Source organism: Zosterops lateralis (genome assembly GCF_965231275.1).
Source record: "Zosterops lateralis genome assembly, chromosome: 13".
Classification (NCBI taxonomy): domain Eukaryota; kingdom Metazoa; phylum Chordata; class Aves; order Passeriformes; family Zosteropidae; genus Zosterops; species Zosterops lateralis.
The window spans coordinates 8634260-8705201 of record NC_139773.1 but is presented as its reverse complement, the minus strand read 5'-3'; the positions used below and the strand labels follow the sequence as shown (position 1 = coordinate 8705201).

Sequence of the window (70942 nt, the reverse complement as noted above, 5' to 3'; positions counted from 1 at the left end):
GGCTGTTTGCTGGCTCTTGACCTGCTTCACAGTGGAAAATTCTTCCACAAGTGTTACTTACAGGAAGCAAATGAATATCTCCTCTAAATGGTCTAGCTGAGGAAATGGGTCATTTAGTGAAGTACACTGTTTACTGGATAGCCAGTGGCCCATCTCCAAAATATATACTTAGTCTGAAGGAAGAAAAATATCTGAGATGATTCACTTTTTGTATCAGTGTTTAAATGTTATGTAGTTCATAGTTAAATTTAAAATGTGGATTTTCATGTGCGCTAAAAACTTCCTGTCCTGTTCCAGAAAATTGGTAAAATAAAAAATCCTGGTGTATGACTTGTTTTCTGTGTTTTAGCTTAAAAAACAACAACAACAACAACAACAACAACAACAACAACAACAACAACAACAAAAAACCACCACAACTGTATCATGGTCCTCCACATACTGTAACACTTAATAGCTTTGTATAATGGCTTGTGGCAGGGCTAATATCTCCCAATGATAAATTGGTAAATTTTGTATTTGCTTTATTCAGTAATTCTAAATGCAGCAACCAGTTTGAGCCTGGAGCATGATCTTGGTTTTATGCAGGGCTGGTTTTGTGATGTCTTCATTTATAACTGCAGTTTCTGCCTGCACCCCTTTGGTATTTTTGGTCCAGCCTGAGGCTGAAGGGAAAGTGCCTCATTTCCTAACCCAGCAGACATGAATAAGCATGTTGACATGGATCACTGCAAGATTGGCACTGCTCTGCCTTCAGATTATCTAGATCAGACACTATTCTGTAATGTGATACTATCCACATTCAAAACATCATAACCTGGCAAAAACAAAATGCACCCAAACACAGTGTTGAATTTTTTGCTCTGGCATGGGTATTGCAGTTGCCAGGGAAGGCAACAACACCTGAGCACATGAACAGAAATGCAGCATCAGGCCAGTGCTGGTGCTTTCAGGGAACTGTGTTAGCAGTACAGAAATGCCTGCAGCCTGTACATGGCTGCTTTTGGTAACTCTCAAATGTGAAAGAAAATAGAAAAAATAAAAGAAGCAGAAATCTGTAGGTATGGAGGCTGAGCCCCATGAAAGTGAGAGGGACATTTTGGGCTGCTCCAAAGGTAAGTAGCTGGCCCAACACCCAAGGGCCATCCAGAGCTTCATGGTTAACATTTGAAACTGTGTCAGAGCAGAGGAAGGACCCTGCATGTGTCTGTGTCTCTGGATTAGCTCTGTGATCTCTATTAGATTTGGCACTATCAGTTACACGACTCCTCATGTTTCCAGCAAGTAGGTGTTTGCATAGGCCAGAAGAGCCTTCGTTTTTAATCCAAAACCATTCATCAGTCTGCTCCAGAGGTCAAATCCTCAAACAGTTTGGTAATTCTACCGTCATCATCTTCATGTGATTCCAGAGCAAGCTGGTAATGACTTTTAAGTAAAACCATGTCCAGGGCTATGGCAAACTCTTCTGAGCAGTTTCATTAAGCAAACTCCCATATCTCTAGACTTTGCTTAACAATTGCAAAATGGTTACCCAGTTAATATTTATCCTATTGTTACTAAAAGACACACTTCAGTATGCCTCACTCCAGAGAGCAGTATGTACGTCAGTAGTAATTGCGACTCAAAGCCTCCCAAGCTAAATTAAAAGCAACTGTGGCTTGAGCTAAATGACTAGAGGACACATTTTCAAAGGCAGCCAGTCCATGAAAGGTGCAGTTATGTATAGATCCTATCACCTATCCTTTTGGATGGGAATTTAATTCCTAATTTACTTCATGGTCTTTGAATTCCTAGGGATATGTGCCCCCCTTAAAAAAATGGGTTATTTTCTTATAAAGTCCTGCTTGCAATCTCCCAGCTGATGACTGTTTCTGTCTAGCATCTTCTGTGGGTGACACATGCAGAATGGCACAAACCACATCCTGGCTGGAGACTGCATCACTTCATGGATAGCAAAAAGCTCAGCAGTCATCAAGGAGAAAAACAGTTTGGGAGCTGTTCCACCAGCTGTAGGTTTTACAAGCATTTGGAAGTTTTTTAGTACTATGACTTAGTGTGTCTCAAAAGGACAAGATTTGTGTGAAGTTGTCTGTGAGGTGATCAAAGTCCAAGACATGATACAGAGAGGGAAAAGTCAAGTTAATGTGTCTGCTCTGGCTCTGGAGCATGATGGTGTGCAGGAGCTGGCTGCCCCCTTCACGCCTCTCAGGAGCTGTGCTGCCCCTTGGACCCCACAGAGCCTCACAGCTGCCTCTGTTGTTTTCCAGACCATGTTTGGAGCCTGCCAGCTGGGGATGTTAAGAAACTCCCTCCTTTTGGCACTGGGCAGGTCTCCATCAGCATGGAAAGGCAGCAGAGTGCTCTGGAGAGAGCTGCTAGGGGTAGGACTGGACTGCCAGGGTGACTTCAGTATTCAGTTGGCTGGGAGTCCTCATCATAAGGACTTGTTTTCACAAGGGCTTGATTCCTAGAGTAGAAGCAGCAACTTTGGTCCAGTTTGGAGTAAGTTGGCTGCCTGCAGCCTGGCTGGAAGAGCTGATTCAGCGTGGCCAGCCACTGCCTGGGAAGCCTTGCCCGACCATGTGGTTCCTGTGCTGAACAACTGGAAAAAATTACTTGTTTAATGGGATGCAGGCTCACGAGCTGAATCAGCCTCGGCAGGGTTTTTGTTGTTTCAACTGTTTCTCGTATTGAAAACCCTGCTCCGTGGCCATCTGTGGAGGCTGGCAGTGTACCAGTGGTGTTGAACCAGGAATGATGATTGGGGAGAGCAACCCCTGCCCCAGGGCAGCGAGGGGAGGTGGAGAGGGGCAGGTTAAACCTCACCCCTTTGCTCTGGGGAGGCTCAGAAGGGAAGGGGGGAAGGTTACAGCCCAGCCACCAGCACATCTCCTCTGTCCTCACAGTAAAGCACAAACTGCACTTCTGTGGAGAGCAGAGAGACAGCAAAGAGAGTGGCAGCTGTATCAACCCACACTGCATGCTTGGTCTATTAGGGTTTTGTCTGTCAAATGCATGCAGGCTCTGCTGCCTCCAATCATTGTGTACAGCCACAGTCATTGCTGCTCTTTGTCTGGTGCAGGCAACTCTGCTGGGGCTCAGCTTGCTGGGGTGCTTTCAGGTCACTGTGACTTACAAAGGGAAATGCTTTTCCAACCTCCTCTTCCCCTGCCATGTAGAAACAGACACAGAGATAAATAGGGATACAGTCAGGGAGTGCTCCTTGCACTTGCCTTCCTGAGCTCCCGACTGCCTTTGCTTTGCCTGGATGCAGTGAAACTGTAAATTCACCTCACACAGCAGGGGACTGGGTGAGGGCACTGTCACGCAGCCTCAGACAGTGCAGCCAGTAAGACCCAGACAAACATTTCTCTGACCATGTTCTGCATAGGTGCAGCTACAGTTGAAATTCTGGATCTGGGCTTTGTATACAGCAGTTGAGGGAAGTGGTGGATCACACTACAGAAGAGCAGCAAAAATAACAATGGCAAACCCGTGCAAAAGTAATAGCAGCTCTCCTCCTCTCACACCATATTCTGCATGGAATAACTGAAATAAGGGCTGTCCAGCCTAAACTACAAAGGGCTAAAGAAGCAGAGAACAGGCTTCAAGTATGAAGTCAGGGTCTGTCCCCCAGACCCATGGGGGATTGCACATCAAGAAAGTGGCCAAAACTGCAGCAAGAAGGGCTGGCATGAGGCAGGAGGAGCCAGGGCTGTACTGCTGCCTTTCTGCTTCAGGGAATCTGGTCTTCATAATACGTGCAACACACTGACTTCCTTTACCCAAGAAATGGGGATAAGAAGAAATGGCTGGTTACTTTTATCCCAGCAATCTACTTGTTTCTGAACCACTCCAGTGCTTTATAGGTGGCAGGGAGCCCAGCCAAGCGTTACACTTGAGCAGCAGCTTGTGTTTATGGTGTGAGGCTGTGGCTGGTGAGCGTGTGTGTGTGTGTGTGTCCCCGAGCCGATGGCACTCCCAGCACACAGCAGATGCTCCCTGCACGTACAGCCACACAAGCTGGTGGCTGCTTCCTCCAGCAAACAGAGAGCAGCCGGTGTTTTGTCTTGTGACTCTGTCACTGTGGCTGCTGGCATCTCAGGTCTGTTTAAAGAGTGGCAGAGGGTTGGTGCTGTACACAAGGAGAATTTGATTTTGCCGTCAGCTGGTTCCTGCATGGAGCTCCTCGGGACCATGAGAATTTATGCAGCCAACGTTGTCCCTTGTGCGAGTCTTGTGGATTGTAGAAATAAGGCCCAAAGCAGTGATGTGGCTTGCCTTTCATCTCCCAGAGCTTCCTCAGCCACATGCACAGCTTTATCAGCTCTTGAGACTATCGTGACTCTCAAGGTACTTGGTATCTTGGCAAAGACACAGCTCTTTGATGCACAGTATTTCAGGCAAATCTGTATTTTTTTGTAAAGGGGGATGAGGAAATGAGGGATGCCTGCAGTTCCTGTGCTTGTAGAAAGAGACTTCAAAGTGCAAAGGGGTGATAATCTCTTTGTCATGCTGAGCCTTGGTTTTAAGTTCATATCTGTGCAAAGTTTCATACTGCCACAATTGCCTCTGACTCCCAGCAAAGCTCCTAAAGTCTTTTCAAGGCAGCTGGATTGAGTGCTTCTACTGTTCCCCTCAGGAAAGGATCTGAGCACCTTGGGTCTGAGGTTTAATCATTATGCCAGTGCTTCCAGTTTGTATTTCTGCGGCATTTTATAAATAGCAGGAAATATGGTCTTTCCAGTGTGCTATTCTAAACCCCTGATTACTCACCCTGCAGCACAGCATCTTCTACAGCTAAGGTTGCCTCTAATTTTTAGCCTTGACAGCCTTGACCATGACCTGGTTGGAATCAGACCTCTGTAAGCTCTGCAGGGCATCTTGGAAGGATGCTTCAGCTCAGGTCTGCTTCCGCCTGGATCTGATGGCAGAGGAGCTGAAAGCTCTCCATGCAGATTGCTCATTGAAATGCAAACCTCATCCCAGTAAAGCTTCTGTCTGCCAGGGTACCCTTTGACAAACTGATAATTCATGATAATAGAGAATTTTATCTCCATTCTTAAACATCATCAGGCATGATTATTAATGTCTTCCTATTGCACAATAAACAACACAGAACCTTCAGCTTTCCTGAAAGTGGAAGGCAGGCAAATTACATCTGCACAGTGGGTGAGCTGTGCATTTGCTGCTTCTGCAATCAGCCAACAAACCCCTCCAGATTTCCGAGGCCAGACTATTGCTGCTGGCAGCTTATCTCCTTACTCAACAGCAGAGCAGACTCTTGGCATGCAAAGCTGGGCCTGTTGAAATCAGTGGCAAAGTCCTGCTCATTTTCCTTGAGTCAGGATTTCTCACTTAATCTCTTCATTTCTGAGTGGGCAGAGGAAAGAAACCTTTCTTTTTTGAGTGCCTTCCTGGAGGGCAGCCTGTGTAATGTTCTGCTTTTGTCTGTGCAGAAGGTGTGCAAGGTGTTGGTCCTGCTGTCCTGCCCTGCCCTGAGTGTCCTGTGCAGGGAAGGCAGGAGCAAGAGGACAGGATCTGTCTGTGCTCCCAGGCAGGGCACATGGCATTCCAGCCTGAACTCTGTACCTGGTGTTCATCCTGTCAGGAATGAAACACATCTCAACAACACACCCTGAAGGTTTCCTGGAATAGGCCAGGAATTTCTCTTTCTGGATCCTCTGGTAACTTGGGTGACCCCTTCATCGGATTAGGCAAATAGATTCTGTAGTGCTGCTAGAATCAAATTCATAATTCTCCTTGCCAAGCATAGCCTTCCCTATGGGCACCCTCTACTTGCCCAGAGATAGGTAAGCAAAATGCTGCTCTTGTGTGTCATGAAAGTTCCACCTTGTGCCACCTTCCTGGTGGCTGTACAAGAGCCTATGAGAAATCCAGTGACTGCAACCCAGCCATGCACGTGCTTAGGCCAGTTTTGAATCAAGCAAAATCCCTGGAACTGGCAGTTCAAAGAGGTTTTCTGACCAAGCACAGCTCAAACAGCCCCTGTGCTGGATCTAACAGGAGTAGAAACTTGCATAACTCTGAACTCTGTTGTTCGTACTGACGCACTAGTGGGATGGGCACTGCAAGGGGCCATGGCAAGAATCCTGCTGCTTTTCAGAGGATACTCTGACCTGCCAACTGGCTGTCTCCAGCTTCGGTGAACTGATCAAAGTCACAGGAGCCAGCTGCCCCAGAGGCCAATGACCCTGTGCCTCATCTCTCATGCACTGCAGCACAACTGGCTTTTCTTTTGTAACTCCTGAAACCTGCCCTGGTGTGGCATTTAAAGAGCAATTACATAAGTCTTCTCATTGCCTGTATTTTGCCAAAGACCTCAACTGCACTTCAGGAGTGGGGGTGTTGGAATTTTTTCTCCCTTATATCTCTTAAAGACTTTGATGCACCTGGTCCCTTTTTCTTAGGATACCACCTTGATCAGAGGGTACCTTACAGATAATTCTGGCTGTGTTGTTCAAAGGCATTTCTTCTTTCTCTCTCTCTTTTTGTGGTAAACATTGGTAGAGCTCTGCTGAAACACTGCCTGAACCTCTAGCCCAGTATTAGTCTTTGCTTTTAGAGAAAACCTCCTAAAGATGTCTTTTCTAAGCTCCGGAGTACTCATAAAAAATCTCAATTAAAATGGAGGCAGAAGGAATGTGCTGTGAGTAACTGTGCCTTCAGTGATGTGGAGCTGGCTGGTTCTGACCTGACTGCTGCCCCAGTGCCTACAGGCCTGTGCTGCACCTCTGCAGGGCTGATGTGCACTTGAGTCACCACTAAAGGCTGCTTCTGGCACAACCTGTGTCAAACTTGATCAGATGAGGGCAACAAGAATGGTGAAGGGCCTCAAGGGAAACTGTATGAGGAGGGGTTGAGGTCAATTGGTCTGTTCAGCCTGAAGGGGACTGAGGGGAGACCTCACTGCAGGTACAGCCTCCCCATGAGGGGAAGAGGAGCAGCAGGCACTGATCTCTGCTCTCTGCTGACAGTGACAGGACACCAGGGGATGGCCTGAAGCTGTGTCAGGGGGGTTTAGGCTTAGCATTAGCAAAAGGTTCTTAACCCCAAGAGTGGCTGGGCACTGGGACAGGCTCCCCAGGGCAGCAGTCACAGCACCAAGTCTGACAGAGTTCCAGAAGTATTTGGACAACGCTCTCATGGTGTGACTCCTGGGGATGGTCCTGTGCAGGACCAGTTCTACTTGGTGACCCTTGTGAGTCCCTTCCACCTCAGCATATTTTGTGACAAACAGATGTAGAGGACAAAGACAGGCTTCTCTGCAGCACAGACATTGCCAGATTCAGACCGTGACTGCAGAGGGGGAATTTAGCAGCCCTGCTCACCAGTGCCATGGAATGGGGCACTGCTGCTCCACGTTTTCTGTTCTCACTTTTATACTGTTAAGATAAGCAATGCCCCTGTGGAGATGATCCAGTTTGCAAAGGTGGCAGGAGGATTCCCAGTTCTCCTCTCCACACTGTGAAGGCCTGGTCTGTTCACCCTTACCCAGCTGCTGCCAGAGACTGGGCAGGGACCCCCAGGAGCTCACCACAGAAACCTGGGCCTTTTTGTGCCTCCTCTTGGGAATGGGCCTGGCTGCTGTGCTGGCTGCTGGCAGCAGGCTCCCAGTACAGGTGGGATGCCAGCCATGAGTTAGAAGGCAAAAAAGAGTGAATTATAAGCAAAATACTTACAGGTCCTCTGTAGCACAGCCTGTATAGCAACTGAAACAGCAAGGTCTGGTCTCTCTCAACCTCCCTGTACAGGACAGAGAACATGCTCTATTCCTACTGGCAGTAGGCATGGATCCTCCCTGGCAGGGCAGGGCAAGGATGCATGCTCCTGAGAGCTGTTTCAGGTTTGTCTCAACCCCAAGGGGTTGATCAACCTCCCCGGGCTCTCCTTGGAGCCAACACAACAGCATGGAGAGAGCAGTCCTCACCCTGGGTCATTGTCAGGCTCTGACTCTGGTGCCCTGACCCTGGTGCCCAGACCCTGGTGGCAGGATGGTGATACCTGGGATCCCAGGACACCTGGAGGAAAAAGATCTGAAAATAAACTCAGCTGAAGGCTTCATTCTGGCACTTTTTTTGTTTCTTAGCAAAACTCCTATTGGAAGCTATGGGAATAGCAGCTTTCTGTCACTTGTGGCTTTATGCACTTCCCACAGACTCACCTGGTCTGTGGATCCAAGTGAAGCTTCTCCCTGTTCCCAGCAGTGATTGCATACCACACCTCTCTGGGATTCACAGCAATATGTGACCAGTAGTGAGAAATCCAAGTAACTGTTGGTTTGTGGGAAAATCCTTGAGGTATTTCATTTTTGTGGGAAACACGGAGACGTGCACTTCCCTGTCCTCTCACCTTTCACAATGCCTGAGTTCAGCTGCTGCCTGCCCAAAGGAGCAGGGCTGGACAAGGCTCCAGAGACTATTCATGCTGCTCCTCACTTAGCTGGAGGCACTGACATTGAGTAACCCTGGGCATACCTTCACCCCATCCCCAACACACTGCCTGGGCACATGTCAGCACCTGGCCATGGCAGAGCCCAGCCACTGCCCGTGTGCCACCAGCCCCCTGGTGTCACCAGCCCCATGGTGTCACCAGCCCCGCCGTGGTGCCACCAGCCCCGTGGTGCCCCATGCCCCTGCTCTCAGGAGAAGCCTCAGATCTTGTCCCCTGCCTGCCTCACAGACCTGGGCATGAACATCCAGCAGCTGCTCCAGCACTGAGGCAACCCAGTCCTGAGCACTGGGGCTGGATCCAGTGCCAAGTGCCTGCTGAAGTGGTGCTGGGCACAGGGTTACCAGCAAGCAGGAGCTCCCTTTGCAGAGAAATGTGTGTATTCATGTGTGTCTGTGTGTGCATTTGCATGCCCAAGACACCAAATTGGTTCATTTATGTTTTCATGCATTTAAACATTGCCAGCTGTGCTAATGATGGCTGCAGCATATCAACCACTTCTGTTCTCTCCCAGACTTGTTATTTTCCCACTGGTTTTTCTATCTATTCTGTGAGAGTGCTAAAGTGCTGTTTCTCTCACACAGTCTCAGGTAGGAAATTGCAGTGTAGCCTGTATATTTTAAGCATTACTTAATTTGGACTGGCAAGACCCTGGGTTTGTTAAAGCAGAAAGAGACCTCATAGCTGGGATCAGTTAGCTACAAAGGCCGAAGTAGACTGAAAAAAAAAAAGAAAAAGAATATATTGTCATCTTTGGGAGATTTAAAAAACATATGCCTTCTGTCCAATATTTCAAACTATTGAGCGTTATCAGTTTTACTGCAAACCACAAATGCTTTTTGTGTAATGACAGCTCTTTAATTAGAACTTGGAAGCAACAGCATCTGCTGATTATAGCATGGTCCAGCATGTTCTTATTCCTCAGTTTTTATTTCCAGCTCTGCAATTAAATTGTTGCACGCCTCAAGGCAAGTGACTTCACCCCTCAGTGTCTGTACTTCCACAGATGGAATTAAAACCTCTGCTGGAGATCCCTGGACAGAACCTGCTCAAATGGCACAGTCTTGGGTTACTTTTCCATCCTATGCATGTTTGTCAATCCATGTATCAGTCCAGTGAATGAGGGTTTGGATTTTACCTTGTCCAGGCATAGTCTGTGAGACATTCCAGGTTTGAACAATGGAAATTTTATAGGCTTCAGTTATAACTGTCTGGGCAAGAAACAACAGCTTTGCAGTAATGAGTCCTCACTTGCATGGAATGCCATTTAGTGTCTGATCTCTCCTCACCACAATGAGATATTAACATCTGTCTATCCAGAGCACATTTCTGGAGAGATGAAAAAGTGGCAAAACCTTTTCAGTTTGAAGCCATCTTCAGTTCTGTATGGAAAAGGTTTTGTTTCCCAGGAGGGATATTATGTACTAGTGATTATGGAAAACATTAAGCAATGCAGTTGAGGGAGAGACAGCACAGCTGGTTCTGCTGTCTGCAGTCTTTCCTGAGACACTGGTGGAGATGAAAGAAAATGACAGTGGTTGTTGTGATGACCCTCTCTAAACCTTTAGTTTTGTGATTGCCAGTCTGAACAACAGGAATAGGTTATTTGCCCTTACAGCCAAAGGAAGCAGGGTGCTGCACAGTCTGAAAGTCACTGCACTCCCTTCATTGGAGATTTCAAATGCAGCCAACTGAAGATTTTTTTTAAGTAGTCCCAATCACTGGAGCCAAGTGGGGCAAAGTCAGAAGGGATGTACATGAGGGAAGGAGGTTGAGTCACACTGAGCACTGGCAGAAAGGACAGTACATCAGTGTTATGTGTGCTTACAGGCACTGGTGTAAAGCACAGCAAGCAAGTGGCCTTTTTTTTTCAGTCTTACTTAAAAATGTTCCCAAATTCTGTGAATACAGCATCACAGAACGCCTGATATTTTGCAATGCCACAAACACTGACCTTAACAGACACCAGAAATCCCACTGGGAGTTTCATCCATTTGCAGTGGAAACATGATGTCTTTAATAGTAAGGATGTTTCAATAACTTTCCGGGATTTTTTTTCCACTTTGGCACAGATGTTCCCTGACAGATTGCAAAAGAGAGGAATTCAGTAGTAACAGCTTGATTCTGCAGAATGCTAAAGCCTTTCTGTCCAGAACTGTGTGTCCTTAGCCCCTACCCAGAGCAGCTCAGGATTACTCAGCATTTTGCAGCCTGGAGCCATTCTTACCCACTTGGCCTTGCTACTAATATTTCTATTTCTATTTCTGTTTCTATTTCCATTAATATTTCTGTGGAAATGAGCTGAAACATGCGTTTCTCTGAAGGAACTCAGCCTTTCTGGGTAGGAAAGGGCTTGGTGGTGTCATAGTTAAGCTGTGGAGCAATAGCATGTCTTGAAAAGTTATGCCTTGATTTCTCCCTCTTAGAAAAGCAGCACCTTGATGCCAGATTTAGTAACAATAGCAGCATAACTGAATTGTTTATTATGTTATGTTAAGGTTATGTAGAGGAAATGTCAAGGGAAATGCCTTCCTCCCTGTTTCTAAACTAAGTGTAGACTCCAAACAGGTGTTTATTCTGATAGAATTTAACAGTTCAAGAATGGGTGGAGGTTTGTGTTGATTAAACAGAAGAAATATAGTATCTTTGCTATGGCTGGCATGATCAACATTTATTAAACCTCTTGTTTGAACATAAAATATCCACTATTGCACAAACAGTGCATGGGCTTTCCCCATACAGCACTAACAGAGTCGGTGGTAAAGTTCTTGTCAGCTCCAGGAGGCCAAAGGGGTTTCACACTGTTCTGGCCTTTCCTGGTATTTGCTGCCTCACAGATCAGTGTATTGCAGAACCCTCTGTTGTTCAGAAGAAAACATGTTTTTTTCCCTCTCTTTGCCCTGGCTGTTCCTTGTGAGAACAAGGGAGAAGAGCAGGAGGCTGAAGCAAAACAAGCAAGAGCAGGGCAAGATGGTATTTGTTTATTTTGGGGCTGAGTGAGCAGCAGTGAGGTGCTCACTGTTCTGCTACAGCTGTGGCAGTCTGTGTGAGACAGAGATATCCCCACTCCCAGCAGGACCCTCAGCCTGCTGCCACTGCTCTGGGAAGGGCTCTGCCCTGTGCAGGGCATGCCTTCCCCAGAAACAGACCCAAACTGCTACAGTGGGCAGTGACTGGGAATGGTGACTGCTCTTTAGCTGGCCCAGCACCCCAAAATCCACCTCTCTGAGCACAGCTTTGGCCCTGGCCAGATTCCCTGCTGCCAGAGCAGTAAGCCAACCTGTGGCCTGTTTAGTTTTGGAAGTCCTGTATCTTAGGCCACCAAGGTCCCTGGAAGAGCCCATGCTGCAGGCAGACAGGAAGGGTGCTGGGGCAGTGCTGGCTCCCTCGGCAAGGACATGGGAACTGGAGTTGTTTGTGTTCCCAGGGCACAGAGAGGACACCTCCAGTCACCTGCTGCAGGGGGTTTAAACTGACCACGGTGGGACTTTTCAGCCAGTGGAATGATAATATTTTTAACTGCCCCAACCTGATTGCATACAATCATCTGCCCTTCAAGGGGAAAATGCAAGGAAGGATGTTCTGAGGTCAACCTCTTCTAATTGCTCTTCCAGGCCTGGTTTGCAAACTTCCCACTTGATCACTGCTGAAACTCAGACTGGTGGTTTTATCTGAATGGAGGCTGCTTTTGCTGCCCTTCACTAAACTCTTGGTCGTTAACTATAGAAATTAATGTGGACTTTCAGCTCATACATATATAAAAACCAGATACACAGCACCCTGTTGGATTACAGACCACTGCAGCATGTCTGTAACTAGGGAGGGTCAGATCCTACAGTACTATCAATCCTGTGATGATTTTGAAAACATAAAGCCATCTGGAAGAAACTTCAAATCCCAGCCTCACTTTGGTTTGTTTGGGGTTGGTTTGGTCTGGGATTTATTCCTTACTAAAACCCTTTCAGAAATGCCCCACAAAGCCTGGCTCTGAGGCTGTTGGTCTGATGGGACACCAATGGTGCTGACCTGGGGCTGGGAGCAGCCAGACCTGGCTCGGGTGCTCCAAGGACCTGCCATCCGTGCTGTGAGGCTTCCTGCTCCCCCAGCACTCATTTCCTGCCCCCAGGGAGCAGAGCCTGTCCTCTTCCCTCCTCCCCACAGCAGCCTGACATTTTGTGTTTATTTTGAAAAGCTGTCTGCAAAACTCTTTAGGGTTGTTCTCTATTGTAAAGGGAAAAACTGAAATTAAATTAAAAGTCTCCTCTCTAAAAAACACCAAAGCAAGTATCTTTGCTTTGTGTAGCAGAGTGCACTGGCTTCTCTATCTGCAAAGGATAATGCTTACAGATTTTTCCAGCATAAAGTGACTTATGGCTTAAATTTGTCCCCCAGGTCTTTAAGGCCAGGCCCACATTACAAGCTTATGATAATGAAATGCTTGTTAAAGAAAAAAAAAATTATACCATTTCATTGGTATCATTAAAATACCATTGTAGGTGGATAATTAAATCAAGGTGATCTTTTTTCCTGTTTGGGTTATTTAACTTACTGAACTGGGAATTGCTCTGCCAGCAAAAATACTTTAGTAGGAAAGTTTGTCATTTTTACTGCATTGAGAAAATCCTGTATTAGAGACAAGGCTGTTATATTATGGCCTTTTTAAAGGTTTTTTTTGTGTCTTCAGGGCAGGGATTTAAGAGTATTTTGAAGAGCAGTTATTTGCCAGACTGCCTTTAGCAGTCTGACTCCTGGGGACCAAAGCCCACTGCCTGTGAGTGTCACTTGGGACAAGGTGACCCCCTGTTTGTACTACCCAGCAATGCCAGGCTTGCCAAAGAAGAGTGAATTGTTAGAGATGGGATATGCAGTTTTTCCTACAGAAATATCAGCATCAAAAGCATGGAAGGAAAAAAAGTATGTATTTCATTTACATGTACTGTTGAAGTGAATTGCATAACTGAGGCTTCAAAGCAACTTTTGAGTGGAGAATCTGAGTACTCTTTTGATTCTGATTCAGCAAACTGCTTAGGCATATGCTTATCTCTGCTATAGATCTGCCTGTTTGAAAAATAAAAGAGAGAACTGAAGTGTAGTAGCCAAATCTTCAATGCTGATTAAAGGCTTTTCTTCTCTATGTGGTCTTCTTCTGTCTGTGGCTTATGAGGGAGGAAAAAAAAAAAAAAAAAAAAAAAAAAAAAAAAAAAAAAAAAGAGCTGCTTCTGGCAGTCCTGGCTGCCTTGAGTGCTGAACAGCCTTTTATCCAGGGTGAAGAGCAACAGATCCAACTAATAGAAGGGAAGAGTTGTTCCCACATTCTCCAAGGCTTGCAATGGTGTTTGTCCAGCTGCAGTCCTGCTGAAGGAGCCAGGGAAGCTATTCCTGACATCAGGTGTCCCATCCAAGTGCTGTTGTGTCCTACGTTCTTCACATTGCTGAGTTTACAACAGATAAGGAGAACAGGCTGCTAAAATGAGTAAGTGGAGTAGGCTTCCAGCTTGGAATACAACAGAGAGGGAAGGCACAAGGTCATGGCTTGGAACATGGGTGGAGTGGCCACAAAGCAGGGGGAGCAGAAAGCTCAAAAAGCACCTGTGCAAGTGTTGGAAAAGTTTATAGTCCTTATTCCCAATGGGCAGCAAACAGATGTGGTAATTAAGGCAAAGAACCTTGTGGTCATGTACAGGGACTGAGTTCAGAAATGCTGACAGCTCAGGAACAGGTGTGGTGGTTCAAGGGGTAGGTGTGCAGAGCTGCTGGGCTCCTGGCTTTCCTGTTCTCTCTCTGCCTTAGTCCTTCCCCTGGAACTCCCAGCTGCTGTTCTCCTCACCAGCCTGAAACTCTGCCTACAGGAGATATTTGAATTTTTAGTAAACCTGAGCTAAGGTAGTTATTTTGAGCAGAGTTTCTGTAAAAGTCAGTGGCTCCAGCAGTTTTGCTTTGAGTTTTGGGTGGAAACCTGCACTCAAAGTGAAGTTCATGTGCTGCAAAAGAACCAGGCAGAAGTGTTTCCCATACATCTGAAAGTTAATGTTTCAGATTTGTTCAGCCCCAGGACACCCTTTTTTCAGTTCTCAGGGTGCTGAAGTGTGAAGGTGTCTCTTAGCAGCAGTGAAGCCAGTGTGAGTTTCTGCTGCTCAGCCTTCTTCCTCTCAGGAGGTTTTAGCTGAGGGACCATTAGCTGGTGACTGACTGGGTCATTCTCCCAGTGAGGGCATCTCAACTTTGCCTGCTGAATGTGGCAGTGAGACTGAAGCACAGATTGCTTGGCTGTCTGGGAATGCCTTGGCCATCAGCTTTCTCAAGATGAGGGGACAGAGGAGGGGATAGAAGAGATGGGACCTGCTTGTCAGTCTCTGGAGGGGTGGGAGAGAGGCAGGACAGAGTGAAGGTGATCTCTCTGTGGGAAAACAAATGTGAGGGCCTGCTGAAGACCAGGGGAATGGCATGGTTGGGTGCTTTAGTGGCAAAAGGGTGGGAGTCTGGAATTTCAGTCCCAAACTTCCCTTCTCCCTTGAGAGAGCTGTGCCCAGTAAAGGCAGACATCTGAGAAACACAGAACAGTCAACCATCCTTAGTGGGATGATGACACAGAGGGGTAGCAGGGCCTGAGGCACGCCTGCTGCTTGTCTGTACAGTCCTGCAGACTTCTTGGCCCTTTTGATTGTGTGTATTGAATAAAGTGGTTGAGCCTCAGAGACTCTTGACCTGCTTCTCTTTGGCCTGGGCCTGTTGCTGGTTCCCAGGCAGTTACTGGTCCTGCTGCATGGGCAGAGCCTGGACTTTCATAAAGCCCAGATTTTGAGAGGGTTGTGTACCATGGAACTCAATCCTTATTTCAGTGGCAGGTCACAATGTAGTTGTGTAGTTGTTTTCTTTCCCTTCCCTTGTCCTGTAGCCCTAGCTGGATGCCTTGGCTGCATGCTGGAGGATTTCTCCCAGTCCTGTGAAAGATGAGGTTGTGGCTGTGCCCTTTATTCTATAACAAGTTCAGTATATCTTGGAAATGCCTGGTTTGAAATTTGTGAGTAAGGAAAAAAGGGACCCAAGTGCAAGTGGTAGGCTTCCAGACCTTCCTTCTTTCCTGCCTTCCCAGCCCCAAGGGAGAGGTACTGCTCTTAGGACTCAGTGTGATATCTGAATTCATAAAATAGCTCTGTCCTGTAATGAGTTACATGAAAATCCAACTATTAATACCACAGAATGTTGTGGAAGCCTGTCTGATTTGAGATCCAAATGTGTGGCATATTTCTATGTGTCATTGTGTGTATTCATCCCTAAAGCCACCCCCACTCCAAATACACAAATGGAGCATCTAGAAGAAAGAAGCTCTGTGACTTCTCAAGCTAAGGACAGACACTGCTCCATTTGTCCTCCTCCACTGTGCTCTCCATGCAGGAGCTGGAAGTCATTAACTGGCATGTTTCCACCTACTTTGCACTCTGATCTAAGCTTATTATGGCAGAATTTCCTCTTTGGATCTGTTCAGTGCTGGTTTCATTGCTGCTCTGATGAAAGAATAACTGTTTGGTGGCTTAAACACTACCTCTTTGCTCCCACTATGCCCTTGTGACCTGCTCAGAAGATATGGGCTTGATAATGCAGGGTCATGGGTACTTATGGTCCCACCTGCATGGTGGGAAGGAAGTCTGTGCCTGTTTCAATGGGAAGCTGTCTGGGATACAGGAAATCTGCCCTGGAACAGGCTGGAAGGCCCTGGCAGTATATCTGAGCCATATGTAACCTGGAGCATTATAAAGCATGTTTCTTGTCCCATGGGACAAAATGAGGAAATGAGCCCCATTCATATTTGCAATCAGTGAGATTTTGTCTGAGCAAGTGGGATAGGACTAAAGGCGCTAACTAACCTTCTGGCAAAAGCAGGGATTGAAATAAAAAAGAGTAATACTGCACCAACTTTGCCTGTAGTGAACTCAGTAGACAGGGACCAAAGCTTTTAAAAGTAGGAAATCAAAAACAAATCTGTGACTAGGTGGTCCTGGAGAGATTTAATTGAGGGTTATCTAAACTGTTTATCTGTTCCCAGGGGTAAGGAGAGTCATGAATAAACCTATGTGTTCTTTGATGGACAGTTAGTGACTCATGCAGTTCTGCCTGTTATCTCACCATGAGAAATAGTTATGGAACAAAGCCCTATCCAGCCTGAGTGAATGAATGTATTAAACAGTTTCCACTTGAACTTGATATGCTGATCTGAAGCACTTTGTAAGGATACAGGTACATACTACTAGTGAGAGCAACTGGTTCAAAAAGGAAAAAATATGGCATCATTCTGGCTGTTGCTATAATCACTGAGGGTAGCTGCAGTTTCCCTGAGAAGAGCTGCTATTTCATTTTAATGCAAGAATATTTGTATAAAGGATTTTATGGCACTTTAAGCTGCCTGATCCTCATGCACAATACAACCTCTGTTGAATTTACTTCCTTCCTTCTTTCCCTTTCCTCTTTCCCCATTCACCTTCCCTACACTTCTGTTTATTCCACAGTCTGAGCTCCTGACAGAGGTTTTTCTACCTTTGCCAGCATTAGTCTTTGTTCATTCACAGGGTCAAGACTGAGCCAGCTACAGTGAGGATGTGGCAGAAATATTTCCATGTTTGGTGTGCTTTCTTTGTTGTGAATGTCATGCTTCTAGTCTCTGAATACACCCATCCAAACCTCTTGGGGCAGGTCAGTAAGCAGCAGAGTGAATTGCTCCTTATGGATTTGTCCCTCAATGTGGGACACATACAGCAGGCACTACCTAAGGAGGCTACAACAAAGCTGGAAAAGGACTTTTGACAAGGTCATGTAGTGATGGGACAAGGGAGAATGGCTTTAAACTGAAAGAGGGTAGATATGAGCAATAATCCTTCACTATGAAGGTGGTGACACACTGGAACAGGTTGCCCAGAGAAGGTGTGGATTCCACACCTCTGGAAGTGTTCAAGGTCAGGTTGTCTGGGGCTTTGAGTAATTTGGTCTAGTGGAAGGTGTTCCTGCCCATGGCAGGGAGTTGGAACTAGATGATCTTTAAGGTCCCTTCCAACCCAAACCATTCTGTGATTCTACAGTTCTCTGAATTTGTAGGACTGCATAAGGATGGCTGTGTCCATGCTGCCATTACAACTTCCTTAGTGTGACCTAAAGGCTAAATGTTTTACCATCCAGGCTGCTGAAATTACTTTAGCTTGGCCAAGGGAGGGCTGTAAGGGAGGCTGAGCAGGTAGAGCAGGTAGAGCAGAGTTTTGGGTTTCTCAATCCTGCTCGAGCATCTCTGTTGAAGTATGAGAGTTGCTGGTGCTGAAAGCAAAGTAACAAGAGTTTGACCACAAGCTCTGGAGGGAGATGCCAGACAAGAGAGTATCTCAGAGACAGCTCCACTGACAACTCCTTCACGCTGAGCCAGCACAAGGCGAGGACGTGCTGGTGGCCAGCACCGAGCAGGCAGAGCAGCCAGTGCAGGCAGCAGTGCTGAGGCCCTGGTGACAAACCTCCTGGTGACCAGCCTGTGGCAGGCACAGGTACCTGGCCTGGCAGGAGCAGCTCCCATCAGTACAAGTGCTAATTGGACATGCAGACAGCTGAGTGCCATATGGCTTTTTCCTTTGGTTTCTCCTGCTGACACATGCAGGCTGGTACTGCACACTCTTACTGGGAGTGCAAATGGGCAGCCCAAGCCCGAGTCTCACATCCAGAAGCATGGGGGAGCTTAGCACCCTTTGTTACCTTTTGCCTGGCCACAACATGGCATGTACTTTGTTCCCTGAGTCCCTCAGTCCTGCCTGGGGCCCCTGGGAGCACAGGCTCCACAGAGAAGCTCTGGCAGAGGGCAGAGAGAGGGAGCTGCCCATGCCGGGAGCTGTGGGCTCTGCGTTGTGTGAGCTTGTTCCACACACTGCCCCAGCCTCTCCTCGGCTCTCCTGGTTCTGCTCTGCCTGCTGTGTAGAGGTTGCAGGAGTGAGTTCTGAGTAAGAGTGGATTTTTTTGTTTGTTTTGTTTGGCTTTTTTCTTTCTCTCAGGGCAGCACTGTCAGGCCCGGGCTGGTAGCAGCCTTTCTGCAGGAGGCTGAGTGCTCTGCTGACACTGAGGGAAAAGTGGGGTTTGGTCTGCTTTGGCTTTTCATTAAAAGAAAAATCCTTTCCTTTTTGGATCAGTGTTCCCTGTGAGGGCATTATCCAGCCTTTCCACAAAACACTCTTCTGTACATGTCTCTTAACAACTTGCCTTGTTTGAGTGAAGGATGCTAATTATAAAATAGCTCTGGGCTGCTGGCGCAGGCTCAGCACAGTCACACAGCCCTCCTGAGGTGGATCCCTGTGCAGGGCAGTGCCATGGTGAGAAAAGGTCCTCTGGAGACACGGCTGGAAGGGAGGTCTGGTGTCCTGCTTGGCTGGCACCCCAAGGGCAGGTGCCTGAACGAGGCTTCCCTTCCTGGGCCTGCTAACAGCAGTGCAGAGGTGTCCTGGGCTTGGCAGGGTGCAGACTATGACAGGTGAAGGGGAGAGAATTGCGGGTGTGGAGAAGTGTGGGTGTAGAGAAACTTAGTGGAGGGGCGAGGTTGGAAGGAGTGGAGAGGGAAGAGCCAGAGGCACAGGTGTCAGTCAGGGTACTGGTGAGGTGGCTCCTGTCCACGTGCTGCTCTGGCATCACCCATGATCTTCTTCTGAGCACATCCTCTCCTGGTGGGGTTGTTGGAGTGTGGAGGGGTCTCCCAGAGCTTCTCACCCTCTGACATCCTCAGGAATTTATCACAAGGTCCTGGAGCTCCATGGAATGACAGCCCTGGCATCTCCAGTGTCACAGTTCCTGTCCAGCAGCAACAGGAACAGATTTGTGTCCTGGATGAGGAACTGGTCCTGGCACTATCTGCCCCACTCTCACTGATCATAATGCTCAGTAGAGACAAGGAGGAAATTAAAGTTGCTGTTTCCCATCTGCTTCTTTAAATATAGGTGCCAAGTCAATCCAAAACTCAAGGAGGTGTGCTGAAAATATTGGAGTTCATGGTGAGGTCAGTCATGGGTCACAAAGCAGCAAAACACAGTCTCTGCCACCACGGGACAGGGAAGGAGGTTAATGTTTCACAGTACACTTAGCTGAGCAGCATAGCTCTGTCAGTGTTTCACTTGGTAGAAATTATTTATTGACAAGAAGGGTTTCCAGACTGTCCCAAGGAAAATTCTTTGTGAAGCTGTATTTCTTTCGAGTTAAGCTATCAGGGACATGACTTGAAAACTGTCCCAGGGATGCACACTCCTGTCAATCAGTTACATTTAGGAAAGGAAAGATTAAAAAACTCTGAGGCAAAGCCAAGCACTTAAAAGGAAGAAATCTTTGCATTGATTCCTGTGGTAAAATGCCAAGACAAGCCTCGTGATTTCCTGGAACAAGGGCAGAGATATGAAATGAAAAATATGAATAGGCCAAATACTGAGATCCTCATTACAGAAAAGGGCCACTCAAGGGTACCTAAGATCTGGTCTCTCATCAGGGAGAGAAAATAATTGAGAGAGCTCTGGTTGCAGCTCAGCCATAGCCTTGTGCTCGGCATCCTCAGCAACCTTCTTTTTCCTCATCTGCCAGCTTGCTGTTCTCATGCCAATTAAGGGAAAAGAAAAAAAAAAAAAAAAAAAAAAAAAAGAGAGTCGAAACTACCTGCTCTATTTTTAATCCTATTTGTCTGTAGATAAACTGCATGTTAGATGATTAATAGATCTTTATCACTTCATAAAGTTTAGACTATAAAAAGCCTACCCCTCTCTTTTGACTGTTAAATAACTATGTAAGCCTTGCTGCTGTAACTTGGAATCTAAATTAGACACAGCACTTCCAGAGCATTTGTCAATATCTCAAGTGGACCACGTGGCCTTGGCAGAGCCACAGGGGACTTTGTCCCCTTGTGTGGCCTTGGGAAAGCTCAACTGCCCAGTTTCAACTGAGAAGACCAAACCATGGAGGCTTGGTTAAGGAAAAATTTGGCACAGATGTAAGCTGTGTTTGACCATGCCAGGGCTGTACCCAGCCATTTGCATCTGGTGTTTGCACCTTTAATACATGCTAATTCAATTAGAATTTGCATATGATGAGGGTTTGGGGATTGTGGTGTCAGCAGGGCTCTTCACATTGGCCCCTCTGTTCCCAGGGCAAGCACAAATTTGCCCTTTCTTTTTTTCCTTTTTAACTAAAAGCATAGGCTGGAATGGTGTGGCATTTGAGGAGGCATTAGACAAAGCCTTAACCTCAAATGTACTCATCAACAGAGGCTGAAGCCTCTTCTGAATCGAGACCATGGATTTGGATTAAACTGGCAACTTCTGTCACTGAAAGAAGAGCAAATCTGAGCCTGGGCTTCTGCAGCCCCTCAAACATTGCACACAGCTCTGGTAGCCACCAAGCCCAGATGGAAACTGATGGTTGCCTATAAAGACAGTTGTAAAAGCTGTTGCAATCTGGTGTTTTATGGAAGCTATGAAATCTGTCAACTAGCCCAATCTGTACCTGAAAATGTTTATCTTCCATGACACATTTGCCTTCAATTAGCTATTCTGTGGTTGCAAAGGCTTTTTAGCCTTTGCCCACGGTTTTTCTTCTGATTTAAACGGATACATCAGCGTGAGGTGGTCAATTCCAGCCTCATGAATCTGTCCTTCCCATGAGGCAGGAGCAGTGGTGGGGCTGGAGGGAGGGCTCTGCCAGGGATTAAAGCCAGTGTGGGTGGTCTTTTCCTCCAGCATTCCTAAAATCCAGGAAGGACAAACCTAATCCCTGCAAGCTAATGTGTTAGTGTAATTACCAATCCAGAGAAGAGGTATCTTCCTGCAGACCCCTGTCATCTTTTCTTTGAAAGCAGCCCTGATTCAGCTTTATGTGAAAACTTCTGGAGCAAGTAATGAAGACCAGTTTTAAATGTTACTTTGCTGGGATGCTGACAACAGATATGGGAAATATCTAATGAGTGGTGTTTTCTGCGGTGTATTAATAGCAAATCATTTTGTACAGGACACAGTAAATAAAACCTTCGTAACAGTCAGCTAAAAATAATATCAATGTTAACTCAGGTTGTTTGCAAACTGGTTTATGAAGGACTAGGCTAACAAAATTAAAGGAGGGAGGAATATCCTTGCTTGAACAGGGAAAAAATAGAAAATTTCTGATGAAGAATTTACTTTGACCTGCTGAGAACTGATGTTAAGCATGAGTTTGCATCTCCTAATGTTGTACTTTGTGCACCTTGTATTTTCATGCCAAGCACTAAACCAAATGCTTTTCTGTGGATTTGTTCTGTTACAAACTATTTGTTATTTAGCCTCATAGCCATTTCTGGAGTCCATGTCTGTTTCTGGTTAAATGGTTGCTTATTACCTTTTTAGAGTTACACAGCCAACAGGGCTATCACAGTAACACTTCTGCTAAGTGTTACAGTATTCAAAAGCACAGAATTCAAAAGAAAACCCAGCTTGTAAGAGGTGTGTTTATATTGAATTTTTGGATAAAGTTGTGCAAGCCTATATGCAACCAAGCGTAGTCAGGCTGCCTCTCCTGCCAGGGATGCCACCCACATGTGTCTGGGTTATGCCTGCATCAGCTCTTTCCTCCAGCCCTCCATCTCCAGCTGAGCCTGCTGTTGTTGGGTGTTGCTGCTCTGCCTCCAGCAGCCCCCCTAGGCTCCCCAGGGCTGAGGTTCTGCTCCTCACAACACCCCCAGACACTCCCCAGACACTCAGGGCCCCTGCCCTGCCCATCCAGAGTCCCCAGTGGGCCCAGGCAGTGCAGCAAGCCTGGAGGTAAGCTAGCCCCCATAAAGAAAGGGGGCTAATTTATAAATGTGTCTTCAGATAACTGGCCAAGTAGGGCAGCAATTCAGCAATTCCCTGTGAGGGACTGCCAGGCGAGACTCCTGCAGGCAGTCTTTGCAGGAAGTGTAGAGGCTTGCTGGAAATGCACTGAAATCCAAGGAACACCACGTGCAGACCTAGAGCACTGGTTGCTGGATTAATTTGTTCATTAGGCAATGGCTACTTCTGAGACTAGAAACAGAATTTGACTTTCTGTAGTAAAAGCAGGATAATTTCTAGACTTCTTCAGGGACCAGTTTACCCACTTTTATTCATGAGGTAATGAAAACAAACATTCCCACTCTGCAGCTCCTAAAGCTCTTTCTGTATTGGTGGCCTATTTTTCTGCTTGAGGACAGGGAGGGACCATTGAGTCACACACAATCTCGTGCCCTCCTCCTCCTCTCATTTAAATATTAATATGATGAATTATTACTAGAGTAACAGCTGTGCACTACTCATATCACAGCAACATAACCTTCCCCTCCTCATCGGAGCACAGCTATTCCTGACTCGTGTTTTCTGGTTGACCTTCTCACTTCTTCTGGATGACTTTTTAAAAATTACTTTGTTAGTTCTGGTGTGGTGTCATTAGGATAATTGCTCATTCTGTTCTTTCTGCTTAAATATTAATGATACTGAGGAATTCAAAAGATAGCTGCAGTCATGGTAAGTTAAATGTCTGTGTGTATTCTCCCATGAGATCTGTTTGTTTAGAGAGAAAGAAGTAAAGATGAATCTTTCTAACACTTAGAAACATCTCTTTCTCTTTGAGAATTGCCAAAATAATAATATATTGTCTTTTATAGAAATAACATAATTTCATATTAATCAGCTAGTATCTCTAGATAATTCATAGGAATAGCTAACATTGTCCCTAGAAGTACTAAAGTTGTCCCTAGGAGCCCTAATGCATTTCTTTCTCTGCAGATAAAGGATTTTAAGAAAGACTGCTAATCAAACCATGAGACAAGTCTGTATAAACTGCTGAAAATAAATGTTTGGCATTGAATAAAGAAGGGGAGGGAAAGATAAAACACCACCAGTTAGCTCAATACAACTGGAAATAGCAAGGTAAAGCATTCCTGGGCAGATTTGGAAATGTTAGTAGATGTTAAGTGGGTAAAGGTCCTCTCTGCTGAGCACCTTTTGCGTGGTTCTTCTGTTTGTGCATGTGTGTGTGTGGTTTACGGACCCACAGGTGTTCTCCTCCTTGAAAATGTCACTCCTTAGAGTACTCTGGTGTTGCAGAAGGGTTTGTTGGTTTCTGCACCACTGTTGTGGAGAATGTAATCCCAGCAGGATTGCAGAAATCAGGTTTAATAGATTGGCTTGTCTTTAGCATGGGATGAAACTTTTTCCTCCTGCTGCTTAGGGAGAAAAAATCTGAAACGCTCTTACAAAGACTTAAAAGTTAAATGTCCATATTTTCATTTGAAAATTTTCTTTTTAAATTTTTGCTTTAGTAAGTCATTGTCCTTAAAGCCAAACAAAATACTTTCAATTTTAATAAAATATTGTTTTGTTGCTTTATTGGGGAGGGGGTATGTTAAGACCTCATGAATATAATAGGAAATCTAAATATCAATCCAAATTTATAAATGATGCCTTTCTTTTCCCACTCATGATAAAATCAGTAGAAACTTCTTTTCCCCAATCAGCCTTACCAGTGACAAGAGAAAGGGAGGCAGGAGGGCTCTGCTGCCAGAGAACTGTTCCCATTCAAAACCAGTGTCTAAGCCTGTGCCTGTCTAGGGGCTGGGGAGGGGAAAGAATGAAAAGAGAGTACTGCAAACTGTGTTTCTAAGTCAGTGGCTGCTCTGATACAATGCTAAAAAGTAGTGCTGTAACTTCTGATACTTATTCTACTTGGTTTTTTTCTGAAAAAGTACTTAGTATGAACAAAGAGCCTCATCCTGATTGTTTGCAATTCTTACTGCAGCCAACAAAAGTAAAACCATGGATTGAGACATGCTCAGTACCACCTATGTATGTCTCAATCCATGGTTTTACACATTGTTGGGTCTTTTCCCCTTTGTGTTCTGTACCTCCTAAAGTTTGTTAAAGTTAGAAATGCTTTCATTCACTCAGTTTACCAGCCCCATCAGGGATGTCTTAATTCTCATGCATGTTATTGTACTGTAAATTATTTGGCAAAAATGCTGCTTTTATAAAAAGCCTTGACAAACTTGTAGCATATGCCCCAGATAAAATCTCCTTTCAAAAAGTCCCTTCAGATGATTATCTGCAGTGATTGCAAATGAACCTTGCAGCAAGCTCATAACAACTGTCCTCGTGGACGGAAGAGAAACCTGCTGTCAGAACTACAAATAATTTACGTAACCCAATTTAAAGCTCTAACAAAATGTTCCCCGTTAAGAGGATTGTTATACTTAACGTGTGAGATGAAAATGCTTTCTGAAGGTCAGGAATGCACAGAAGATAGATTAGATCTCTTGAAAATACAAAAAATAGGGTTTTACCACAAGTTTTTCTTCTGTCAGACTTTCAACTTGGCATTCTCAGAAACTTACATAAGTGCAGCTTTATTCCTGCAAATGCTGTGTTTGCTCTGCAGAGGGAGAGGAGCCTCAAAGCTTCAAGAAAAACACGACTGAAGGTAGACTGGGGGCTCAGGTTATTTTCTGTATATTTCAGATAGATTCTCAGGTACATTTCACCACCGGCAGCATAAACAAAAGCTTGTTTTAGAGACCACAAGTGTGGGTTTGGGGAAGTATTTCCCGGATTGTGGCTAACACGGCAGCCAGGGTGATGCTGGAGGGCTCCGGGCACTCTGTATCGCTGCCGCAGGTGAGCCAGTCCCTCCTACAGCAGCGGGTGTCCCGCAGGTGACAGTGGCGCGGCAGCGGTGGCCTCAGCGATGTGCTGCAGCCTTAACCCCTGCAGCAGCACTCCTGGCATGAGCTGGCTCCCCTCCAGGTGTCCTGCTCGCCCCTGCCCGCTGCTGAGCGACAGAGGGTGGGACAGACCCTGCTGAGCTGGAGAGGGGGACACCCAGAGCTACATCCAACCCAGGCAAGGCACCTGGGCAAGGAGCCCTGTTCTCCTGGTGTTCAGTGACCTGGCTGCCTCTGCTCAGTCGGGAGTTAATGGAAAACTGTCAAACAGCTGAATTCGACACACTGGAAAATAGCTTTACGAGGTCTAGTTTTTCTTAATAGGATTTAGGGGGTGAGGCACGACTTGGAATGCTTTTCACATAGGATACAATGGCAAGAAAATGAAATTGCAGCCTCTGTAACCATCAGAAAGCTGGGCTAATGTTGACACTCTCCTCATCCCCTGCATGCAGTCACATGGAGTTTCTGTCCATCTCTCCAATCAGCCAAAACCTGAGATTACAGGGAAGCTGATGATGGAGATTATTTAAACACTTAGCTCCCCATCTCCTTCAGCATTGCATTCCCCTGATGGTTGGGTCTGTCCCTGTTACTCCATGTCCCCTGCCTGCCCTGGTGCTGGCTGTCCCACAGCCCTGCAGCAGCAGCAGCTGAGGACTCTGGGGTCTGCACCAGGACACCAGGCAAGCAGCAGCTTTGGGTGGTGAGAGAGGCTGTGTGGCCATGCACTGGAGCAAAAGAATAGGGAAAATCTTTGTCCTGGAGAGTGGGATATTCTTTTAAGCCTCCTGCTTTGCTCTGCTGCGGGCTTTTTCCCAAAATAAGTTTGTGGAGGGGAAGAGAAGCTTGAATAAGGTCCTGTGCATCACAGCAGCAGGTGCCCCTCACTCCCTGGCAACCTGTGCTCCCCCAGGAACTCGTCACCCTCCCATGGGGAGGGCACTGATGGGGACATTTCTTCCTCAGAAACTCTCTGGGCCGCTTCTTTTCCTCCTTAATGCGTTCCTGTGCAGCAAGACTCTTTCACCACCACCTTCCTCGACAGCTAGAGGCTTTCCTGCCCGGGAGTCTGAGGAGAAGGCACCCTGGAGAGGTGAGGCAGCCCGTGTTGGCTTTCTGTGCACCTTGTGCTGGGGAGGCCGTGTGGATGTGCCCGAGTGAGGAGCGGGGTCAGGGACAGGCGGCACCTGCGGTGTCACAGCCCTTGCAGCCTCTTGGTGGCCCGGGCAAGGCTCTTTTGATAGACCCTGACTTTGCTGACGGCTAATTCTTCAGATGGAAACATTTTTGTGCCAGGTAGATTTCCAAATCTGAACTTTGCTGGAATGTTTTGCTTATTTTACCAGAACTGGGGTAAAGGAGAACACTGATTTTGCCCTACTTAAAAACAAGCAAACAAACAAACAAACAAAAAAAACTTTTAAAAGACTCTTGCCTGTTTCAGAAGAGAAGGGCACGCTTGAAATCTAGAATCAAAAATGCATGTTTTATCTTTCTTGGTGTTTGTGAACTGGAGACCTCAGGTTTTGCAGACTGAGAGATCTGTTGGCAGATTAATTCCCATGCTGTGAATCCTGGGTGTGCTCCAGCCCACACAACTCCTGAACAACTCCAGAAATTTTCCTGTGACTGTATCCACAGGCTTCTACAGGCTGTGTTGGGATTGGGCACCTTAATTGAATTTAAGTAGACTGTTCCTCCCATGTATTGCTTTTAGTGGCTCCTGTTAGCTCCAGCAGTACCTGACTCATGTGGAAGGAACAAGGACCAAATAGGTAGGGAACATTTCAGCAATAGGTTGGGAGACAAAGCTTGTAAAAATGAGATTTTAATTGGACATTAGAAAAGCAAATAGAAACCAGGAAATGGGAAGAGACTTGGAGAAACCAAATGGGCTCTGAGAGGGAGTGCAGAGACTGGTGCAGAGGGTGTGCAAACTCAGGGTGTACAAGCTCAGCTACTCGGGGGATTCTGGTGCTGGGCATGGACAAAGAACTGCCTGGACAAAGCCTAGAATAACTTGTAAACACAGAATTGAGAGCTCTGGGGATCTGTACCTGGTGCCAGGACCAGCAACTTGGAAAAGTGAGTTGAAAAGTTGAACCGTGAAATAAAGTACAAAACCCTTGCAAATTTTAGTTCCAGTAATCTTAAATCTGCTATAAAGGGCTAGGCTACATTGACCTTGTTCTTTTGTGATTCAGTTCAGAACAGTGGGAATGATAATATTCTGACATTCTTTCAGATTGCAGAAATTAATTTCATGGTTATTTGCAGAGCCCTTAAACTCTGGTGGTTCTGTCCTCAGACTGGGGCAATATGTGATGAACAGCGCAGAGGGCAGTACACTGATTTTGGGTTTTGTCAGTATCCAGTTGCTGGTAATCAGATGAACACTGTCTTGTGCAATGAATGAAGGAGAGCACTGAATACTTGTGAGGAGAAAAGGGAATATCTGCTCCTGCAGTAAAGCTGTGTCAGAGCAGATAGAGCTCGTTCTGATTACTGTGATTGTCATGCCACATGGAGCTCCCTTCCAAGGTCAGAGAAGTTTACTAGCTGTAATGAAGGTCCATATTCCCATGTTCTTCTGCTATCTGAAACATTTCAGCAATCAGAAAGACAAATCTTCTTGTTCCTCTGTGTGAAAAGGTTCAAAAGTTTCCATTACTACCCTGCTGCTTCCCTTGATTTCAGCAGTCCCGGCAGGTTCTTTGTTGATGTTCCTTAGTTGCCAGCAGCCTGCTCAAGCCCTGCCTCTGACTCCCTGCTGCCTGGCAATGATTACATTGCTATTGTTTACTAATAAATGTCTTTGGAACTGGGATGATAAACGTGGAGTACAGGGCAGTACTTTGATCGCAAATTGTACATGTTATCCTTGAAGCAATTTTACTACAAGAAAATGAGTTGCCTTAATTATTGAAACAGGGATATTATCACAAACCATAACAATCTCACTTTACTCTGTACTTCGAGGAAGTATCTAGATAGTCCATGCAGTTGTGGAAATACCAGCTTGGGTAGTCTGTCATGAGGAACCTTGGGTAGTCTGTCATCTCAGAATCTTTGTTGGGTTGAGGGGAAAATTGCCACCTTGGTTTTGACGAATATTGTACTGTTTTGTGAAGTCTTGGTAAAGCATCTCTGACAGACAGGCTTGGGAGTGTTGAGTCTTCCTGGGAGCTGCCCTTGGATCAGGATGGCTTGGGCAGTGGCAATAAGATTCCTAGTCCAGCCCTGGCAGTATGGTTTAGCTCTGAAGGCAAGGGCTGAGTTTTCTGTCTATCCTTGATTTCTGGGAAATACCTTTTCTAACACATAGACAAGCTGTCCTGGAAAAGTTAACAGTAAGAAAAAGGGGAGAGGTTTGTAAGCCGCAGTCTTATCCCACTGGGCCACCATTTCAAGACACAGGAGGAGTTTGCTCAATTTTGTCTGGTGGCTAAGCTGGTTCTTGATTGCTTTGGGTGGCCAAGTAAGAACTGCCACAGAGCAGCCTGGCCTTGTCACTCCCACTGCTGAGTGAAAGGGTTTGTGCACCTGAAACTCTGTGATCATGGATGCAAGGGGGCACAAGAAGCCCTTGTCAGCTGGTTTGTGAGCTGGGGACACCAGACTACACAGGAACCGTGTAGCAGCTCTTGCTGTCACCCAGGGCAGTGCTGGAGTAGGTCACGGAGTACACGTGAACACTATTATCGTGTTGGAGTCTGCTGAATTGCAGCAATCATGAGAAGTAAGTATTGCAATCGGAGCTGGTCCAAAGGTTGGAGCTCATCTTCTTTGAGTCATCTCGATTGCTTTTGTTTTGGGAGTGTCCTGATTAAACAATAAGAAGAAATATGAGATAATGGTTAGCAACTTTTTGTGTATACTAAAATAGGTTTATCAGGAATGGGTTTATTTTAATTGAGGCTTAAATAGTTCTCTGGTGTTTCATAAAACACAAAGAATGAGGAAGGAATATATTTGTCTTTTCAAAAAAAATATAACTTTAGGGGCACAGGGTATCTCTTAAGTTTTCATTTAACAGTTTTTGACTATTGAAATTTGAGTTGAAAACTGTTTAAATATATGCTGGAGATAAGAGAATGCTGGTGCATTTATAAGCAGATTTTTCTATCTCTTTACCTTTCTTAATTCCAGCTCACTTGCAGGGTAAATCTTGTTATTTACATAATGAAAGAATTTCTACGTATAACCCTTCAATGAAATGTTTACCTCTATGAGATAACTTTCTGGATTGAGAACTGCTTCTCAGTACTTCCTCAGCACTGGGGTATCCAATTGAGGTATTTCTGAGAAAAATTAAGGTCACGAAGGTCAGTTGCACCAACTGGCACTGGAGCTCTCACAGAGCTCTGCAAAGGCTGACAGCCTTGCCCATCTTCTTTCCTACTCTCCTCTCTTGTACACACTGTATGTGTATGTGTTAGTGGATTTGTTTTTCTGTCCTGCAGTGTGTACAAGGACAGATGTATTTCATTTGTCTAGCCCTTAACAGGAAAAGTTTGGGATGACCCAGTTTCAGCATTGTTGTACCTCTAAGAGAGGTAATAAATCTTACATTTCCAAAATAACAAAGATTCAGTCAGATTTTCTGTCTTTACTGGAAAAAAAAAAAAGAAAAAGAAAAAAAAATAAATTGTTCTTGAGACTTACAGAAGTGTAGATCATGGTTAAAATGAGTTACTCAGTACAAAAAAATGTGTCATGTATTATTTATTCCTTTCCTAGGTAGAAATGCTTCTAGGCTCTTCTATCTGTCAGAAGAACAGATAACTCAAAAATCCTGTGTAGACACCATCCACTCCTGGAAGTGGGATGCCCCTGAGCTACAGCCATGAGAGGGATCAAACATGCCATTGTCTCTTGAATTAAAACCTCAGCAGAAGTCCCAGGCAAGCTGCTGATGCTGTCTCTGGGGGGGTTATGATAGTGTGAGGTGAGCTCTGTCCCTGATGCTGACACTCTCCCAGTGCCCAGTGCAGAAGGGAGGCTGGTCCACACGATGCTCAGCTGTAACTCAGCTGAGAATGTAGAGGACCTAAATTCATCCCTCCCTGAAAAAAACAACCTGCTGGGGAGGTACACTATGTATTTCTGAGTAATTTAGTAGCCCACCATGTGTAGCACGTTGTCCAGTCATCCACAGTGCTGAAGTGTGGCAGAGAGTGGGCTGAGAGGTCCTTCCTGCTGTCAGGAAAAGGAGCCAGCTTGACCTGAAGGTGAAGGTTGGAGTCACTGTGTTAAGGTTACATCTGTTCAAAGTTTTGTCATAAATTTAAAAACGCTGATAGTTTCCCCTATTCCAAATAAAGCATTTATTGGGGGTTAAATTATTGCACTTTATCTTCATGGGAGCTGATAGAAACAAAATGAGACCAAGAGTTAATGTTCCATTCTGTATTACTACTGCAAAGAGTAACAGGGAGTTCTTCTGAAGAGATGAATAGACACAGCTTAACCTCTAGGCATCTGTTACTGGGGCCCATTTAAAGCACTTTAAGTTGGAAGAGACTTTGCTGAAGCTAATGGGAAATGCCAGGGTAGGAAGATGATCCCAGTGTTTGGCACCAGTCAGAGCCTGGAAGATTTCCAGTGTGTGTGTTGGCATTTATAGCATGTAAGGAGGGTGTCTTTTCTCCCCAAGAGTAAAAGAAAAAGCGAGTTTAGACAATTCTGGTCAGTTTTCCCTCTTCAAAGGAAAAAATAATTTTCTCATTTCTCATTGTAGTGTAATTGCAAGCAAATACTTTTTGCTTGAGTTGTAGTAAGAGGTCTTGTGTTTCATATGCCTAATACCCTTTGTAGTAAATGATGCTTCTGTGCATTAATTCTTTCCCCCTGTGCAGTAGTCAATGGTGCAAGTCCTTCTTTTCTCAGCACTTCAAACAATTGTCTTCTGTAGAGTGGCCTGAGATCTTGCATCATTTCCTGTCATCTATCCAAAGCTATTTATAGCACGTCTGCTGATTCTGGCACATATGCAAAACCCAGTTTTCATGAGAAAACAAATACTTTGGAAATGTAATCCCTCTCAGCAAGTGTGTCAAAACTTCTGAGAAAACCTGAAACAACCTTGAAAATCTTAATGAGGGCTAAGACATAAATGGTGTTGGGGAATATAGGGAATTGAATAGTCACATATGTTTTTTAGTGGAAATCTTTAGAAATAGATGGTGCAAGATGGGCTGAGAAAAAGTTACTGAGTATTAAGGGACAGGAGGCATTTCCAAAATGTATTTGTCAGTGAAATGAAAACTTTGGGTTTTGCTGTCTGATAATATAACAAAAGTGACTCAAGGTAGCTTTTGCAATGCTGAGTGTTCGCCGTATAATTTGATAGTAGATATTCTATAAAAAGTCCCCACTTTTTGATATTTCTTAGATTTTCAATCTCTTTAGCTTCAGGAGACTGACTGGGGTAGGAGTCTGGCAGGAACAGTTGCAGTCATTACGTGAAGCAGTGTGCTTCCAGTCAACCTGCTGCTTTTGATAAGTGCTATTTTGGGAATCCTGAAAAAGGGTGTTGGCCCCAGCCAAAACACACCCTGAGCAGCAGAACTCCTATCAGCCTCCTGCAGGCCTGCCCTGACCCTGCTGGCACCAAATTGCCCTTTATCTTTAGCCATCCAAACAGCTGCCTCCATGAACTGGGGCACGCTGGGGACCACTGTGTGTGGAGCAAATGGAATTCAAGGATGGCCTTTGCCTGAGCAGTCACAAAGGCACAATTTCTTAAAGTGCCTCCCAAGGCAGCTTGTTTCCTCCTCTTTTCACAATACCCATGTATTTGTACAGAGCTTTGCCCCCTGTAAATGTATTTCAAGAGGATTCTGGTGTGGATGAAAATGTTAGTGAATGTTAGTCCAATTTTTTCTTCTCTGTAAATGACAAACTCTGCAGCACCAGCTGTATTTACAATCACACCAGAGACTTTATGTCTGTAATGCACTAGGAATCAAAATGCTACATGTAGGAAGGCTTACAGTGCTGTAAGAATGAACAAGAACAGTTCTGCATAGCAATATGTATATTTCTGCAATTAAATGCAATAGTTCTACAAAAACACAGAATTGTTCTATATAAATCCATCATCAGGCCTTCATAACTTGCCCAACAGCTGACATATTTTCCAGTAGGGATCCAAAATCAAATGCATATTTTGCTGAGAGCAGCCAGTCCTGCTTCCAGGGCATCCCTCCACCTTGGTGTACTGAAGGTATTACAGATATTTAAATCATATCTGCTGCCTTTCAACCTCAGCAGCACTTCAGCTAATGCAGTAACCAGCACAGAGGCCTCAGACAATTGTGCTCTGGTACCACTTCAGTTGGCAGATGTGTTCTCCTAACCACTTCATTTGAGGTTTTTGGAGGTGAGGATGAGAATGGTGCCTTGCTGAAGGTCGGAATGGAGAAGAACCCTTGCACACTGAATTTTCTTGCACCTGAAGTACTGGAACAAAAACATTTGGTGCTTCTTGTTTCCACTTCATCCCATGATTTGCCCTGTCCTCTATAGAGTATTTCTCAGCTGTAGATTCATCCACTGACTGGATCTACAGCCTGACTCCACCTCCAATGATTCTGGGAAGTTAGAAGGAGCTTGGGTGCCTTGGAGCACCTGAGTGTAAAAATGTTGGCACTAGTCATCCTTTAAAAAATTAAACTACACACATATGGCCTTAATTGCCTACCTCAGTAAGTTTTTTGACATATTTGCTACTCTGTGCAAGTTATCTCTGTGCAAGATAAAGTAATGAGGAAATGAAGAAAGGCTGAGGATCTGGGAGAGCTCCAGCCTCACATACAGAGGGCTAATGCTTCCAGTGATGACCCAGCTCAGGGCATGTTTTCTCTTCTCTCTTTATTGACATGGCTTTGCCAACTCCTGCTTTAGGCAGCTGCTCTGTCCCCTGTCCTGAGTGTTGTTTCAAACATAGAAAAAGTAGGCAATGGAATTGCCTGTCTTAATAAAATGGTGTGATTTTAAGGAGGAGGCCTGCATGCAGCCTGCTGTACCAAAGTGTCCTAGATCACTGATGATCTACCAAGGGGGAAGAATGACTCGTTCTGTTTTAAGTGTTTAATGACTTTTTGTCCTACAGAACTTCCAAAGTATGTCACATAACCCATTTATTTCTAGCCTCAAAGTTGAACATCTTCTGTGACTTTCTTCTTTCACCTCCATGTGCCCTTTGTACTTTGCTGCCTCTGGTTTGAATTGGTCTCTGCTAATGGTCTGCTCTTTTCCAATCTGTCTATTGTTTCACACAGGAATGTAGATCTTGGGGTATGATTTTTTCCTTTATCCCAAGTCCTCATCATAGTTTTCCTTGCTGATCAGAATGTACACGGAACAAATCTTGCTCTAGCAAAGTCAGGTCCATCCAAGTGAGCCCAAATGAGGTGACAGCATGTTGTCTGTGCCCAGCCAGCTCTGCCTACCACCAAGTAAACTTTAACTAAAAAGGGATCTTGACACAAACATTTCTTAAAAATTTCTATGATGGCAACTTCTGTGTGGTTATCTGATAATAATGCTGATTGGAATTATATTTTAAAATTTATTGGGAGAATTTTAAAGTCTGCTAATCCAGCAAGTGAGTGCTTGTTAGAAAAATGTGTTAGTGTTAAAAAGAAAAAATAAAACCCCCCTGTGTTCCATTATGGCAAGGTAGTGCCTGACATTTCCAGGAAATGAAGGTGCCCAGGAAATGAAGCTACCTGAGCTATTGGGTTGCCAGTGAAAGTCAAATGTATCTGGGCTGTTTGTGCTGAACATCAGCACTATGAAACTAAGCTGGAAGAGCAAGTGATTTGTAAAGGTTTTGCTTAACACCTGCAGAGAACTAGGCTGATTGGAAGAGGCAGCAGTTAAAGGAGACCCAAACTATTAAAATCTCTTGAGATCTGTGCCAGGAAAATTAAATTGTATTTCAGGCTCAGAGCACAGATAAGCAGGAATAAGCCAAGGAGGCCACAGGAGTGTTTCTTGAACCCCTCCCCATCCCCTTTTAATAAGTAGATTTTTTCCTTTAAACTCATCCCTATTCACATGCAAAATTCATCTTAGACTTTGGTAAGAAATATGGTCAGTCCTTAAAAATGTATCCTAGGATACACTTCCCTTCTCCTGGGAGGACGTGTAAGTCAAGCAGTGAAACGGAGACAAAAGCCTGGAGCTGCCAAGTTACCTTGGGCAACCTTTTCAAACCGTCTCCAAATCTTTCTTCCCTTGCCAATCATAATGGGTGTGGACACTTAAAAAATACTTCATTCCCTTTTATGCCACAAGTAACAATTCACACACAGGACTGAAATATTACACTGGAATTTACTGTTTGATCTTTTTGAACTTGGATATAATAATGAATCATCGCTTCGGTTCTAATTATTTTTTAATTGCTGGTCTTTATGACCTTTGAAATCCAGTTCTCTTCTTGTTCTGCATTTCACTGACAGTTAATATCTGCCAGTTATATACCAACCCATTTTAGAATGGGTTGGTATCATCTAGCACATCACCTACATGCTATGAAATTGCATTCTTATGGGAAATAGGGAAAAATTTGTCACAGTAATTTATAGCCTTATCAATAGGCTATTAAAAATCTGAAAACAGATTAGCAATTTGCTAGGTTAGATAGTTATAAATTGCCACATGACACACAATTCTGAGCAACTCTCATGTGAATTGTAATTCTATAAATAGTGAGGCTGAAGACAAGAAACATTCCTGCACTATGCTCTTCCTTGTTGCAAGATTTTCCTCTAGACTGAAGGGCCTCATTCACTAAATCCTACCATGAACTACACTCTTGGAATGGGAGAAAATAATTTGGAGGGGAAGAAAAAAAACAATGCATCACTTATGAATTAAGAACCCAGAAACTAGTGGCATTTCTGGGCTGTGGGCAATTAATGAGTGAGCATGTGCCACCCAAGTGAGGAAGCTTGCTGCTTACTGCAAACCTCCTCTGTGTTTGTTAAACTACTTTTCAAAGAGCCAAGGCTGCTGCAGAGCAAACTCCATGGATGTGCAACTTCTCCACCTGACTGAATTGACACTGGGGATGTTGGCAAACAGTGCCAGTGGACACAGATTATGGGCTCTCCAGGTGCTGTTTCAAGGATGTAATATAAAATTTTTCTTACTTCAGCACTTTAGATTCTGAGGATCAGCTTGTCCTTTTGTTTCTCATAATGAAAATACTTTGTATGGATGGAGGGGTTCTTTAATTAACTAAATAGTTCTGGATTTAGACATACAACCGCTGCTGCTCCCACTGCTGCTCCTGCCTTTTTTTTTTAAGCCCTAAATCTTTTCCTTTAATTCAAGCAAAAACTGCTCTGTGGCTTGGCTCTGGTTGCCGTCCTAACATCACCTCTTCCAAATATGCACTCCTGCAGATTTTTCTTTATGGAGTAGATTTAAATACAGGCCTTCTGGAGCAGCAGTATTGTAATCTTCCAGCTCTGTTTTGCTGGGTGGGCAGAAGAACTGCAGCTTTGTTTCTGACTTTTCTGTACTTTTGGCAGCATGGTGAGCTGTCTATTAGGAAGAATTGTAATATAAAGTGCCAGTTTGGTTCCTGATTTCTGTATGTGTGTTGTTAGCACACCAAAGGCCCAGGTCACCTCTCCTGGCAGTGGGGTCAATAACAGAGCTAGCAGTGCATCTGACTAATTGAAACAGAGGATGTTTGCTGCATAATTGAAGAGAGTTTAAAAGTTACTCTAAAAACTTTGGAAAAGCTGACTAGGGAGATCCTTGGATGTTGACATTGTTTATTAAAAAAAATTAAGTTACGTGATCTAAAAGTGCAAGGGTCAATTGGATGCTTCTGTCCAGATGGCAGCAGAGCAAGAGCCCTATTGCATATAACTTCTGTCCTAGTACTAGCTATAAATAACCTGTTTAATGAGCAAAAATGATTATAAAGGGTTTTATCAGTTTTTGAGTCATGCTGCACTGAAAAGGCACATGAGGAGCTGCAGCAGGAAAACTGCCCTGACAGATGTACCAGAAGTGGGTTACTAGAAGCATAAGGCTCTTCTGATACCCTCAGGCCTGGTGTCCTCATGCTTCTCTCTCCTTGCTAAAGACTGCTGGATAAAAGTCTCAGGGGGAAAAATGTAAAGTTTTCATTATTTTTCTTTATTTTGCTGTATTAGTTGTGGTTTTGGGGAGAGGCAGACTCTTAGTGACTCTGTTAAGGCAGATGCTACAGAAGGAGAGAAATCCTTTGTGGTATCTAGAGGTGACAGCAATGGCAAAGATTTGTAAATGCTTGTGGGGAGAAGACTCAGATCCACCACGCCATCGAGACTGCGGAACATCTGAGCCCGAGTGTCACCTCCGGAGAAAGGAACTGCCTCCCTGCGCCCGCCTGGTGCCTTCCAACTGTTTTTGTTTCTCCGCCGTGAGGGACGTTTAGAGACGGGCCGGTTGAACGGGGCGCATCCCGGCGCTTCCCCGCCTGTGGCTGCTGGGCCCGGCACAGGGACAGGCACAGGGACAGGGACAGCCCAGGGACAGGCACAGGGACAGGCCGGGGACAGTGCTGGTTCGGCGGGGCCCGGCCGCCGCAGGGCCCCGGGCGGGCAGAGCCGGGCCGCGCTCCCCCCGCCGCTCCTCCGCCTGCCGCCCGTCCGCCTGTGTTTGACCCAACCGTGCCCCGGGAACGGGAACCCCTCGGGCCGGCCGGGCACGGCGGGAGCGCTGTGTCTCAATCCGACCGGCGAGGCGGGAGGTGAGCGAGCGGGGCCCCGCCGGGACAGGGTGGGCTGCAGGGCCGGCGGTACCGCTCCGACACCCGGGCACTGCCGCTGTCCCGGCCCGTCCCGCCCCCGGCCCCGAGGGCCGCCCGGGGCCGCCCCTGGCGGGCGGAGCCGGCGCCGCGCCGCCCCTCCCTGCCCTCCGCGCCGGGTTACATGGCGGCGGCTGCGGCAGCGGCAACTGCGGCGAGGCGGGCGGGCGCCGGGCGAGGGCCGGTGGCGGGGCCGCGGGGCTCGGCCGTGTGAGCAGCGCACCCCGAATGAGCCTGGGAAGGCCCGTGAGTGCCAGGGGCGGGGGGCGCGGGGGGTCTCGGCCGCCGCACACGCGGGCCCGGCCCCGCCGCACAAAGGCGCTTTGTTCCCTCCATCCCGCCCGGCGGCGGCGGCGGCAGAGGCGCCCCCGGCCCGTTCCGTTCCGCCCCGCTCCCTCCGCCCGGGCCCGGCCCGGCCCGGTCTCTCCGCAGTGCGGCGGCCGCGGGGCCGAGCGGGGCGAGCGGGCGCTGACCGGGCGGGCGGGGGGCGCTGCCGGCGGCTGCGGCGCCGGGCCGGGGCCGCCTGTGCCGGGGCCGCCTGTGCGGGGGGCGGCGGGCGCGGCCTGAAGGGCGATTGAAGGTAGGGCAGCCCCGCGGCGGGCCCGGGCCGGGCTGTCCCCGCCGCACGGCGGAGCGGGTCCCTCGGCGCGGGCGGGCCAGGCCGCTCGGCCCGGGGGCGGCGGGAGGAAGGATGTCCTTTGCCGGGGGGGCCCGGCCGCCGCCGCCTGCGGAAGTTTTGCTGCTGCTGCATTGAGCGCAGTTCTGCGGGCCGGCAGAGAGGGCACAGGGACCGCTCGCTCCCGCCGCCGGGCGCCCGCGGGCTCCGGAACCTTTTGTGGGAAAAGTGACTTCATGCTCTTAATAAGTAGCTGGAAACAGCCGACGGAAATGGCTTGAGGAGACTGCCCGAGTTTTGGGATTCAGGGAACAGGTACCCTTGCCCAGGCAGGCAGGATGCTCTCGCTTGGCATCTGTAGGATGTGTCTGTTTTTCTGGCTAATTCAGCGCCGTTTGGGATCAGCCTGACAATGGCTGTTAATTGTGTTGTGGAATAAGAAGCGGTCGGTCTGTTGTCGTGTGGCCAGTGCTGTTGCTAGCAAGCTTTTTATATATATATATGTGTGTGTATATATAAAATAACATCGTCACAGCATTATGTGTTTATAAAGCAGTTACAAATTCTGGAAAGCGGTGGCTTAAAATAGAGATGCATTTTGGTTTGGCAATTGCGTTCAGAAAATGTGTGCTCTAGAGCTAAAATGGGAACTTTCATTGCAGCCCTTTGCTCAGGCTCAGCCCTTGCTCGTGGGGTTGTTATCTCGAATTCACTCTTGGCTGGTTACCTGTTCAGGGGAACAGCAGATGGTAGCAGGTCTGCAGAGGTGCAGAGCGCTGTGGTGAGCTGATGGTGGGCTTCTTTCTGGAGAGTTTTCATTATTATTATCTAAAAGGAGAGCCAAACCATTTTTAAACACGATACAAAAAAGTACATTGGGTTCTTGTGTGTTTTTACAGATCCTTCAGAAGATTTATAAACTAATAGTAACATTTGCTTGCTGCCAGCACCGAGTTCCCTAAATAGTGTGGGGAGCAAGTAGGAGGCTTTAGAAAGCAGCAGTTTCGTGAGTTGGACGATGACTCACTCTGCCTACTGACTGCAACGTGGCTGATCTAAAAAAAAGTTCTTCTGTGCCCCGTATTTTTTAGTCAAAGGGATAGTACTTAGCAGGTTGTATAATATGTCATTAGTCATTCTCGGTCTTTCTCCTGTGAGTAATAATTTGATCATTATATGGTCAGCATAATGAAATTAACTGGTATCTTTCGGCGTTATTTGCATTTCTGACAAAGTAAACATCTCATACCTGCCTGTTTCGGTGTACATCCTGTTTCCTGAAAGCCGTGATGAATCCACGTGCAGGAGTTGAGCGTGTTTTGAAGGGGCTCCTTGCGCAATGCCCGGAGCCGGTCAAGTGTGATCATCATCATCACTAAGGGATGGTTTTAAAACCCTTCTGTGGGTTACTACTGTTACTCTCTCCTGAGAACTGACCCATTTTAAAACCATAGTTGTAATCCACTTAAGGAACAGGTATCTTTGTGTTTCCCTCCTTCAACTTCGTGTGACGAATGAGTAAAAGTATCACTGAAAAAAACCTGGTACTCGTGGCAAGGTGACAGCCTAGATGAAAATGTCAGTGCTTGCATCAGTAGCCTGTTCAGCACAGATTGGGATGATGATCCCCCACCTTTTTTATACCATAGTCCTTTATACATTTCAAGTAGCCAGAACATGGGATTAAGTAATTTGTTCACAGATAAGAAGTTTGGAGCAGGATCAGGTCAAATGAAGGCTGCACTGGGTTGGTTGCTTATGTTGTCAGGATTTGTTTTCTTAGCTAAATCAGTCTGATTGTGGAGATCATTGCATGTTCTCTGAAAACATTGTAATTACTGGACACCTAGTGAAAGGATAAGTGTAAACTGTTGATTCAAAATGCATCATTTCAGAGGTACAGAATTAAAATTTTAGGGCTCCTACGTCGGGGAAGCAAGTGGGCCACAGTTCCCTTTCTCCCTGAAGGAGTCCTTTTGTTGCTGCATTCACTCAGGCAGTAGGGGGTAAGAGCTGAGTTATGGCAAAGGGATGGTAGATCTTAATCTTTGCTGCTGCTGGGCATCGTTTTGAATGTGCTCCTGGGCTGTTTAATGGAGCTAGCTAAAAGAGAGGTTCCAGATGTGTCACGCAGCTGGTGCAAACGGTTTCGGAATTGCTGCATGTTGAAGACATCAGCAGTGTGAAACAATAAGCCTAATTATGAGGCAGAATACAAGTGGTTTTAGATGGTCCCAAGGATGTAAAACACAGCTTAATGCAGAGTAATTGAAGAGAGGCCTTGGACCTCGAGTTAATGTGAAATTTGAAGTATTGGTACAAAAATTAATTTCTGTAACAACTGGGGGGGTGTTGGAATGAAAGGTGAATGGGGTGATGTAAACTGCTGTACAGGCAGCAGCTCAGGATGAGTAAACCTGAAAGTAGTGAGTGACAAAATACTTTCAAGTTTAAAAACGTTAAAAATCAGGAGGCTAGACTGTGTGAACAGAGTTGGATAGTTGCTGATGCTGTCCTCTTCAGGATAAATTTTACTTTTGTTCTTTAAATAAATTCATGGGTATTTTAAAAGGGGTCCTCACTCTAATGTCTTAATATTTGCAAAAATTCAAGATAGTTTGTGGGAAAGTAATAGTGTTACCTCACTGTGTTTGTACTGAGGCTGTAAAAGCCTTGTAAAACACCGTGTAAAATTAGGACTCTTACCAGTGCACAAAGAAAGGAATCTTAAGTTCCATGTGCTGAGTAGAGAAAGCTCTGAAGATCACCCTTGTGGCAGGGGCTACCCACATCAGTAGGGGGCAGCTCAGTGCTTTTTGGTTCAGAAATACTACATCTGGTGATCTTTATTTAAAAAGAAAAACTGAGCAGAGGATGGCATGCGTTTCCTTCTTCCCTGTGCTTGTCACGTTCTGCCCACGTACCTGGGGGCAGGTGGTGTGTGGCAGGAGGGAGTGAGCGAGCCAGGGCTCTGGGGCTGTGTCAGGTGTGAGCTGAAGGAAGGGTAATATTTAAATGTGTTGAAACAGTCTGGTTTCTCATTGCCAGTGTGCCTTTCTTTCCTTTTTTTTTTTTTTTTTTCCTTTTTCTCTATACAATTCTGGTTACTTTAGTGAATTGAGGCCATTATTTAAAATATGTTAATAACTTGTCAGCTGCCCTTGCTGTTCTGTTAGGAGTGAGGAGACTTGTTTTGCTTGCTCCCAGTTGTCCCACTGAAAGGCTAGCACTGTTTTAAAGGAAAACATTCATATCATTAACTCTGAAGTGTTGGGGCAGTGTGGAGACCTTTACATTTGGGAAGAGCTGAAATGTGTTAATCTGAGATTGAACAGGAGGCACTTAGTGGTTTGATGTGACCTATACATGTTGGGGAAGAGCATTCAAGTGACTTGTAGTGGAATTGCCCAAAGCTTACCACACTGTGTAGCATACACCTCTGACTCTTCCCTCTGTGACATTTTTGAGCTTTTAAAAGAAGTGAGGATGTTGTACAAGAATGTACCATGTGGTCTTTATGACTGCATTCTGCTGTTGCTGACAGGAACTTATTGAAAAAATTGCCAGTTTGGTTTTTCATAAATAGTAGGTGAATTCATTACACTATTAAAAAATAAATGATGTCTGAAAGAGCCCATATGTTAGGGGAAATGGTTGTAAAACATACAGTTACTCTGTAAAATGTACTTGCTACTACTTTTTCTTTGTAATCTAGGTTGGATAAGTGTAGAAATAATTGATAAAGTAATGATATTTGTAGGGATTACCCCTATGATTCCTGTAACAATGAGTCTGTAGAGGCAAAGTTATTATTTGAGATGTTGGTAAATTTTATCCAAAATCACAAAGATTAAAGCTTTATAAGTGGCATTGGATGTGTGCTGGATATTCAGTAAATACTGGGAGTGTACAAGCCTTACCCTTTTCATGTGACCAGTACCTAGTTACCTCTTATTATGGTGAAATAGTTAAACCTGATTTTGTCTTCAAATATAGGTTTAGTGAGAAGAATTATTCCAAAATTTGCTGACAGATGCTACAGATCCTGTTGCTTCTGGCTTGTATCTTAACAGCTCTATTGGAGAATTACCAAGTCTGCTTTGTTAGTCTCTTTATTAAGACTCAGGAGGATTTTTTGTTGTGTGCCATAAATTCAGTAGATTGCCATAAATTCAGTAGATTACATCAAAAATGTTCACAATATGTTTTAGAAGTGGTGGTTGGTCATTATTACTTTCCTCCACAAGTGTGAAAAGTGTGTATAATTTCTAATTAGTTTAGCTTTTTTGATGGTTTATTTTTGTACCTGGGCAGTAAATAAGTTGTATATTTAGGACAACTTACTGAGTTGGGGGAGGAGGATGACTTTTGTATGTGCTGGGGTACTGATGTATTTTTCTCTGCTTTTCAGGTTGCCACGGAGTAAAATGGATGGTAGCTTTGACTGTGATTGTGGTGAGCTGGAGCCACCTGATCATTAACAGAAGGCATCTTTTGTAAATCAAGAGCTGCCAGTTTCCCATTTAACTAGACTGTAAACAAAGAAGACAAAAAGGAGGAAGAAGGAAAAAAAAAAATAGTGCTTACCAGCACCATAGAATGACGCTGCTCAGGACCAGTCCAACACTGAATGTATCTGCACTGTGAGGAGGAGGATGTTAATTGAAGCCTATTATGTGCATATTTATTCACATTTTTGTTAAATGTTAACCAGATTAGCACAGTAGAGCTGAGTGCATAGTATGTCATTTCATTCCGTTTGAGTTTCTTGTGAGTATTTTCTTTAATGTCTGCAGAAATGCTGCACCTTTCTTGAACTATGAATGCTGCAATCTTTCTATCTTATGCTCGGTTTGAGTTCTAGAGCTCACGGGCTCTAAATCCAAGGGGACACAACAGGCCTGGCTGGCTCATAATGAAATGAGAGTGTCAAGAAACCATCTTGCAGTCAAAGCCAAGTGTTTCTTCTCCCTTTCTCTAAGACCTTTCCTTCAGATACCAGTGGAAGTGTCTCCGTGTGTTTACAGAAGCTAAGTAGTTTGAGGAAAAGCATAAAGAATTTTAAAATGGCAGAAAAATTTGAAAGTCTCATGAACATTCATGGTTTTGATCTGGGCTCTCGCTATATGGACTTAAAACCACTGGGCTGTGGTGGAAACGGCTTAGTTTTTTCTGCTGTCGATAATGACTGTGACAAAAGAGTGGCTGTCAAGAAAATTGTCCTTACAGATCCCCAGAGTGTTAAGCATGCTCTACGTGAGATCAAAATTATTAGAAGACTTGACCACGATAACATTGTCAAAGTATTTGAAATTCTTGGTCCCAGTGGAAGCCAGTTAACAGATGATGTGGGCTCCCTGACAGAATTGAACTGCGTTTATATTGTCCAGGAATACATGGAGACAGATCTGGCTAATTTGCTAGAGCAAGGCCCTTTACTGGAAGATCACGCCAGACTTTTCATGTACCAGCTGCTACGTGGGCTCAAGTATATTCACTCTGCAAATGTTCTGCATAGAGATCTCAAACCAGCTAATCTTTTCATTAATACTGAAGACTTGGTGCTGAAGATTGGTGACTTTGGTCTTGCACGAATCATGGATCCTCATTATTCCCACAAGGTATGCAGAGTGGGAATATCTAAGTGATACATTGACAACTGTGCCTTCTTAAAATAGCATCCTTCTCCCTTTTACACAGGTAGATAGGCTGTGGAAGGCCTCCTTAGCATGGTTTGTTTCAGATAGGACTACTGCAAGCATAAAATAATTTTTTGGGGGTCAACATTTAGTTATAATTAATTATAGAAGCCTTTGGTAAGATTATAAGTAGTGCATTCATAGTGCAAGTGTGGCTACTTTGGGGGATTGGTTTAGAGATACTGTCCTTCTGGTCTAGATGTTTCACAAGAGAGTTCAGTATCATCTCTGCATTTATTTGGCATCTGGGAATGAGAAAGTTTTGCTGCAGAACCTCATTTGACTAATAAATAGTGTCATATTTCTGTATGGTTGCTGTTGTCGCTCACAAAGATATTGGTAACGGTAGAAAGAAGGTTTAGTAGAATGCACACAATATAATCCCTGGGACTTTGAGACTAAAAAATCCTGTTAATAGTACATTAAAAAAAAAAAGAAATTAAAAAACTGTAAGTCTTAAAAACCTAATTAATTTTTTAAATCAATTTCATTAGGGCCATCTTTCTGAAGGATTGGTTACTAAATGGTACAGATCGCCCCGGCTTTTGCTTTCTCCTAACAACTACACTAAAGCCATTGACATGTGGGCTGCAGGTTGCATCTTTGCTGAAATGCTGACTGGGAAAACCCTCTTTGCAGGTGGGTAGAATAAAATCAGTGTGTATATTTATAAAAGGAGTGGTACTGCTTAATTATCTTCCTCAGGAAAGATTGGTTCTTGTGGCTAACGTCAGTAGTCATTGACTGTCAGGATATGCTGTATTATTATGTACCTATATGAACTATAAATTCATGTATCTGTAAAGCAGAAGACATTTCAATTTCATTATTTGTATTGGTGTGTATTTAGATAAATATCATCATTGAATGTAGGAGTCATACATGGTAAATCTGTCTGTAATTTTATTAAGCTAAATTTATTGGTTACCTAAGAAGTGTTCTGATACATGTGAAACGTGAATTGGTGTATCCAGGGAGTATTTGAAGATTATGAATACCCTGAGTATCATATGCATAAAGATTATTTTTTTTAATGTAGTCAACTTAATAGCTTCTTGCTTCTCTATATTTTAAATTATGAAGCCCCAGGGGCATAAATTTGAAGGTGTAAAATTTAGTGCAATACAGCAAGGAAATGTGCAACCTTCAACTGTTTCAGGTAAGATAGGGAGCAATGCTCTGGTCTCATTGGATGCCATCTATATTAGAGTTTGGTTAGGATTAGGAGCAAATTTTTGGAGCCTATCTCTTGATGGCCATCCTGTACTATGTTGCTGACCTAGCTCAGAGCACAAACTAGAGCATTTTAGAAAAAGGGAAACTGTCATTTGCACTGTAGGACATCACCACCTGCTGACAAGCGCTCAGTCCATGGGAGCAGATGAGTAGACTGCTGAAATGCCTCTGAAATGCTGATTTTTGTGTACCGTGGGCCCTCAGCAGCAGCTGTCTTGTTCAAGCTCCCTCTTAGATTTGCTCCTGTGGGCCTGAATTATAGGAGTAATACAGATCAAACCTCTGAGAGCTAAGCTTGGATTTCAAAGTTCACATTCCTTTAGAAACATGTGGACTGAAAGCACACCTCTGCTGTCATTCTTAGCTTTGCATGCAAAGGCAATGGAATTGAGACCTTCTTCCCATTAAGTAGTTAATGGAGAACTGTCACTTGAAAGCATTATTTGTTATAAATCAGTGGTTAAAACATGCTAAGGCTTCTCTTAACATGCAGTGAGTTTTTCACTCTTTCAGTTACTAACTACTGAAGTAATGTCCCCAGAGTATTAAATGCTTGGCTGATACAAGATTTATTAGGTTCCCATTGCACCAAGTACTTCTGCTAGCAAATAATGGGAGAAAGTCTGGAGATTTCATCATTCAGCATAGATTGATCACAATGCCAGCATTTTGGCTTTTTTTTTCTTTGAGTAGCACTGGTATTTGTCACAATTTTTATTGGCCCCATAGCTGTGCGGAGAGTTAGAATTCTGTTAAAAAACTTGGTCTTAGTCACCAAAATCCTAAATTTGTAGGCTTGTTTATATGCCTTAAGTGTATTGAGTAGATAGTTAGAAAAGTATTTTACATATAGATGTGCCACTCCAAAAATTTAGCACTGCCACGGTTTTCTAATCTAATGAAAAGTGGATTTCTTGACATCATACGTTTGGAAAGAGAAGGTGGTTGGAGATATGAATATTCTACCCTGAGACTCTGAATAAAACTCTTTTGCAGAGTTGTTGGAAGGGATTGATTTGGTTAATTGCAACTTCCTGTCTACTTCTGAACCATCCCTTGGGAATCCTGCTGTTCAGAAAGCTGATGAGAATGGGAAGGAAGAATGCAGATTAATATTGCAGAATACCTGGAGCAAGTGAGGGAAGGGAGGCTGAGGCAGAGAAATTCAGTAGCTTTTCCAAACAACTTCTCTACTTCTTTGTTCTAAATGAATATTTTGCAATGGTTTTCTCGCTGACAGTGGACAGAAAGCAGATTAATTTTTAGGATGGTACTAATTACACAGTAGAATCTGTTTTCCAGCAAATTACAAGCAATATGACATGTGATAGATCACATGAAGTAATTTGTTGTAGTCTGAAGTAGAACAAAACAGCTCTTTCAGTCCAGTAAAGAAGTTAACATGAGGCAGTACTGATTCATTTGGGGAACTGTCAGATTTTCTGCAGTGGCTTTGCCTCAGCTTTTCAAGTCCCCTGGCAGGTGTGTGGTGGTAGGATGTCCAGTGCAGAGTGCTGTGCTGTGCGGGCACTGAAGTGAACTGAGGGTGTGGAGGTTTGGAGATGGTACAAGTCTCTTGCTGGCCCCATTTATCTTTATATTTATTGTCACATACGTCAGTATTGCCTGTGATTGCCCAGAGCTGCTTGGTGAAGGAAGGAGACACTGACATGCAAATAATCCTATACAATTTCATCTGCTAGTTGGATCTCTAGGATCCTACATCCTTCTTGGAGCTGAACAACAAGCTTTTGGCAAGTTGTATTTCTGGGTACTCCAGTACTGAATATAGATGCTGTTCATTATTCAAAATTGACCTGCTGTATAGGCCCTTATTGTTCTTACCCAGGGAAACTGCAGGTAGTGCTAAAAGAGCTAATTTCAGTCATAATACAGTACTTTTTTCAAAAACAGTATCACTCTATGTAACCAACGGGTGATTTTTGCACTTGACAGGTAATGCAGGATTTCAGAGCAGAATATTAATACAAATGGTTGTGGCCTGCAAAATGTCTTTCTGAGCTAAACTACTCCTGTTTTTATTAATAAGGGACATACAATTCAAAGTGAGGTCAAATATTGGATTAATTAGGTGGATCAGCTGAAAGGGGAGGATTGCAGTATAGAGTGTGTAATAAAAAGGGTATTGCTGTAGAGTACATCATCCATGGTGAAAACACCTTTACAAAAGCTTAAGGTTAGATCTCTTTATCTGTGAGCAGCAGCTCTGTAATTCTTCATATGCCATGGCATTTCTTGAGAGCTCTTCAGATTTATTATCATTTAAATTCAGGACTTCAGCCTTTCCTCTGTTGCAGGAGATTATAATCTTTTACTGGAAGTAGCTGCTCAGAGCAGAAAATTTTGACATGTCTTTCATATATAGGGATCAGAAATGTTTAAAGTTGAAATAGCAGCTTGTCTTTTCTTTTGGTGCTCAGGTGCACATGAACTTGAACAGATGCAGTTGATTCTAGAATCAATTCCTGTTGTACATGAGGAGGACCGTCAGGAGCTTCTCAATGTAATTCCAGTTTACATTAGAAATGATATGACTGAGCCACACAAACCTTTAACTCAGCTGCTTCCAGGCATCAGTCCTGAAGGTAAGTAATGAAAAAAAAAAAAACACCTTAATGTTTTGATGTTTCAAAATCATGAAGCAGTGTGTAGCTTTGAGGTGCAGGTGTGTGATTGCTAAAAGCAAGTTTCAGTTAGAAGAATCTGTGTTCTCTGAAGGATTGTCTTCTGCTGTAGTAAAAAAAAAAAATTACCATGATGACTGCTTGGTTATCTTTAGAGTAGAATTGTGAATCTCTTTGCACTGGAATTGCTTTGTTTTGAGACACTGGCCTTTTAAATACAAGGAAACATTGGAATGGAGCAGGTATAGAAGGACTGTCTTTCAAATGTTTTTAAGACTCCCCCAGCAAAAGTAGCAGCAGTGTTTCCTGTTAGCCACTGGTGGATACTGATTAAGCTTGAAGCTTTCTGTCTCTTGCTATTTTTTTTATGCTTTAAGTTAAATTATGGTTGATCTTAGGTTTGACTTCACTCTCTGATGGCTGTGGGCTGCATATTTGGCACTGTACTGTCAGTAGCTGATACTTCACAGGCAGCTACTTTGAAACAACTAGAGAGCTCTAGAGCAAAGCACTGCACCTAATGTTAAGTCTAAAAGTCAGAAATTTCCCCTGTAATGGTTGTTTATATTCTACAGCACTGGACTTTCTGGAGCAAATTTTGACATTTAGTCCCATGGATCGATTGACAGCAGAAGAAGCTTTGTCCCATCCTTACATGAGCATTTATTCCTTTCCAACGGATGAGCCTATTTCAAGTCATCCTTTTCACATTGAAGATGAGGTTGATGATATTCTGCTAATGGATGAAAGTCACAGCCATATTTATAATTGGGAAAGGTAAATTTATCACTTACTGTGCTAACTGGATGGTTTTTGAAGTGACATTGCTTCATGGGCACTATTTCCTTTTCTGTTTTTTTCTTCTTGAGTTGACCTGAGAATAAAATTTTCCCTTATAGCATTATGTATATAAATATATATTTATATATTGGATTTATAGTCCCTTAGATGTGACTTGGATATGCTGATGGATTCCTGGGTTGAACTCAGGACTCTAGAATCTAAAGTTAATATTTCCATTATCTTTATCTTCCCAAAAATCCTTCTCTAAAAATAAACTTTAGGGAGAGTTTTAATTATGATTGTTTTGTCTAACGCTTAGTGCATATTATAGTAAAGAGATTTCACAGTAGTCATCTTAAGTCAATTAAACACACTGTAGAAAGAGATCTGTAAATGGAGTGAGCTATTGTACGTAATTCTGTTTCTTTGTGCTAGATTAAATTAAAAACCTGGAAGAGGTATCCAGTTGGATTAAAGAAAAAACTTTGTGTTGAATTGCCACTATTTGTAAGGGATATTTCTAAACTGAACTGTCTCTGTCTTGGGAGCTGGAAGACTGTTTTTATCTGCTAACTTAGGAAATTGTTTTACAGATACCATGAGAGTCAGTTTTCCGACCACGACTGGCCTATTCATAATAACTATGAAGCTGATGAAGTTCAGCGTGACCCAAGGGCTCTCTCTGATGTTACTGATGAAGAAGAAGTGCAAGTGGATCCTCGCAAATATTTGGATGGAGATCGTGAAAAGTACCTGGAGGATCCTGCCTTTGACACCCACTTCTCTACTGAGCCTTGCTGGCAGTATTCAGATCACCACGAAAACAAGTATTGTGATCTGGAATGTAGTCACACTTGTAATTACAAAATGAGGTCATCTTCATACCTAGATAATTTAGTTTGGCGAGACAGTGAAGTTAACCATTACTATGAGCCCAAGCTTATTATAGATCTTTCAAACTGGAAGGAACAAAGCAAAGAAAAGTCTGACAAGAAAGGCAAGTCTAAATGTGAAAAGAATGGGTTGGTGAAAGCTCAGATAGCACTTGAGGAAGCATCACAGCAACTTGTTGAAAAAGAAAGGGAGAAGAATCAGGGTTTTGACTTTGATTCTTTCATAGCAGAAACCATCCAGCTTAGTTTACAACATGAGTCTACTGATGTTGATAAATTAAATGACTTGAATAGTTCAGTGTCTCAGATAGAGTTGAAAGGAATAATATCGAAGTCGGTAAGCAGAGAGAAGCAGGAGAAAGGCATGGCCAATTTGGCACAGTTGGAAGCTCTGTACCAAACTTCTTGGGACAGTCAGTTTGTCAGTGGTGGGGAGGGGTGCTTCCTCATAGACCAGTTCTGTTGCGAAGTCAGGAAAGATGAACAAGTGGAAAAAGAAAATACTTACACCAGTTATTTAGACAAATTTTTTAGTAAGAAAGAAGATGCTGAAATGCTAGAACCTGAGCCAGTAGAAGAGGGGAAGCTTGGGGAGAAGGAAAGAGAAGAGAGCTTTCTCAGTAACAGTGGGGAGCTCCTCTTCAACAAGCAGCTTGAGGCTATAGGTATTCCTCAGTTTCACAGCCCTGTTGGTTCGCCTCTGAAGTCCATCCAGGCCACGCTAACGCCTTCTGCTATGAAATCATCTCCCCAGATTCCCCACAAAACCTACAGCAGCATTCTGAAACACCTAAACTAAAACACTCAGCAGACATTTCTTTTATATTCATGAGATGTGTTTGTCTTTTTTTATTACTAGTGTAAGTAATTTTTTTACTTGAATCAGATGGTGTAATTTTGGTATGGATTTCATTAGTTTTCTGTTTACCATTGTTTTTACAATCCAGAATTACTTTCTATACATGAGTTAGTTTTGTTTTTAAACTGGCATGTCGTTTGCACACAAAATTAAAGAATAGAGCAAAATAATGCAAAATGCAGGAGGTAACAAAAAAATGCACTAAACCAAGTAAAAAAACCATTCTCTCAGTAAAACAGTGTCCATGTTTTGCAGAAAAAGAACCTTGCCTTGAAATTTACACAGTGAGACTGTACATAATTGCATGAGAATATCTATTTTTCCCAAAACATTTTTTTCATTCATGCGTATTTTAGAGTTTTTCATACTCTACACATTTCTTAGACACATGATACCAGCAGCAACTGAAATGAATGCAGAATTTGGTACGCATGTGTTATCTACCTCAAGGTAACAGCAGTATGTGGCAAAACATTAACCACCCATAGTGCTTCTCATTATGCACTTCTGTTTAGCCAGCATTATTGTAGTAGCTATTCCTATTGAAAATCATTCAATATTTATAAATGTTCTGGTATGCATTCTTTATAGTGAAGTGTTAATATGCAGCACTTTTATTTATTTTAGCAAATAAGTATATTTCTGTAATTATAGAAAGTCAATTTTTGAGTTACTTTTCAGATAAAAGTTTTTGTTTAGCACTATGGTTTTATTGCCTACATAGCTGGATATATATTAACATCGGCTTATTCTGAGGCTATCCAATACATTTTTATTTTTATTTTTTAGTTTTCATTTCAAGTAAAGCACTCACTGTGTATAGGAATTTGTAATTGGAGGTGCTTGATCTCTACAAAAGAAATTAGGAATTGCTTTATTATCAAATGCTCCTAGAAGTCTTAATTGTGTTCATTTTTTAAAGATTTTGTAATGTTAGTTGTGTGCATGGAAATAATTAAGGTACAACATTACTGTAGGTTAAAGTTCTATATGGTGAGACATTTTGTTTTTACTGTATGTTTTTACTGAATGATTCCTGTCCCACTCCCAGCCCCCCTCAAAAGCAAGCATGAATAAAATTAGGTTAAATATAGCATGTAGCATCTCGGTCTTTTGAAAATTTGTTTTAACTTCTGATTTTTTGAAATACTGGATGTATCATTGGCTCCCCTGTTTAAAACTAAAAACAAATAAAAACATGGCCAGCAAAAAAGGCTGTTTGTGGTGCTTTGTACACACCCTGCCAGATGAAGAGCAGCTGCTGTGCTGCAGCTGGGGGAGTTGTGAGGGTCACTGCCTAACACAGGGTGCTCATGGAAGCTTGAGAAATTCTCCCTGGAAGTGCCACTGCTGGGGCTGCAGCATCCTGGAAGGAGATCCCAAGGGTTTCCTTCTGTCCTGGTGCCTGCAGCCTATACTGAGGAAAATCCTTTGTCATGCTGTGGCTGTGAAAGCAAAAATACACAGTGTGTCCATAACCACTTCTGTTCAAAGAAATCCATTGACTTCCAGAGTACAAGTGACCAAAGTTAGTGTTTTATCAATGTTTTAGAGAGATTAGTGCTAAAGGAAAAGCTGCTGTGAGAGTGTGCAAGCACCTTCACGTTGGTGGCAGCCTGCAGTGAAGGTGAATGTGCCATTTGCTCAGCCAGGAGCCTGGCTGGAGCACTTCCACAAGATTTTGGGAGCTCCTGTGGGATGTTTCAAAATGTGCAGGTCAGGTCTCTGTTGCAGCAAGCCCTAGAACAGTTTGTATTTCTCTTCCAGTTCCTCCCATCACAGCCGTTCCAGAGGGAGATAATTAACTGCACAATAAAGCTACATCTCCTGGCACACTCCTACAGCTTTTCCTATGACAGTATTTTAGTTCCTCCAGATTCTTCCATCCCTGTTCCTCTGGCAGGTAGCACAGCTGCTCCTGGCATAAAACAAGGATGTGTGGCACAGGATGGGCACCTGGAGAGGGGACAGGGAGTGTGTCCTTGGCCACGGTTCTGGGTGTTTCTGCAGGCACAGCAGTGGGCTGTGGGCTGTAGGAGGGAGGTGTCCAGCTGCCCTCTCTGGGCAAGGGACTGTTCCCAAGAGCTGTGGAGGCTTTTGTTGAGATTGGAGGAAAGCAGTGGGTGGAGAGATGTGGGTGGAAGAATGGGAAACAAAATTCAGCTTAAAAACACATCTTGTACAAATGAAGTATCTCTTTTCCTTCCTTTTTGCCCTTTATTTTTTTTCTTTTAAGAACACATGTGAAACATTACTTAAGAAGACTGTAAGGGTACAAAGGGAACATTTTATACTTAAAGGAAGGGGAGAGTCAAGTGTGGAGCCTAAACCCAGCATGGTGCTTCATTACCTTTGTCTTCTATCTGTGCTGAGGAGGCAACACTGCACAGGCTGTGCTGCCTGCTTTGGTGCAAACCCTGCTGTCACAACAGCCTCCATCCATGGGTCACTGTGGGGTGTAGCTGGGCAGTTGGGGTTATACAGTAGAAGGAATTCCCTATGTGGAGACAAAAGTGTTTTGTAAGGACCATGCAAAGTGAAAGCACTGGTAGAAAGTGAAGGTACTCTGGGTGTGGTGCTGGGTTCTCCCTTGGCAAACTGCAGGAGTGTTGGAAGAACAGCCTGCAGAAACTGCAGGGTGTCACAGGTTGTTCCCATGGGGTGGAAGATGGTTCCTGCCCTGTACTCATCCTGCCTATCCCTGAAGGAAAAAATAGGTCAGTTACATGCGTAGCCCTTTGGCTGTGACCTAGCAACAGCATTGTCTTTAAAAACAAAATATGGAAGAGGCTTAAATTATGAACCAGATAAAGGGACCACTGTTTGACGCCAGGGTGCTTGCCAAGTACAATGGAACACCCTTATTTAACAAAAAAGCAAGTAAGAAATGAGAACATGAACCATCTTTTAAAAGTACCCTTTCTTCTCCAAGTGGCCTTTGATTAAAAGGCGGCATTTTAAAGTATATTTAACAAGAGCTTCAGCTAGGAGAGGTGATGTTTACAACAGACCAGGACAGAGCCTTTTACACCTCCTGTCATCACATGAGATCTAATAATTGCTGAACAGTTTGTACTGATCAAGAGTTCTCAGCCATGGTCAGTTAGCTTTCTCAGAGTTGTATTTAATTTTAATTAAATCAGAGTTGCTATATATAGTCTTAGCTATTATAAGCCTTTGCCCACGCTGCTGGGAGTGGTGTGATGACAGTGTGAGTAGCACAGCTTAGCTGGTCTTTGCTGTGAGCAGAGCTGGTCTGCTGGGGCTCTGGGCTAGATGTGGGGGTTCTGTAACCAGCTGGGCACTGGGGCAGGCCCTGTTGCTGCTGCCCCTCCCTGCCCTGCTCACCAGGGCACCTGGATCTGCAGCAAAGGGTTTGCTGCCTACAGCAAAATCTGTGCCTTGTTGTATCTTGTTTTCCTGTCACCTTGCTATTGCCTTTTCTGTGCTGCAGAAGCTCTTAGAGCCATGCCGGCTGCATCCTTTTAAAGCCTTGCCAAGTTCCCACTTTGGTCCAGCTGATTGCCTGGAGGCACTGGTTTATGAACAGGTTTTTAATGCCTTTTTTACAGGCATCCACCAGAGAGGGGTTTTTTGTACATGGAGCTAATGTTGTTATTTTTTCTGTTCCTTTCTAACCTCTGTGATAGTCAGGGATGTAGGAGTTTTTCCACATAGGGACTTTCATTCCCTACTCTTCACATGTGTATAGTGCAAATCCTGGAGAACCCCAAGGAATTCAGTGGCACATTGGGGTGCAATTATTGCTGGATATCAAGAGGAGAATCATCCTTGAGCTAAATCTGCTCCCACAAGTCTTCTTTTCTTGATTTATACTCATGTTTCCTGCTGCTGAGATCTGGAAGTGCTTGTCAAGCCTTCAGGTGGGTTTTACACGTAATTAAACAGTAACCTGTCTTCGTTCTTCCAAAGATGCAGCCCTGAGCAACAGCAGCCCTAAACCAATTTGTTCCTTACTCCTTGAATTATTTCAGTTCTTACAAAATCCTGTAAATTCTTGTTTGCTGTTCTGCCACTGTTTGCGTCAGACCTGAGCTGAGCAACCTGGGAAGTAATGCCAGGGGGTATTTAGTAACAAGCAAATAATCCAGATCACTGCTGGCACCCAGCACTCAGGCATCCATTCCAGTGTCTATATTTAAAATGGTTATCTGCTTACACTGAGTGCTGTTGGAGAACTCCTTAAAATACTGACTGCTGAACAGTTCAGTGGCTGATTTTGGCTGGGCAGTGTCATGGCTGATGGGGTGATTTGTGTGCACCAGGCCATGTGCAGAGGGAGCTGTGCCCAGCAGCCCCTGGGGACGCGGTGATGGCCAGGTATGGCCACGCTCTGCAAATAGCTGGGTCAGTACTGGCAGCAGCCACATGTGTCATTTGCTTTCCTCAGGAATCTGTCTGCTGCATCCTGACTGCTGAGCAGCCCTTCTATAGAGAACTCTGATAATAAAATACCTTTTGTAATCTCTGTGCCGGGCTACTGCGGCCAAAATTACTTTTAACCTTTATGTCACCCAGCCTGGATTGCTACATGTGGTATGAAATAACAAAGTGTGCCTTTGGCAGCTGTGGGTGGGACAGGGAACTTGTGACTTGTCCAGCATCAGAGCCAGCAATTCCATTGCCCTTCATGTCCCAGCTTTGGCTCCCTTGTTCCCAGCACAAAGGTGCTGGGAGACAATTCCCACAGCTCACACGCTGTGTAAGAGCATGGCTGGAGGGAAGGAGAGCAGGGAAGGGCTTTTCCATCTGTCCCTGGGGACTTGGGTTAATCTATGCTTACATCCAATCTGTGTTTCTAGAGCACAGAGTCATTACTGAATTGGTGGCTGATGCTTTGATGGGTTTTCTTCAGTTTCAACTTTGGTAGAAGGCTGGTTTATTTTGTCCTAATTTGGTATCATTCTGCATTACTTGTGTCTTAGCTTACACTTTACATTTTTCCAGATTTCTTGTAACTTTTGGTTTAGGCTTATTATATTCTTCTAGCAGGCTTATTATATTCTTCTAGTAATCATTCATGGTTGAATATAGTCCAAGAGAAGTGGGTGATCCCTTGCCTGCTTGGTTCAAGGTCACTGGCCACTCTCAGAATAGATGTAAGGACTAATAAAATACAGGCTTTCATTTATATCTGAATTGTGCCATCTTCCTCATGCCATATCCCAGAACTCTGGTGCTGTGTAGTGTAGTGTGGATTAGCCACACTAATCCCACTGTGGCTGGTGCAAGGTAAACCTCATTATGATAAACCTCATCATTTTTCTGTGTTATCATCTCCAGAGCATCTTCCCAAAAAGCAAGTTTAGCCAGGATAGACTTTCTGCTTTATAAGATTGTTGATCTTTTAATTTGCAGCTCAGGCTTCAGCAATGGATGCTCCAAAACCAGATTCAGAGAGTGAAAGGACATTTTCTCATTCTTGGTGATGCCATTCAGACTGGATTAGTTAAATCATCAGTGCTAGAGGCTGTAGAGAAACAATGCTTCCATTTAATGTCTGTCTTGAATGTTATCATTTAGAAGGATTTAAAGCACAGACCTGAAACACTGAATGACAGATTTATTGTGACTTCCGTGTTTGTTTGGGTATAGATTTAGACAGTACAGCTCTTGAAATAGCTGGGTAACTAGCAGAAACATTCCTAAAGCCTGTGATTAAGAAAGCAGATGGGTTTGGCTTTTGTTTTGTATCATATTTGTCTCAGATATTTTCTGCTATTGTTTGAGTCTTAGCAGATTTGATGTTGACAAATACTGAAAGATTAAATTCTAGATACTAAATCATCTAAATCATCTGTGACCCTTACACATGATATTTCACTGGTTTTCCATGATTATTTACTTTCTTTTTACTTGCTTTTATACAGAGAGACTCTCAGCTGCTTGAGTCTCTCAGTTTGACATCACACCTAGCCCTGTGAAGCAGCAAGGTGCCAGTCTGTTGGAGTGCAGAGTGGACAGGAATGTACTTTGGGATTGCTGGCATTTGTATCTGTATTTCTATTGGCCTTGTAACTGCCTCACCCACAGTACAGCATCCACTTCCAGCAAGGCAAAGGTAAAAAACCTGTGACTGGCTCAGGGACCTGCACAGGGCAAGGAGATTCATTGTCCAGAGCAAATCCAGGAGAAAAGCAAACCTGGAAGCCTAAGTGGAGCTCTGACAAGCTGGGCAGCCATGGAGAGGCTCACTGTTTGCAGCTGGAGCCTGGAAAAGGCTGGCTGCCCCCACCTGTATGGCTCAGGTAATCAGTACCTTGCAGCATTTCTCCTCCCTGGATAAAACCATAATGACATCAGCAGTGGAGCAGGTGTTTTGGTTCTTCAGCCAACACACAGAAAAATATGAAAGCACAGAGTTCCTTTAGGGATTCATTGTGAGTGGACTCACAATGCTGTGCAAGCAGCTGGGTGGCCGTGGTGGGTCAGCAGTGGGTACCAGCACCAGCAGTGACCAGGGCAGAGTCCAGCTCATCCTCCAAAATGCTGGTGCAGCCCAGGGAGGAGGTTTCCACCCTGCCTGCCAGGAATTGCAGTCTGTGTTGGCATGGGCAGGAGGAAAAATATGATGGGAAACAGGAAGGTTAAAATAATCCCAGTGAAAACAGGATGTTGGAAATCTGGTAACAGAGTGGGGCTGCAGGGCTGGCTGGCTGCAGAAGGCTGCTGGGATCAGGGAGGTTCTCACACGGGCTGTTTGGGGCAAAACACCCAGTTCTCACACGTGGAGACTCACATCAGAGCCATGAGGCAGAGGCAGCACAGCTCTGCTGGGAGCAGACTGGCATCTTTTCTCCCCAGAATATGACTGATTATGGCTATTTACACCAATGCGTTCACTCACCTTCTCTCAACACCTGCCTGAATTCTTTCTTGTTGGATGAAGGTCATAAACCATTTCCTACAACACATCGGGCTGGGATCCCATTTATTTAGCAGATAGGAGCTGCCAGGCAGAGGGATGGAGCTGTTCCAGGGCCCGGCTGCCAGCAGGGAGCTGGATATCTCCCAGCTGATCACAGCCTGCTCCCCGAGCTGCCATCCATGGCGTCCTTCCAGCCACGACAAAACACAAACCAAGCAGAGTTTGTCTCTCACTAAACTGCCTCTTCCTTCCAGGGGCTGACAGCAGCAGTCAGTGCTGTGGATTTACAGCAGGGGTGGCAGGCCCTGGGGTGGCTGAGGGAGCTGGTTCCCATCCTCAGTGCCAGTTTGTGACCTGTCTGACCAGCTGGGGCTGGCCAGGGGCTGCTGGCCAGTGCCCAACCAGCCTCTGGAGTGCCTTGCACACCCAGCAATGAGGTGTTTCTGCTCCTCTGGGAGCAGGGCAGCTGGAGTGCCAGACACTGGTTTCAGCCTGGAGACTGTGGTGGGCCCATGAGAGGGCTCTACATTGCAGGTCCCAGGCTCCAGCAGGTGTGGACTGTGCTCAGAAGCAAGTGTGAACTCACTGCTCCGTAATTTATGAGGTCATTGAGACATTAGAAAATGCATTAGAAAATCTCTGAGGCTAAATCCAACTGGGTTGTTTTTAGGTAAAATGAAAATTGCTATTTTCCATGAGTCCAAACTATTATCCACTTATTTACTTTCCATGGCTAAATTGAATATACTATGTGCATTGCAAGTTGCCAGTGTTTGTCAATGCAGTGCAGAACCAGATGGATGCAGAACAGCCCTTGGATGAGGACCATGTCCCCAGCTTTAATCAGCCAGTTAACACAGAGCAGCTCTTCCCACACATCAGGTCTTCCCCCAGTTAGGCATCCCAGCTGGCCAGGCATGGCTGTTGGGCTTGGAAGGAAAGCTCAGTAAAGGGCAGGCTCTGCCCAGCACCACACAGGTCCTGCAGCAGGGGAATTGGGCTTCCCCTGGTGTATCTGCAACTTGTTTTTCTCATCAGTATTCCAGATATTTTGAGTCCTGAGGATGCCAGTGTAACCAGTGTTTCCTATAACCTCAGTTTCTCTTCTTCCATGCTCAGAAAAATGAGATTTGTTCTCCAGGTCCTTGAAATCAAAGTCAAAGTCTTATGCTCATCCATGAATGTCCCAGATGTTCACTATATCACTTGACTTTTATTGTAAGTGATAAATAATAGGAGGAGATGGAGTGCATAAAGTGAAATAATTGACTGAAGTCAAGGGCTCAACTGCCCCTGGAACTCAGGCCATTTTCTGGAGTAGTGGGATGCCCTTCTCCATTAACAATCAGCCCCTGTACAATTTTTGACCAAGACTAAATAAAGAGATGCATTTTCAAGATGAACTTCTTCACTGTTGCAAGTTTTGACATCAATTTTGGAGTCTGTGGGCAGTGTCCCAGGGGAGCTGGCTTCAAACTCATGGAGCCACATCTGGAGAACTCCCTGCATGCCAGGAGGGGACTGTGGGGAGCAACACCCCTGTGGCAGCCCAGAGACAGTTCAAATTCATGTTAGTTTTACATATTTGACATGAGAAATCTCTCCAGGCACCACTTCAATCCAATTTACAGCGTCTGGCTCAAGTGAAGTATGAGAAGAATTTGCTTAAATGATTTGAGTGGAGATGTGTGGGGAACTTGGCAAGCAGGCAGGGCAGCCTGCACCAGCCCTGGGATGGTGGGGCTGAGCAGCCAGGAGGGCTCAGGAAAGCTCCATTCCTCAGCACAGGCGCCCTGCTCTCTGCCAGTGAGGCCAGTGGCAGCAGATCAGGAACAGCCCAACTTGGTCCTTTGCCCCTTCTCCTTAAAATACTCATGAAGCTGCTGCAAAAACCAAGTGGGAGATGCCACTGCTCATGTCCTGGGGTAATTCCCAGCAGGGAATGTTGCCTCTGGGCACCAAGGAACTCAGTTTCCATCTCACTGCCAGGTGGCACCCCAGCCCCATTGCCCACACAGCTGAGCTCACAGAAATCTGGGAATGGTGTGGCTTTCAAACACTTTAGGATACCTTCACTTCCTGCAAAGGGAAAGCAAGTCTCAAGGGGCTTTGCAGCACGCACAGATGTTAATTGCCTTCCTCCCACACAAAAATTTGTGTGTTGTCTTTTCTACTATATAGCAGGGAAAATGAAAGATGAAGTAGTTAAACCTCATCCTGAAAGAGCAGGGTGCTGACTGGGGTGGGACAAACCAAGATCCTGTGATGCTGGAGTTTGAGTCACTTTAAGGGAGTTGGAAAATTAAGGTAAGGAGGAAAGTCATTTACAGCTGTAGCTCTTACTTTGTCCCTGAAATCTCTGCAGTGTCCTGGGCATTTATAGAAACTGATGAACCATGTCACCTGAATGTGGAACACTTACAGGGAGAATTGGAGCAGTGATGGTGATTAAAGGTGGAGTCCAGATGAGAAAGCAGTGGAGAGCCCAGCCCCCAGCCCTGTTCGTTTGGGAGAGCAGTGTGTGTGCAAAGGTAGCACATCCCACCAGTACAGGGTACATCCAGCCTGGAGACAGTGCCCTGGCCATGCTGCCTTAGAAAGCAAGTGAGGAGGACGGATTCCTGACCTTACTTTCAAAAGGGAGGGATAAAAAGACAGAAGGTTTGGCCTAGACAGACAGTAAAGGAGGGAAGGTCAGTTGTACCTGCTGTTGCTGGAGCTGTGCTGTTCACCACAACAGCATTGATGGCTTATGCCAACAGAGAGTTCTCACGGACAGCATCATCACTGTGAGGTGGGATCTTCCACTTCTCCACTTCTGGAGTCCCTCACACTAGGAAAACAAGGTGGGAGAGCATCCAGATACTGTGTAAGGACTTGTTTGCCACAGCAGTGCTATGGTTGCCACCACAGCACCCCTGCCTGCATGAGAAGGGGCTGCTATGCCCAAAGCTGTGCTGTGCTGCTGTGGGGAGGCTGTAACACAGCCCCCCTGTGCACCCCCATGGCCCAACAGCATGGGGTGGGGTGGGGCAGCCTACCCCAGCCTTGTAGGGAGCAGCTTGTTCTGGCATATGGTGAGAACAGATGTTTCCAGGGCTGCAGCAGGGCAGAGTGAGCATCCAAAGGGTCCAGCTGTCTTTGGTGCATTAGACATGGATTTGATGGCCATCATCACCACCATTCCTGCCTCCCCCTCGTGGGAGGGCTCGGGGAATAATTCATTCATTAGAAAATATCATTGCATGAATGACAACGTAAGTAATTTCATAGTGCTAAATGGTCGTTTCCAGTTAATGCATTTTTTAATTTCTGAGAATGTCTGGGCAGCCTCTCAGGTGATGTCAGCAGCGTCCCCACCCACTGTCACCGCCCGGGCACAAGGACACTGACGGGGCACTGCTCAGCTGCCGCCTCTCCTGTGCTGGCAGCACATCCAGAGCATTATAAATGAAAGTTTCCAAACACGAAGGCAGCGCTGAGAAAGAGGAAAATTACCCTTCAGGGAAGTATTTTGCTATTGTCAGGGCAGCGTGGAATGAAAGCAAAAAGGATTTTAAGACTGGGTTTTGGCTGCCGGTTGAGGCTGTGATTATAAACTGCAGCCTGAATGCACCATGCCTGAACCAACCCCTCCCCCTGCCCGAGCCTTAAGCCAAAGGATTTAAACAAGCTCTTATGTAATATGGTTTTAGTGTTTCCAGTAGAAATAGGTGTTCTAAATATAAATGATTTGCAGATAAAATAGGCTTATATAAAATGCTTTTACGTTTATGTAACCCCATGTTGGCATTGCACCCAACATCTCCATCACCTGTGAGCCCAGTGCTGGGGACAGTGTGGGGTGCTGGCAGTGCCCAGTTTGGTGCCAGCCATGGTCAGGACTGCATGATCTCCTGGCCTCTGCACCACAGGCCGACCCTGTCCTGTCCCCAGCCCGCCAGGCACTGTCCCTTTGGGGATAGCTCCTGCAGGGAGAGATGCACTAGGCTGGAATTTCTCATCAGCAATCCCTCCTTTCTCCCTGCCCGGGGGTTCGCTCACAGCAGCGATTGCAGGACATTCCTGTGGTGTCCCCGGGGCGGTGGGGACAGCCCAGACTCACCAGCTGGGCACTGCAGACACTGTCCCTGAGGGTCACTGCTTTGCTCCTTTAGGCAGAGAGGTGTTCTGAATGTCAAGAGATGGAGTTCTCCTTCACCCTGATGTTCATGCAGGGATGCCTGTGCATGTGTGCATATATTTATATAACATACATATATTTGTATGCATATATATATATATATATATGGAGATAGAGATATATGGAGATATATATATATATATATATATAGATATATATAGATATATATGGATGTGTATATTTATACACACATATGACATAGTGAAAGACCTGACTGTCTCCAGTGCAGGGTTGGCAGCATGGCCTGGGCTGTAGGCTCTTCCCAAGCAGTGTCCACAGTCCCACTGTGCAGTTAGGGGCAGCTCCCTGTCACAGCAAGGCCGTGGGAACACTTGAGGCTCCTATGGGAAATATCTCCCTCACCATGAGTGTGCAGCCACAGGCTGAGCCCTCACTTGCCTCTTCTCCATGACCACCTTCACCCAGATCGTGGCTGCTCAAAGCTGCTGAGCCTCTTGCCCAGCCCAGCAGGGCATCAGGAGCCATTGACAGTGGCCACTGATAAGGGCAGTAATAATTAGCTTGGAAACGGTGTTTTCTGAGCAGAAAAAAATGGTTGCTACGTTACAACCTTTATGTATGGGAAAAATACTCAGTCAAATCTTACACAACAGCCCTCAGTGCATCACACCAAACATTTGCTTTTAGGGGAAGGACTGTTTGCTAAGTAATTTTAGCTACCATTATGTGTATGGAGCATGCATAGAGTCATACATAGATATACAGAGATATGAATAGATGTGCATGTCTTGTTTATAGACACACACATATATTTCCATATATATGAGAAACAAGAAGACGTTTTTCAGCTGCAGTCTGTTACTGCAGCAGACCAATATGATTTATAGCTCCTCACCGTTAATATTTCCATTCAAATAATGCCTTATTTATGCCCTTACCAGAGAAGCTCTTTTGACAACGTGGGAAGAGGTTTTTTATTGTGAAGCCAGAACTGTCAGCAGCCTCTATTATTTTTGGTGGGACTGTCAGTTCTCCAAGCAACATGACTTCATTTTTAATCCAGGTCTGACGGAAGACACTTGATCTTGTCCTGCTTTTGTCAGTCACAGAGGCAAACTTGCCACAAAGAAATGGTATGTGCGACCTTCGAAAATGACTGTCGCCCTTTCCATCTTGTCTGTGCTGTATTTTTCATAAAAGCCTGTTTCTGAGGTGCATTACAGGGGAAATGAGCCATTCATCTTTGTCTCCACTGCCCTCAGGACTGCTGGGGAGTCATTCCCTGCAGGCCCAAGGAGAATGCTGGGTCAAGCTGCACTTGGGCATCTTTTAGAGCTGGACCTGCAGTGATTCATCAGCTACTTCCCTTTGGAAATCAATACTCATGTGTAGTACAAGTGCTTATGGCCCTTTATGTCATCTACAGATAAAAATTAAACAAACAAATCAAATTAAACAGCTGGACCTTGGTCTAAATGTTTAGTGCTGGAACCAAGAGCTCTTTCAGCTCCCACCCACTGTGGCTCAGAGGTACTGCAGAATTTCTGCAAACATGGTGGAGCTGAAGGACAGGATAGAAACCCTGCAGAGAGGGCTGCAAACCAGTCCCAGCCTTTGAGTCTCCTTAGGGACAGTTTGATCTCAACAGCAAGAGTTATATTTTATATATATAATATAACATAGAATAAGTGTGTATATATACAATATAGCAGTGTAACAGAAGTATGGATGTGTTATGTATGTACAAACCTGTGTATGATGTCTCTATGTACACCCATGTCCACATATTTGCATACACACGTCTGTGCATGTGTCTGAATGTCTGTATGTCTGTAGAATCACGTGTAGAATATGTGTATACACATGCATGAGTATAGAGACATGACATAGAAATGTCTACGTGCGTGTTTATTCACACATAAGAATACAAACTTCTCCACACCCACAGAGACATGAAGGGAGGCTCACCTTGTGCAGGGCACTGCCAGTCTGTCAGCAGGTGGCCCTGTCAGTGCCCCAGGGTTATCATACTGCCAATGCTTTGTTCCTTTGAGAATTCAGCTGTGATGCCCAGAGCCTTTGCAGCAGAAAAGTGATTCCCAGCACCTGAGTCAGCCTGAACCTGCCTTTGCACTACAGACACTTCTCTCCCCAGCTGTTGTGCAGGCAGACAGGCACAGAAGTGTGAGGTTCTGAGGAGCCCCTCAGGGTGACAGTGACCATGTTTGCCCTGTCCAGCCAAGGGAACTCAATGTGTTCCCCACTCCACAGCCCTGACTGCTCAGTGCCCCAGTTCATGGCAGAACATGTCAGATAGCTCTTGCAAAGCTAGCTGTCACTTTTATCTGTGCATCAAAAACAAGGTGAAAAGGCAGCCTGAAGTGACGTAGCAAGGCTCTCTCCCTGCGTGGATTTGTGCTTACAATTCTTTAAAGAGACTATATTTCAGTTACAGTAATTGGTCCACAAAAGCTACCACCACTAAAAACCCATCCCTTGCCCTCATACTGCTCTGCTGTATTTCTGAGATGAGTAATGTGCCACTTTATTTTTCCACTAACTATGAAAGAATATGCTAATAAAACTTGTGGAAGAATTTTACTTATTCTTCCTGGTTTGAAGCTGGGCACTTGTCATGAAGATGAGTATAAGACCATGAGCCTCCCTCATTAGAACTTGAGGCAATTTATGCAGCAGCTCCTGCAGCCACTCGCAAGCCTTGGCCCATGTGGCTTGGCACCACTTCTTTGGACATCTCAGAGACTCTGCCAGAAGGTTTTTGGCCACTGTGTGAGCCTGCCCTCCTCTCTGCTGATGCCCCAGGGAAGGTCTGGTGCCAGAGGATCACACCCCTGCAGTGCACACAAAGGCAAGGGCATCCTTCCTCCTCTAAACTTCATTTTGTCTGGGGAAAGCCCATACCCCCAGGTACAGATTTCCTTTTCTAGGACAGGTCTTTTGCATAGCATGAATGAGTGTGTATATTATATCTATACATATATGTGTGTGTGTAATATATATATACACATAGATACACTTATGTGTGTATGTGTATATCCTATATACATACATCTATACACATGTATATTTATATATCTATATCTATATTTATCTCCTCTGCAGCACTTGCACACAGATAGGAAGCATAAAGCTGATGACTAAACTCTGGGTTTAATGTCTAAAAATACAGATGAAAAAAAATAACTCATTTTACTGGCAAAAATATTCAGGCGAGTACTTTTGCAGGCACAAACCAAGCAGCTGCTTAGGGGCCAGGTAAGCAAGTGGCTGGGAGAGGACTGAGTCTTGCAATGCTACTGAACTCATGCTCATGGGAAGCTGACAGCAACTTTTCTGACCCAGACAGACATTGCTACAGAGACAAAGGCAGCTGAAAACAGAGCTGACCCTTGTTCAGGGAATAAATCCTATCTGTTTTTTGCAGGAGGCATGACGTGCATACTTCTGCTAAAGTAACAGCATAAAGCACCAAGCACAACCCACTGGAAAGTTGGCAACATCTGGTTTTCCGTGCTGAAAACATGCCAGCCTGCTTGGGCATTGTGGGACAATTTTACGAGATGAAAGACAAAAGATGAAACGGAGCCACACCCTGGTGTTTTGTGCCTGGTGGGTGAGAGGCTGGCCATGGCCACCACACTCCTGTGCTCTGCAGGCTGGTGGGCAGCCACTGCCATCCAGGCCAGGCTTGCGACAATCCTGGCATCCCCAGCCTGGGAGCAGAGTCTGCAGGAGACAGTGCCTGGATGTGCAGGTAGGACAATGCCTGGATGTGCAGCTGGGACAGTGCCTGGATGTGCAGGTGGGACAGTACCTGGATGTGCAGGTGGGACAGTACCTGGATGTGCAGCTGGGACAGTGCCTGGATGTGCAGGTGGGACAGTACCTGGATGTGCAGGTGGGACAGTACCTGGATGTGCAGGTGGGACAATGCCTGGATGTGCAGGCAGGACAGTGCCTGGATGTGCAGGTGGGACAATGCCTGGATGTGCAGGTGGGACAGTACCTGGATGTGCAGCTGGGACAGTGCCTGGATGTGCAGGTGGGACAGTACCTGGATGTGCAGGTGGGACAATGCCTGGATGTGCAGCTGGGACAATGCCTGGATGTGCAGGTGGGACAGTACCTGGATGTGCAGGTGGGACAATGCCTGGATGTGCAGGCAGGACAGTGCCTGGATGTGCAGGTGGGACAATGCCTGGATGTGCAGCTGAGATGGTCTCTTGCCCACTGAGCAGCCCCTGGCCCATCAGCTTACCTTGCCACGGGCAGGGAATGGTCCCCGTCTGTCCCAGCAGGGTGTCTGTGCTGCAGGATCCAGCTTTACCCACCGATCCCTGTTTGCCAGGTAGCAGCAATACAAAGAGGTGAAAAATAAATCAGCATCAACCTCAGCTAGTGCTTGATTCTGGCTTCTTTGGCAGTTCCTCCTTAAGGATGAGATGAGGGCTCCACTTTGCCTGGAGCAGATCCCTCACTGACCCTCAGGAACATCAGCACCAGCAGGGCTCAAAGCCTCAGCCCTTTGCCAGCTTTGCCCTGGGGGCACCTGGGGCTCGACCTCTGCCCACAGGAGCTCCAGTGTTACAGACAGGGCTGTATTCACGGGCTTCCTTCACTATGTGACCTTCACCTCCCATTTTTTGAGGCTATACCTACGGAATTTAAATTTAGGTTAATCCTTTGGCACCATCAGGTTCAAGACTCTCACCCTTGAAGACTAATGAGCTGCATTAAGATTAAATCACATCAAGGAGAATACCAATGATTTTGCTCCTCAGTGCTCATTCAGATCCTCCCAAAATTGCTATCATGGTTCTGTGAATCACACTGCCAAGGGACTCACTGCTGCTGAGATGCCCAACGGAGCTGGACTCGTGCTGAGCAAGAGGGAGGGCCAGGTGGCCCCAGGAGGCCTCTTCCAACCTGTTTCCCTGTGGTTCTGACATCAAAAGCCACTCCATGGAAATAAACTGAAAACTAGCTCCACTATAGATGGAGCTTCTGCTGCTGCTGTTTTTGTGTGTAACATGGTCACAAACAGCTTTTTCTTCTGTACCTGTCATATCAAGAATAAAAGTGATAGAGAAAATGCACAGGAAAAGAGCAATTTTCGCATTTTTTGTCAAAAATGAAGAGCTGTGACCCTCTCATCTCTCTTACAGAAGTCCACAGGAACAGTAAGCCCATCCATACTCACCACAGACCATATGGGCAGATACACCCAAAATCCATGACCATTTTTGAAACATCAGCTGCTCAAAAGTAGCTTTAAAAAGAAATGAACACAAACCTACACAATGTGCAGGCATCACACAGCTGAACCAAACCCCTCCATCTGCCTCATGAAGATTGTCTCGGGATTTGGGCACAGATTTGTGCCTGAGCTTTGTGCTTCTCAGCCCTCTCAAACATGCAGTTTAAACGCTTCAGTAATCTCCAGTCTTTCAGGGTTAATGATCAGACGTAACTTTGAAGCCGCTGAACTTGTGAACCAGGATGTGTTGGGAAAGGCTGAGGCATGTAAAGATTAGCCCTTTCTCAGGAGAATGTTAGCTGGGGCGACTGGGAGGGTTTATGTTTGGTGGGATTTTGCTGACGGGGTGATGCCACGGCCCCTCTCACCCCCAACAGCCTCCCTGTTTTGGGGAGCCCCAGCAGCCTCTCCCCCTGTGCTCTCCCCACGCTCCTGCGGTGCTGCAGAATCAGTCGTCGGTGTAAACCCATGGCTGCTGCATTCTGCTCGATGGGCTTGGAGGTTTTGGTCTCCGTTCAAATGAGATGAAACCCAGTCACTTATTACAACTTTTCTGCAAAGCATCATTTCTGTGACCCTGCAGCTACTCGCCCCAATCTAGTTAACCATGCCCTTGTGCAGCTGGAGGTGCCCTGTGTGAGAGAGCCTAGGACTGCTGCACCTCGGGTTGCTTTGCCCATCACTCCTCCCAGGCACGGCAAACACTCCCCAAGGGACTTCAGCTTGACAAGCTGGTAGGATATTACCTGGTATGAAAACACAAGCAGAGCAATTCTAATGCGGCTCGAGACGCGTGGAAACGCATTTCTAAGAGAAATACATTCGAAAACTGAGCAGTTCTTCTGAAGGCATTTTTTTTTCCTCATTTCTCCGTTACATACTTAGAGATTAATGGAGCGATATTTTTAATTGTTCGAACTTCCCGGAGCCGCTCCTGAACCGGCGCCTTTCGCCTCCCAGGAGATGGCGCGGCCAACAGCGCCACCCGCCGGCCGGCAGCGGGATAGCCCGGCCCGGGGACAGCCCGGGGACAGGGCACACCCCAGGGGCAGGGGACACACCCCAGGGGCAGGGGACACCCCAGGGGCAGGGGACACCCGAGGGGCAGGGGACATCCCAGGGACAGGGGACACCCGAGGGGCAGGGGACTCCCGAAGGACACCCCAGGGACAGGGGACACACCTCAGGGGCAGGGGACAACCCCCCAGGGGCAGGGGACACGCCAGGGACAGGGGACACACCCCAGGGGCAGGGGAACACCCGAGGGGCAGGGGACACTCGAGGGGCAGGGGACACCCTGGGGACACACCCCAGGGGCAGGGGACACCCCAGGGGCAGAGGACACCCGAGGGACAAGGGACACCCGAGGAGCAGGGGACACCCCGGGGACACGGGGATACACCCCAGGGACAGGGGACACCCCAGGGACACGGGGACACCCGAGGGGCCCGGGGACACACCCCAGGGGCAGGGGACACCCCAGCGGCAGGGGATACAGGAGGGACATGGGGACACCCGAGGGGCAGGGGACACCCGAGGGGCAGGGGACACCCCAGGGGCAGGGGACACGTGTGTACAGGCGGACGAATAACATACGTGCACATATGTCCAAATGTGCGTGTGTGTGTGTAGGTGTGCACATGCTGGAGCACGGATAGTTTATACACATGTATGTACACGTATGTACATGGATAGTTTATGCACTGTGCGTGTACGCACACAGGTATGAATATATATTTATATGGGTATATACGCACATATAGAGTTTATACGCGTTTATTTATCCGTATATGTTTATACACACATATATGTTTATACACCCATATATGTTTATACACCCATATATGTTTATACACACACACACAACTGCGTGCAGAGACAGGCGCACCGCTATGTGCGTACACACACGCACGGAGATACGTTGTGGGGGTTTACCTATACACATTCGGAGCGTTCGTGTCTGTAAATTGCTCCTGCCGCAGCTGGCGCTGTTGACTGACCGCAGCTCCCCGGGAAGGGCCGGACAGTCCCAGCCCCGGCCCCGGCCCCTGCCCGCCCCAGCACCGCGCACGCCGCGGCCACCGCGGGGAGCCGGAGCCCCGCAGCAGCTCCGCCGCCCCGGGGAGGGATGGAGGGAGGTGGGGATGGAGGGCCAGGCGGCTGCTGAGCCCGCGGGAAGCCGCGCTGCTGGGGAGCCCCGTCCCGGGGGGATGTGTCCCACCCCCGCAGGGCAGCTCTGCCAAGAGTGGAGGTGTTTGAAGCCTTGTAATGCCCCTCACTCAGCTGCCGCTCCAGCTGCCGTGTAATACCAAAGTGCTCTCCTCATTTAGTTGCCTTCTGGTGTCCCCATAAGTGATCTGACATAGGTGACAGGTGGGGATGGAAATAGGAGCCGTGATGATTAGCCCAGTGCTCATTTAGAAATGCTGATTGTGGGGGCAGTGCTGGTTTGTCCCTGCCCTGTGTGATGTGTCCCCTCACCCCTTAGTCCAGGGGCTTGCACACCCAAGCCGCTGCAGAGCCCTGAGCAGGCAGGGGGGTGAAACCGGGCTTTCACAAGTCCAGCACCCCAGAAAGCTTCTGCTGCATCCTCAAACCTATTTGGGCTCAAAGCAAGAATATCAGCCTGCCATGCCTGCCTACATAGTGCCAAAGGCAGGCAAGGCTCTGAGGACCTTTGGAAAATTATATTCCTGCAAAACAGGAAAAGGTGCAAAACTAAGAATTTGGGAGGGGGTATGACCAGCACAATGACCTGGGCTGGAGTCAAGTCAGACAACCTCCTGTAGGCCTCCTGCTAGAGCAATCTAAGCCTTTAAAGTTCAGCTTCTCCTCACCTGTCATGATAAAACACATACTTTTAAGTACAAAGCACAGCAGAATACCAAGACTAGCCATTTGCAGTTGCTTTTCCTACAGCCAGACTCCAACAATAGCAGGGTTCTGCTGTATGTCTTGTGTCTCTTGTCTGGAAAGACTAAAGTGTCTCATCTATTTTAGATGCAGGAGATCCCTGTACCCAATATAAAACATTTACAGTCCAGACAGCCTTTAGGACTTCAAAAAAATTTTAGATCATCTGCACAGTGTTGAACTTTTATGGAGTAAGGGAAGGGGAAGTTTTTCCTTACATTTTGCTTTTAGCATTGCCAAAGAACTTTCATGCCCTGACTTTTTGAGTGACTTGATTACTGGCACAAGATGAACCATATGATTCCAGCATATGACATGGCATTCTTAGGCAGAGAACTGTGGTCCTGTGTGTCCCCAGCTGATGGCTCTGCACACCCTGCCACTGTGGTGGCAGTGAGACTGATGGGGTAATTCTGCCCCTGCTGCATTTCATGGGTGAAGGCAGAGCACAGCTCTGACTTAGGGCTGCAGTTCATTACAGCATCTTGTGACAGCCCTCATTTTTTTGTGCCTGTTACCTGAGTTCTTCCCAGCACCCATGGACTGCCCAGCCCCACCCAGAGCATTGCCATCAGGCTCTGGAGGGGGCTGAGCTCCAGCCTGGCTCACAGCCAAACCCACCTGGTAAGCTCTAGTGAAAGAAATTGGGAGGGCTCCCCAACATTTTGCATGTGCACCCAGCCACACCACAGCCCAGCAACAGACAGAAGTGGTCTGTCATGAGGACTTGTGCTGGTAAGCTGTTCTCCACACAGGTTAAAGAGCCTCCAGAACTTGTAGTAATTGTTAAATATATTATTTTTACCAGCAGCTCTGCTTCTGGGAATGCCCAGAGTCTCCCAGAGTGCCTGCATGCTGCAGCCACTCATTCATCCCCATGTCTGGCCCACTGCAGCCACCAGGGCGAGGTCAGGAGGAGTTATCAAGGTGGTAGGAGCTGTCAAGTGGAACCTGGGTGCTGGCAGTGGGGAGATAGTGGGTGCCCTGCTCGCTTTGCCCTGTCAGGACAGGGTCACCCGAGGGAGTGCTGCTCACCTGGTAGGACAGGGAATGAAGAGCCTGGGGTGGGCTTTTCAGCCAGCCCCAGCCACGCCCCTGTCTGCAGGATGCTGGTGGCAGCCCTGATGTAATGCTCAGAAAGAGCCCAGTAGAGACTCCCCAACACCTTCAGGTTTACTGCAGCCATCTGTGCATGGAAAGGCCACATCAGCCCTCAGCAAAAGGCAGTGCCATGGCCAGTAACTGTGGCAACAAGCACCCTGGCTGCAGTGGTCACCAGCCACTTTCACGGGCCACAGAGTCTGTAATGGAAAAAGAAATCCAAAAGCAGCAAATGAAAGCATGTCTGAGCAATAGCTGTATGCCTGCAGGAGCACGCAGAGGACCGGACATGCTGGAGACGTGGTGCAGAGCTGTGCTGGTTTCACTCTGATCAGATGAGGATGAGGTTGGTTTTTGCAATTTGTGGTAACAGCATTTTGCAAGCATGACAAAAATGTGTGGTAACCCCCGGACGAACTGGGGCAGCCTCTGCACACAGAGCATGCGATGTGAGGTTTGGCAGAGTCAGGCCAAGGGCTGTGACTGCCCCACGCCTGTCCCTGAGCTCCCAGGGCACAGGGTGAGAGCCCTGCCAGCCACACCAGCCCTTGGCCACCTCCTGCTGCTGCTGGGCTTCCTCTGGGACCTGCTCCTGGGGTTCAGCAGTGCTGCCATGGGGTGACCTGTGCCATGAGTGCCCCGATCCCTTGGGCTGTGGGCAGAGCCCTGCAGCCAGGCCAGCAAGGAGCCCCAAAGGCATGTGGGGCTGAGTGCTGGGAAGCAAAGGGCACACTCACGAGTCAGGGACAAGCCCTGCTGGCAGAAGCCAAAGCCTTGCAGTGGGGGAGCAAAACAGTAGAAAAAAATCAATTTGCTTTGACAGGGTGTCCTTACTGACTGTGAACTGGTTTGTGTTAATAAAATCGTTACAGTGGGGTAGTGAAGTGTTCATTT

General features: G+C 45.7%; 1 protein-coding gene and 2 long non-coding RNA genes across 9 annotated transcripts in view; 2 read left to right on the top strand and 1 right to left on the bottom strand.

Annotated features, from left to right (window-relative positions):
- Positions 1-373, top strand: part of LOC310914670 — a 15343-nt gene extending 14970 nt beyond the window's left edge. The window contains exon 2 of the long non-coding RNA XR_014591071.1: positions 1-373. This exon is cut by the window's left edge and continues 358 nt beyond it. This is a non-coding gene — a long non-coding RNA (uncharacterized lncRNA).
- Positions 374-13645: 13272 nt separating this feature from the next.
- Positions 13646-19418, bottom strand: LOC310914647. The gene is made up of 2 exons (XR_014591068.1): positions 19083-19418; positions 13646-13904 (listed from the first exon to the last, which is right to left on the bottom strand). It is a non-coding gene; the product is annotated as an uncharacterized lncRNA (long non-coding RNA).
- A 3332-nt stretch (positions 19419-22750) lies between these two features.
- MAPK6 (mitogen-activated protein kinase 6) lies at positions 22751-50816 on the top strand. Of its 7 annotated transcripts, XM_083870948.1 has the most exons (9): positions 22751-22976; positions 23238-23381; positions 24812-24927; positions 26138-26264; positions 42020-43229; positions 43802-43946; positions 46985-47149; positions 47764-47965; positions 48565-50816. In XM_083870948.1, exons 5-9 carry the CDS (start codon positions 42675-42677, stop codon positions 49661-49663), a joined length of 2166 nt encoding a protein of 721 aa, XP_083727074.1. In that variant the 5' UTR covers positions 22751-22976; positions 23238-23381; positions 24812-24927; positions 26138-26264; positions 42020-42674; the 3' UTR covers positions 49664-50816. The 7 variants fall into 7 exon arrangements, with proteins under 7 accessions (XP_083727074.1, XP_083727078.1, XP_083727076.1 ...); XM_083870952.1 differs by lacking the exon at positions 23238-23381; XM_083870950.1 differs by lacking the exon at positions 24812-24927.
- The last annotated feature ends 20126 nt before the right edge of the window (positions 50817-70942 follow it).

Coding starts and splice junctions, on each gene's coding strand:
- MAPK6 (XM_083870947.1), top strand. CDS start 42,675: ATGGCAGAAAAATTTGAAAGTCTCATGAACATTCATGGTTTTGATCTG. Junction 43,947..46,984: donor TGGGAAAACCCTCTTTGCAG/GTGGGTAGAATA, acceptor TTTGGTGCTCAG/GTGCACATGAACTTGAACAG. Junction 47,150..47,763: donor TCCAGGCATCAGTCCTGAAG/GTAAGTAATGAA, acceptor TATATTCTACAG/CACTGGACTTTCTGGAGCAA.